The following is a 72,089-nucleotide window of genomic DNA, read 5'->3' as shown; positions in this document are numbered from 1 at the left end:
GCAATTGCACATACCATATCTAGATATCGTTGTAAAAAGACCTCTGTCTAGGAATAGGAGGAAGAAGGAATAGGAGATTTGATCTAGTACACAAATAAAAATCAGACATCTCTCCTGTCAGCCATGGAAAAGGCTATCAATAATTCATTTTAACAAAAAAGGAGATCAAAGAAAAATGCTGTATTATTTTGACATTTTGATAAGTTGGTTCAGGATTCTTCTTTAATGTAAAATGTAACAAACAGCACAGTTCATCTATAAATGCCAGACACGCTTGCAAATTGTTGAATATAGCAGGTCCTATTAATATTCACTTAGACTTTTCAAATTAATTCATTTTCACTGCTTTTACATCACTTCTACCCCCTCTACCCCGCAGCTCTAGGTCAAGTGGAGCTCTCAGAAATGCTACACAGAGTTTCCAAAGATAAAGTTTCAAATTTGTAACCACATTTCCATCTATTTCTTCATGTTACCCACCACATAGCTTAATGTCCAACCCAACTTGCTTGACTATTACGTACTTGCTGTGAATTGCTTCTGAAAATTGTACAGTAGGGAGCCAGAATGAGGGGCTTGTGTCCTAAATCAACTGTCTGTGCAAGTTCACTCACATATATTGTGGTTTGAATTCACTTACAATTTCCTTATGGGCATTTGGTGGAGTGGATGAAGTATATTATACTTCAGAAAGCACAGACTTGCAATCCACAGATTTCAGTGTTATGTTGCAAGAGGTATTTATTGCAGTGGAGAACTGCTGGTAAATTTAACATATATTGCTCAAGCTCAGTCTGTACTCCCTTTGCTGTGCAGAAGACCCAAGGGGACTAAAATCTTCTAAACTTAAGTAGGGTAGGGTAAATTTCTTGCAAGATAACATCCCCTTTAAAATACAGAAAATGGTTAACTCTCTGTGACTTATCTGTTCCAGGGTCAAGTAGAAAAGTAAATACTGATGTTGTTACATCACTTTGATTAAAGATTCTCTTTAAAGTACATTTTTAGGCAGTTATTTTTGAAACTATTGCCTAGAGTAAAGTCCTTGGTGGTGTCAACGTTTGTTAGAGGCTGACACAGTATTGTGCTGTCTTTGGAGGGAAAGCAGTGGTCACTCGTGTCCTGAGCATGGCTGGACAGCACAGGCACTTGGATACGGACTTGAAGATGCACGGCTTTTCTAGGTATTGTAGCTTTTAAATCACTATTTACATTGGCTGCTCTATCTAGAAAGGAGCTGTATCTTGTTACAGGGGGCAACAGTTACCGAATGTGATGACACTCCATTACCTGCTCCACATGATAGAGCTGTATCATCCTTTTTACTTCCCGTCCATTGTGAGCAGGAAGAGCTAAAACAATGAATTTTCCTTTTCCCCACCAGCTGTCTGCAGAGTGTCATGCTGACAGCTGAATCTACTGGAATCCCATGGCACTGCCATATTTGCAGAAACAGCACTCACAAGACTGAGCTGCTTTTATCCCTGAGGGAACCAGGCAGGCCAACCTCCCTGCAAGGGAGAAAGATCCCAGTGGAAAGCCTTTTCCTCACACAGTTCAACCCAAGGACTCCCATCCCCATGACCTCTCATCCCCAAAAAATCCAATCTCCAAAACTCCCACCCCTGCGTACAGTGTTTCTTGGTTCAGTGCTATTTGCAATGAAGCAGCTCCAAGGACAAGACCTTAAAGCCAGAGCCACCCACATGTCTGTGTCTGCCTAACTGTCCCTTGGGCATCTCTCAGACCATGCAGGTGTTGCACCATATGAGGAAAGCAAGTCCTGGCCATGCCTGCAGATGATATACCTGCAAGTGGGACCAGCTGGTCCCAGAGGTAGACTTGGGTCTTCCCTTAATCACATGTGGAATGTGCACAGGGAGTAGAAGAAAAATGTTCAAGCTAAAGACAGATCTCCAGTCTTCCTTAGTCTTGTTTTGCACATGCCAATACATTTGTTAAATCACTAAGATGCTTTTGAAAATTTTAGTCACTGATGGACTAATCCCTCAAAAATATCCCAAAAGAATCTCAAAAAAGATACTGTCACTCACTGAAAGGGCTGCAGTGTGAACTACAGTCCTCCTAAACCTGTTTTAAAAAGCCACTCCAGAGCAGGAGGTAAGGAATGGCCCCAGCCAGCCAGCGACAAACTGACATGCAGCAGGGTCCCATCTGGCAGCATGAATTTTATTTCTGATTACAAAAAACACAGCCTAGAGGTGCAGCAGCTGGACAAGGATCTGGCAGCTCAGACTGTGACCCCCCACTAACATGATAGCTCCAGTTCCTGGGATAGGGGTCTGAAGCAGGTACCCTGCCCTGTTCCCAGCAACACCACAAAATGGAGAACAGAGCAGTGAGCTGAATTTATGAGGGACTGAAGCACAAGACACAATTTTGCATGAGCCTGGCCATTCTCAGATCTTCACTTGTATCATGAAATCAGTGGGGGGGGGGGGGAAACCTTTCCCTGACATACAGTACGTGCACAAACAAGTTATTATTTGAAAGGCTGTACAAAGGTTAAGTCTTTAATCCCCTTAATCCAGACAACAAACAAACAAAACCCCAAGACTGGGATCCTGGAGCACAGCTGAGCATTACCAGGTCTCTTGCGGGGGCTCTCTATTCACATTGCTGCAGCCAGTTATGAGCCTTCAGCTAAAAAGTTGCTGCAAAGAAAATAGATGCAGGCATGGTTTTATTCCCAGTTCTGTAAAGCTTATCACAGGCAATTTGGCAGCCTGGGCTAATGTTTCAATGAGCAGGGTTTAATCCTCAGGTCAGTGGTAGCAGGGTTACTGGATTTCCTGGTCTGGCTGCTATTGCCTTCCTACTGACTCTCTAGTGCAGTGACTCCTCTTGCTTGTTACTTGTGCACAGGAAAAATGCAGATTCTGCTGAATAAAATCAAGAGTGGCCAAGGCAGAGGAGGAATCAGATAGTGACACAGAACAGCATCAGAAGATGAACTGCAGTGTGTTTGGGGCTGAGGAGAGCTCCTCTTTTGGTGCACCTTATGGAAAGAATTTGGGTCAGTGCAATGCATGCCAGCATTTTTACCATTCCCAAAACATGTCACTGTGGTGAGCAGACACCAGTGCAGGAATTCAAAGGGTTAAACAGATTTAGGACCTGATCTGGGTTTATAGAATACTGGGAAATTCTTCCACTTATTTCAGCAGGAATTGGGTCAGCTGCAACCATGCATCCTAAATGAACTGCAGGAAGAGTGTCACTAATCTCAGTAATAGTGTTCATGCAATTCAAAGTAGACATGTGGCTGTTTACCTTGCTGAATCAAGTCTGCAGCAAAGGTCTAAGCCAGTGAAGTAAGCAGCTCACTTAAAATGGCACTATCCTTTATCCAGCCCATCACAAGCTGGTGAGCTACCGAAGATGAGATGCAAGAGATTGTAATTAAAATCCACATTTCCTCTCAAAGTTTTCCTCATCTTTTCTGTATCACTCTTACCAAGTATGAGCCATTCAGTGCAGAGTCTGTCAATTTAAAGAGAAGAATTGGTGAACATGATCTCAAAGGTCACAACTTCAGCAATACTTAGATAAGCCAGCAGAAGAGTTAATAGCCCTGGTACAGCCCAACCCTCGAATTTCTAACAGTCATTTTGGAAATGAAAAGTCCCCTTTCTCCTCATTTTGGATACTCTGCGGGTTGCTGCAACAGTTCTCTAGGCCTTTCCTCACTTTGCTAGAAGTTGAATTGGACCCAATCTCTCACTCTGAGCAGAGGTCAGACCAGTCACACTTGCAGATTGCCAGAGCATGTGAAGGCTGGAGAGCTGCAAGATGTTCTCTGGTTGTTGAGCAGTTGCACTGGTGAGTATCAAGCACACCAGATCCACATCATCCCTGCAATCCTGCTCACTGTGTCCCCACTACAGCCAGAGCTGCAGATCACACATGGAAAAGAAAACACAAAAGGCAATTGCATGATGCAGATACAAATTATGTGATCCAAATCTCAACACACAGGGCTAGAAAAAGAACACAGACTCCTACCTGAGCTGATGACACCAACACTAACCAAATTCAAAGGGATGCGCAATGGCACAGGCAGCTCCTGCTCCACACAATCTGTCTCTAGTCTCAGCAAATCCTACTAAAGCATTTTATCCATTTGAGATTATATGTGCAGTGAAAGGAAAAACTAGATGGGAGGAGGTAAAGAAAAAGACACTCAGAGCAGATCCCAATTTGTAACTGTTAGAACAAGGCTCCCTCTGCCATGAGGATGGCAAGTGTCTGATCTCACTTTGTAAAACTGCAAAGGTCACTGCAAAATTACAGCTCAGTTGGAAAGAAAAAAATTCCGTGGTTCATTTAGGTCATTTGGGGGCAGTCAGCCTTCTCCCATCTCCTAGCATGGAAGTCCCATCTGCCCAGTGGTTCACCCCACTTTGGCAGAGCCCAACAGTTGTGTTTCAAGATTCATTATAAAATCAAAAGAAAAGAGGCAATGTCTGTACAGCCCAGAAACAGTGAAAAGGACTATGAAGGGGCAATAAAACCTTTTATTTACATGGAGACTGCTCATGCCATACACTATCAGGCTGCCAGGCCCCCTGCATCCCTGAGTGCTGACAGCCTTTCCATCCCTGACAGTTCACAAGGTCGTGGTCCCTTGCTGACATTTCATTCCACTTACCAGCCTGGTTTTCCTTAGCCCCACCAATTCCAGGTCTGATCTCACAGCCAGTTGCTCAGGAGTGCAACAATTAAAGATTAATGTTGTGAGTGCATGGAAAGCTGAAAAATCCAGATCTTTTAATGTCATGCCAGACCCATTCACATTTAAACCTTACCCTTGTGCTTCAAGACACCAGGCCAGGAGTGTCACTTTTCCCCAGCAGACTGCAAATGCTTTCTTCCTCTCAGCTGCCAACTAGTTTTGTGGGCTAATATATTTTTCTTTATTTAATTATTCACTGCAACACATGAAACATTAAGCAGCTTCTTTCCATGAAGAAATGAGTGCTGTTTCCCAATGACAACATGCTAAGTATCCTTAATAACAGGAATAAGGAAATTAGTTTACTAGAACAAAGGGGGAAAGGGCAGGGAAAATGAGAGAAGGTCAGAGCAACTAGAATTTACTAACATAAAAAAACACCGAGATTTCATTTCTAAGAAAATAGTCACAATTAGCTGATCTGAGAAAGGAAAACAAAAAGAAACATACTTTTAAAGTGCAAAAAATGTTTTCTGATACGACTTGTGGGCTACAGCTCTTCTCTTTCTCAATACTGGCAGCGATGGGTCAGTGAAAAAGAAACCACAAATGCAATGTTACAATATGTAACAGTTGTGTTTTCTTAATGGCCCTAAACCCCTGATAGCTGTGAGAAATGCCTGTTCCTCCAAAAGACAGAAAGTTAAAGGCTGAAGTCATTAACAAAAGCCTATCCAAGCCACAATTTTTCCTGTAAAAGCAGGACTGCAAACACAGCTTCCAGTGTGTGCTCTACCCATTTAATGCCTTTTGCAGCAGCAAGAGATGGTCTCATCAGGTTACAGAGCACCGTGACCTCCTGAGAGCACCCCAACCACTGCACTGCCAGCTCACCATCGATCCAGGATGGGACAGACCTAGTGACCTTGACATCTCTGCTGGCTCGGATTAAAGTCTTCGCTCTGCCCTTGAAAGCCTGTGTAGGATTGCGTGGGCGAAAGGATTTTTCCTGATTCTGGTGTTTATTTGTTGGGTCACAGAGGTAAAATTATCTCTGTTTGATTACTTAAAGCTGTTGGCTGTGGAGATAATCTGTGCATTAGCAGCTGTACGGTGGGTGGTTTGCAGTTCTGAATCTGTAGCTGGAAGCAAAGAAGTCATTTTGCACAGCACTTTAAAACCAAAAACTGAGCATACAGGACAAAAAGCCCTCCATGGCCCCATGCAGAAGTTGCTTTCTGCAAGGTGAAATCCTTTCATTTTCTGGCAATGAGGAGGGTGAGTGGCCAGCTGTGTCCTCCTGAACTCCCCCAGCTCCCATGGCAGCGCCCATGGAGAAAGAATACCTCGAGCAAATACACAGTGGAGCCTTAACTCCTGCAATTGCAACATCTGTCTCTTTATGCTTTCACAAAAGGAGACTGATTACCAGTAGCACAGCTTAAAACAGCAGGTCTCAGCAACTTTGTTTAGGAGCCACAAACTTGCTATCATGAACCTAAATCCCATTACCCTTGGGAGGAAGGGGGGCTCAAACATCCTACCTGGGCACAACTTCTCTGGGAAAGGTGGAACAATGCTCCTGTGCACTATGGACAAATATTTAGAGTGCAAACACTGCTGGAAACAAGGATCTAAGTCCTCCATCTGCTAATCCACCAAGTAGCTCCTCCTTGCCCATTTGTGTCTGTAGGAGAACCATAGCAAGCAGCCCCTTCCAAGGGCAGCATAACTTTTGGTTTGCACATTTTTCTCTGAAGATTTGTGATTTTTCTCCTCTTACCTTCACTTTGTCTGCATCTGCTGAACTTTAGACCTGCCAAGGAGGAGTGGGGGCAGTTCTGGGCAGATTTCAGGCTGGAAGATTTATAAAGAACAGACATCAAAAACAAAGAGCAGAAAACTGATAGAAGATAGCAAGGGACGTGAAACTTCCCAGGGAGGGAATGACAAGAAGCAGAGATGCATACTTATTTTATTAAAAATCTGCATATGAAAGCAGAGGGGAGCATCCTCACACACAACAGACCTGCTCCTTGTTATCTTTTCAGTTTGGTATGACCTGAGACAAAGCAGAAACATACAGCCCATATTAAAGTTTAAAGTACCACCTATAGGGGGTTTTTGGTTGTTTGGGAATTTTTTTGGGTAGGAGTGGAGAGCAGTTTTGCCAGCAATCTATATGCAAGTGTCTTACTATGGGACAAGGGCACGTTCAACCTCCACACAGACACAACTGCACCAAAGATCTGTAGGCACAATTGATAATATCTGGAACACATTAAAAAATTAGAATATATAGTTCCCTCAGCAGCTGTACTACTTCTCTCACAGTCTTTACTAATTAGCATACATTGAGGAGCTACAACAATCACAGGCCCAAGGTCATGCTTAGCTTCCTTTGTAAACAAGGCACAGAAAAATACCTTATGCATTGGCAATGATGCAGACTCTCATGTCACAGAACTGAAATTTCAAAGAGTCTCTTTGCCATAAGCCCCCCATTTTCTTAGTTCCTTTCTTTTTTTTTTTTGTTGTTGTTTTTTTTTTTTTTTTTAATTATAAATCACATAAATTAAAAAAGTATGGCATATTTGTGGTTTGGTCCACCACCCCTCTTTTTCCAAACTCACCCATTAAAATCCTGCCTGACTTTGGGAGCAAAACTGGAGTAAATTCATCCTTGTGTACTTTATAATGCAAATTATCACACTGAAAAATGCACATCAAGGAAGGCAGCCAACAGACAGCTCATTTTTGTGAAAGGGCTGGGAATGGAGGACAGGGAGGCAGACAGCGCAAGAAACTGCTCAGGTTTGCAGATCCCAAATGCAAGCATTAAAACCCATTTTGAGGCACTCCCAACATCTCCACTGCCATCCTTCCTGCACTTGAAAAGCTATCTCCACTGTGTCACCAATTTTTATACCTTTTAGCAAATAATTTAGGATCATTTTGTCTGCTCAATACCATAAATAGTTAAAAATGACATGGTCTGTATTGTCTTAAGATGAGAAAAGGGAGAGACAAGGCAAATGTTTTATTTATGCTTTAAAACTGGATGTGGAATTTATAAATGGATTAATTTTAATTAGTGTCCTCATTTATTTAAAAAAAAAAAGTGTGTCTTAAAATTAATGCATTGCTACCCTGAGTATTAACAAATATGTCAACTCTTTGCTTTTTTTAAAGCTCCTTTTTCACATAGAATTTTTTTATTATATATTAAAAAAGCAGACTGATGAGGTTAATTTTCAAAAAATCATGATGGAATGCAGCATGGCACAAACATTTTTCTTGATTTTTAACAAGGTAGGCCCAATAAACATTATTCTCTGGGGTGAATATTTGCAATGTGGCCTTTGTGGCCCATCTCACAGCATGGTAGAGGCATCCTCCAAAACTCATCCCGAAGAACCTCTTTGCTGTTTGGGAAGTTAAAACTATGTACCCACCTCTGAGGAGAAGCATTTGAGCAATGGCTTTAATATTTGTGTCTCCTTGTACTGTTTCTCTAGTGGCTGCAGAAAATGGATTCCTTGCAGATAAAGAACAGGTGTGAAGATTTTTAGACGACTGCATGAGATCCTTGGCATTTGTACTATATTTCATTAGGCCACCAAGAAAAATGGAGTCATAGCATAAAGATTTTGTTTCTCTGGGGTTCAATAATCTGAGTCCTGCCTACCTGAGTTTCTTCTGCAGATGCCAGGACCACAGACAGCAGAGGTGCCAACCACCAGCCTTTGTCCCCACCTTCTCCACGCTGACTCTGACAAGCACAGAGAGGTGTCTGCCTTAGGGGGTTCATCTATAGCACAAACCAGGTAAGGAAGTCTCAAGCCACTTGCTATCTCCAGGACACCAAGGCTCAACCACCTTATACACAATATTTGCTTGTAGTAATTTGACACTTTAAGACTGTCTCTGAAGGCATCCCCTGTCATAAACATAGAGTCCCATGAGTAAGCTCTCTCATCTGAGCTGCTTCTTCCTGCATAAGCTCCACAAGATTCAGCCTTCCCCCCCACCCACACCACCAGCACCCACCACTGAACTCCTCTCCAACTTCTACTCAGTCCCTGCAGCCTCTTCCCTCCACACAGTTAATCTGACTTCCTCTATAGCCAGCACCACAACTGAATTAATATATTTTTAAAATTAAAACAACTCTATTCCTGCCATTTTTTTTACTTCTTAATTTCTTGCTGCAAGTATCTTCCAGTGCTGAACTTGACATGTTTTTTGACTCTGTACATGCAGTCACATTTTTCATTCAAGTCACTGAAATTACTTCCTGTTCTGGAAAGAGCTGGAGAGGAGCTCCCATCAAACGTTCCTGCAGCTCCAATACCTCCATGGCCACTATGTGCTGCCTATTCTGGAAGTCCAAGGAGGCATGAAATGAAACCCCTGGCCATTCTGGAGGGCGAGTTGCTGTTGTAATAGCCCATACCCAACCCTCCTGAGCATTTTAGGGTATCACAGCTGTGAATGACTGGCTTGTGAATGATGAAGTCTGGCACCTTCCTGTGCTCCAGCCAAACAAAAGGGAGGAGGAAGAAGGAGAAGTGACACTTTCCCCTTCACTTGATGAAAGCAAAATCTGATGGAGGCAGTGCAGGGGGAGGGGGGAAGAAACAGTCTGGGCTCTAAGCCCCTTATTAATTAATGCATGTTTTGAAAAAAGAAATACAACAGTGCACTCATTTTGGCTGGTTTCTAGGAGCTTTTTTGACCTTAATAATTCATGTTTATGCAAGCTGCTTATAATGTTAAGCAGTTGGGTTTTTTAGATTTTGTCCATTGCATTTAACTGAGATTAATACATCTAGCTGTGAAATGAGGTTGGTCATAATACTCGCAGGGAAGCTTAAAAAAAATAAGAGTGCTTTTGGAAGGGCTAACAAAATTCACAGCTTTGTCTTGAAATAATTTTCCATTTATTAATAATGCACACAATGTAAGAAACATAAAATATTTTTTTCCTAGATTCATCCTCTCCCTTTACTTTTCATGTTTCGGCAGCATTTTCAACACCATTTAATTGCTTCTCAAGCACATAATCAGAGTCTCCTGCCTGCTTTGCTTTTCTTCATAACAACATGAGTGTAAAAGGGGGGATTACAAATACCACAGTGGTCAGGAAAACTAAGAGGCAGGTGGAACTCATATTTTGGATATCAGTTTGGGCTCCTGCAGTGCAGAGCAATAAGTAGCAAGATCGCTGCCAGCGCAGGGAGAGAGTTTACTATTCCAGGCTTGTCACCTGTGGATACACAACTCCCCTGAGACCCCACTTCAGACAGTGGGCTGGACTGAGCAGCAGCTTATACCTGACCCACCAGGTAGCCAGGAGAAAGCATGCCAGCATCCAGAATAAGCAGCTGCTTATTGTCCTGAATATCTTTATAAGTCCTTCCCAACACACCAGGTATGACCATTCCTACACACTCTTCACTGAAACAAACAGGTTTCTGAAAAAATCTGCATTCATTTTTTATGAACACAAGATAGGCCACTCTTCTCAATAGCCCTTCAAAACCTGGCAATATTCAAGGGAAACTGAGAACATGCTCTTTCCTGAGCACCTTCAACAAGGAGACAGGGATGCTGCTGTAAAGGGTCACCTCTGAAATGCTGGCAAGTTCGTGCATGTCCCTGCCAGGCCATGTTTAAACTGGAAGCTCTTCCGTAAAGACTCTTAGCTGGTTTTTAACCTGACTTTATTTAAACAAGTTCTTATTTAAGAGAAGCAGTGTTCATTTAAATTGAAATCACACTCCTGCTCAATGCAAACTGCCAAGGGCACCTCCCAGCAAACAGAAAGTTTCACAGTGCAGTTGAGGAAGAGCAAATTGTCCCTGTGGTGCCAACATCATGAAATAAATGGAAGTGGGAGCTGAAAGAAAAAGATGACTGTGAAAGACATGGGGTTTTGCTCCAGGTTTATTCTGGCTTCAGTAGAAAGGGGCCCCAAAGGATCTTCCCCCCCCCCCAGATAAGGGACTTTAATATTTCGACTCCTAACAAAACCTACACACACATTGACACTCAGAGCCCACACAATGGCCTTGAAATACCAACCATTTTCAGCAGTCACTGCAGCCAGGTGAACTCCAGGCAATTATAGGCCAAAATGAAACCAGGTGATTTTTAAGCAGATATTAGGTCTTCCACAGAAAACCTCAAGTTCAGTTTTAACAGCCTAACAGTTTGCTAAAAATAAAAAAAAAACCCATAATGTAATCAGTTTTAGCAACTTACAGTAGTTCTTAGAACAGCCACCTCCCTCCCATCCATAACAAAAAACAATGGATCCAGGGATCAGAGATCCCTATGAGTGTGAGCCCATGGCAGCATCATTACCAGTAGATAACGTAATGTTCACTGTCTTGACTATCTAATAGTACACAAAGTTCAAAATCTATTTCCTTGCATACTTACGTGACTCAGACTAATAGTTTTACTCACTATAGACTAGATACCTAAATCTGTTGGCACTTTTCCAAGCTCCATCAGATCTAAAGCCATCCCTTACCCAAGGTAGGATTATCCCCAATGAACACTGAAGAGAGACACTAAAGATATCATACCTTCCAAACAGCAGGTCTTCCTGACTCCCATGAGAGAGATTACTCCTGAGATATCATTCCATCTATAGGAGGCATTAAAAGGCCACAGATAAAATCATTAATCTCAAAGCAGGCTGTCTCCAGTTAAGGCTTCCTACTCACAGGCTCCATTTGTCCAGTGTCTGTATGTACTGAAAAGCGATTCCATTAGAGGATCACTCCAGACAAGAAATAATAATTCTAAACAGTTTCCCCATGTTTCTCAAGCTGTGTTAGCATTTTTGATGCTTGTCCACATCCACAAAAGAGTCGTGTAGGACACACTAGTCTTCAGACTGACAAACTTGAAAAAATAGTTCATATAGGAAACTTCTGACACCTGAACTTGACCCTACCTCCCAATCCTAGGTGCACATGAAAAGAGGGCAGCTGCCCCCTCTTTGCCTGTGTACAGCCAGTGATTTCACATCTATCAGACTGGAGCACTCAGGCTGCCTCTGATGCTGGGAGCACCACAGCCAGCCAGAAGACTCTGACAATGAAGGTTCTTTATGCAGCTGTAACTACAGGCCATTACCTTTCACATAGGACACATTTAAAAGTAAATAAATTTACAAAGTACCAAATGATTTAGTGGAATATTCTGCAGACAAACAATGCTTTCTACCCTCAAGAATCAAAATTAATTGGAGGTAGAAGACTCTTTTAATTGATACAAGTCTATATTGTAAAATGGCACTTGAGTGACAGGCAATTACACTTGAAGCAATTTCTATGATATAATGTCTAACAGAACAGATACAGCAGGAAGAGAAAAAAAAAACAAGCCTAAATACCACAAGAAATAAAATTTGTGTGCACTCTCTGTGTGATCAATGCAAACATAGCCACAAACATTTGCATTACAATAGTGCAGTAAATAACAGCCTCACAGCTGAGACATTTACAGGCACATTAGTAAATACACTTTCACATCTCACAGAGAGGACAGCAATTTATTCAGCCACCCAAATAAGACATCTTGCAATCACAAGTCATGCTTTAATTAGGAAGGATCCTCCTGAAAGTAAAGCACAGGTGACCCAGCAGGTCCTTTCCACCCTCCACATCCAGGAGCTGTGATTCACCACTCTTCAGAATACTCACTGCACAGAGGTTTAAATCCTTTGATGAGCATATGGATGTGGCCTAAAAGACAAGGCTGCAGGCCAAGTCGAGCCCATCACACCCCACACCCCAGAGCCCCACACCTCCCAGCAGCCATGGTGCACCAGCCTGAACAACTGTGCATTTTGGAACTGTGCCACCCATTGGTTTGCTGCATTTATTTATTTCCAGCTGAGCTACTGGACAGATTTCCCATACAGAAATGCTTGTAGCTTTATTCAGAAAATGAAGATGAGGATATTTTCTACTCTGTAAGAGGGGGAAGATGGATTCCTGCTGGAATAGGAATCATGTGTCACATGTCATCTCGCAGCCCAAGCCCCATCATGGCAGTGAAGACATTTCTCTGCTCTGATCCTCACCCCAAGAAGTCGAGGATTGAAATACAGTCCCTATGGAGGAAGGTTCCTCTGTGGTTCAGAAGAATAAAAGGTGGGGAGGTGATGAAGAGAAAGGGAATATAATCTATGCTGCTGAGAGCCTGGGAGAAAAACTGAAAGCTGGCCAGAATTGAGCATGTTTGTATTCCCAGATGAATATGGTGAGCATGCTCCCAGCAGAAACACCTGTAAGGAAGGCTTAAAAACCAGAAACTGGCACTGCAAATCTGGGATAACCACAAGATGAGTAGTCATCACTTGCAAAAGTCCTTCAAACCCAGGCACATTGGGAAAACAGGAAAGAGCATAAGAATACGACTGATATTTTAAAGATGAACAGCAGGTTAAAGTTTAATACCTGTCCCACTTGATATCCGAAATCCTTCATGAAGGGAGCTGAGCTCAGAAGAGACAGGGACCTTAGTCTTTAACATGAGGACAGCTGCCATTGAAGCTCCTGCCAGCCTTGACTAAAGCTGATGGGCTGACAGCCAGGCACTACAATGAGCAGACGTGGCTGTCAGGGGTCCCCTCTACCCTACTGTCCAGCACAGGGGACACAAAGGAGTTGTACCATGTTCATAGGAGCATTTGGGTGGCATTAAGTAAGCAGAGCTTTGGGGTTTGCGTTTTGCTGCAGACACTGGACAGAAGCTTTCTCAAAACCCACGGATTCTGAATCTCTTTTTGATCTTTGTGTTGAGAAATTAATACCACATCAGACCTTGGTCATCAGTTTTCACTGGTAATCTACCTTCCCACATCCCTTGAATGGATGGACAGCAGGTTGGAAACTGTGGGGGACCAAAATCCCTCCCATTCTTAGTAGAGATCAGGTCTATGACCACCTGAATACATAACATAAATAATATACCACTACATTAATGTAAGTAAGTCCATAGGATCCAGTGAGGTGCATCCCAGAGCCCTGAGGGAATTGGCTCATGTAGCTTGCAAGACACTCTCCATATTTTAAAAATTCATTACAGTCAGGTGAAATCCCAGGTGACTGGAAAAGAGGAAACATCATACTCACCTTTAAAAAGGGAAGAAAAGAAGACTCTGGGAATCACCTGTCACCCTACCTCTATGCCTGGGAAGATCATGGAACAGATTTTCCTAGAGTCTGTGCTAAGGCACTTGGAGGACAAGGAGATGATTTTGGACAACCAGCACAGCTTCACCAAGGGTAAGTCCTGCCTTACCAACCCAGTGACCTTCTGTGATGGAATGAGAACTTCAGCAGACAAGGAAGGACTGTAAGTGTCATTTATCTGGACTTTTGTAAAGTCTTTAACATGATCCCCCACAACACCCTTCTCTTTAAATTGGAGAGAGAGGGATTTGATGAGTGTACTGTTAGATGGATAAGAAACTGTTTAGAAGGTTGCATCCAGAGAGTAGTAGTCAGTATCTCAGTCCTGATGGAGATCAGTGACGAGTGCAATCTCTCAGGAGTCCATACAAGGACCAGTGTGATTAATTATCTTTATTTATGATGCAGACAAAGGGATCAAGGTTGCAGATGACACCAAGGTGAGGTGGTTTCACACACCTGAAGGGCAGGATGCCATCCAGAGGAACCTGGACACGCTGGAGGAGTGGGCCTATGGGAATCTGGTGAGGTTTAGCAAGGCCAGGTGCTGGTGCTGCACCTGGGTAGGATCAACCCTCGGTATCAGCACAGGCTGGGCATGAACAGACCCAGAGCAGCCCTGCCCAGAAGGACTCGGGGATGCTGTGGGTGAGAGGCTGGACATTCCCCAGCCATGGCACTCACAGCCCAGAGAGCCAAACGTGTCCTGGGCTGCATCCAGAGCCCCGTGGGCAGCAGGGCAGGGAGGGGATTCTGCCCCTCTGCTCTGCTCTGCTGAGACCCACCTGGAGCACTGCATCCAGAGCTGGGGTCCAGCACAGGAGGGACAGGGACCTGCTGGAGTGAGCCCAGAGGAGGGACACAGAGATGATGAGAGGGATGGAGGATCTCTGCTGTGAGGAAAAACCCTGCTCCAGCAGGAAACAAGCTGTCTTTTACCCTTCTGGGAAGATGAGAACATTGCTAAACTTGCAGACAACATGCAACAGGATGGTGGCACAGGTAAGAGGATACCTAGTGAAGTCCAAAGTATTTACAGAACATCAAGTAGCTGGGCTGCTCTCATGCAGATCTGGAATACAAGGATGAAAAAGCAGGCTATTTTCCCTGGAAGGCGATAGTGAACACAGTGGATTTAGCATCTGTTTCAGGAGGTCTTACCTCTGTCAAAATTCTGGACAAGGCCTATTTGTCTGAGACTTTTCAGAGAGTGGAGCAAGCATCAAAGCTCTCCTTCATTTTGTAGGTCAGGAAGGCTTTGGGCTTGGCAGGGTGTCAGCTCACATGTATTCTGTAAAGTGCACTTTAACTTTTCATTGTGGCAGCACCTACAGACTTTGATTGAAATAAATAATGAACCAATTTGTATCATGAATCTAGGAATCACTCTCTTCTGGTCTCCATCATGGAGAGGATTTTCTTCCCATTTACAAGTGTTAATGCATTTATGCCCTAGTTTCCCACAGTGGGTGTCACTATTGAAGTGTCAGGAAGGAAGGTTAGAGCTGCTTTTTCAGACTGTTCCTGTCAGCCTCAGCAGTCCATTTTGGATGAAAACATCCCGGCAGAACACAGCCTGAAAGAAAACTGGATTTTAAACAGCACAGCAAAAGTCTTTGTGTCGTATATGATTAAAATGTAACATTGAATAGGTCTTTTTCCCAGTCTGACTCAGGGAGGACAGCTCCAATGTGTAAAAATTACAGGGTTTTTTGCAAAATGACAGAAGTTTCACAAGTCTTTAATGCAGTTAAGAGACCATTTTCCATGGTTTTCTCATTTTTCAATGCTGTTCTTTCTGTCAAATCCTGTCAGGTACTGTCCCATCACAAATCCTGGCAGGTACTGTTCCACTTGTGAGAGCTGACAGGGGACAGCTGGAAATTCACCATGGTGAGACCCCAAAGTGGTGCCTACCTTCACTTCTCACACAGCAAAAATGGCCAGAACCAAAACCCAGCGGGATTCAGATACTCTGTTTGATTTGAACCCTTCTGTGTGAGTCATGATAATTTAAATAAACACAGTTAGTTGGGGGGGAGGAGGGAAGTCAATTATCAAAAGGAGCCTTACTGTAATTTCAAAGATTTACCAAATTACTTTAATACTATTCCATTTAGAGAGAAATTTAGATTAAGTGCATACAGTAAGTGCTGTAACCCACCCATCTACTAACTCCCTTTGCAAACTGTCTAACACTGAAGAGAAGATGAATAAAATGCTGGCCAAATTGAACAATAATGAAATTAAAACACAACAGCATGGCTTCCAACAGTGTTCTAGCAGCATCCTTGGGAGGCTGCACTGAAGAGGAGGTGCCCTTAGGTAGGTAGAACAGGAGAAGTATTAGATTGCAGCATTACAGGTGCTCCCACCTCCCTTGCAGAGCTTTACAATGTCACAGCAAGACAGCACTATCAGTGTGCTGATACTAGATTAGGAGCCCTTTTTAAACAGAAAAGGATAATTATTTTCTCCTAGAGAGTACCCATAAATTAATTTTATTCACCCAGACCACCTCTGTCATGGCTGGAAGCCACTGCTGAATGGCCACAGACTCTGCCCTAGATGACACCACAATGCATGCAAATATCCAGCTCAGAGCAGTGGTAACTGCAGAAGATATAATGTCTTGTGACATGGTGAAGGTCATATTAGACTATTTGACCTTCAGGCTAAATTTATCAATTCAGTGAAATATATTAATAACATAGTTTTTAATTAAGACAACATCATAGAAAGAGCAATACTACTTGGTCCATTGCATATCTGTATTAAAGAACAATATTCATTTAATCACTTTTGTACATGATCTAGTTAAAATTAGCCGGGAGAGCTGTTACTGTAGCACGTGGGTAATAGAAGCTGAGGTTCACCAAAGCTAAGTCACTGCACTTCATCACAACCACAGCAGCCTCAGCAGGGCCAGACATGCCAGCAGGGAGAGGCAAGGAGGGAACGCTCAAGGATCATACATGCTACAGCTCAGACCTTAGGCAACAAAATGCAGTTCATTACCCTGCTATTGTTTTGACAGAAACAGACCCCAGATTACTCATCTGCTGCTGCTACTTCCACTCCATCAGCAGCCGGGTATTTCTGAGTCGGTGCTGGACGTGCTGCCCAGCGTGGTGTAAGGCAGTGCCAGGCTTCCCCAGGCTCTGTGCAAGACCCAGCTGCCACAGGGACAAGGTGGGGAGGGGGGCAAATCCAGAAAAACACTCTTTTCTAGTCCTTCTCTGCATACGTTAATCTATGTGCTTATTCCTGTTTACATTATGAGGTGTATGTCATAAAGCAGCTTACAGGATGTGTACTGCAGCCAAGTTAATATTGCTGTTGGACCCTCAGCCTCTGTATTTCCTGACTTAACATTGCTCAGTTAAAACTACTTTTTTCTGGTTTGTTTTTGTTTTGTTTTGGTTTTTTGTTTTGTTTTTTTTTAATTATTTTTAATTCTGCATTTGTCTAATGGATTTAATGAGTGGTTTGAACCATTTCATGTAAGAATGCTACAGAGAACACCCACAAACACCTGCAGGAAACCCAGCAAGACAACAAGCTCTATACTGGAGACAATAATAACATCAAGAAATATTAGCTACTATAAAAATGCCTACAACTATAGTACGTAAGCTACTTTTAGCAACAACATTCAGAACAGTTTAGAAATGTGCCTGCATTATAAGACCTTTTCACTTAATACCCTGGTGAAACCCAGACCTTTTCATTTAGGGTAACTCAGCTGTCCTTTTTGGAGACAAAGTGTGCTGTGTACAAGAACTATGATTTTCAAAAGGGGGATTTTTTTTCCACAGATGTCATGACTTGGATTTTGAGGGCAGGAAACATTTCCCAACTCTTGCACAGATGAGCTAAGGCAGATGGACCTAATATTAAAGCCTTTCTTACCTCCCAACACTCTTGCACCCAGCCAAAATCCCACCCCAGAGAGGTTCCCTATTTCACAAAGCTACTGAAAAGCTAGTAAAACATCCTGGCAATATCATGAAGATATGCAATAGCTTTCAGATTTGACCCTTACAACATGGAGGTTTGATGCCACCAGCATTGCCAAATAACCCCTGGAGTATACCTGACACACAAGATAGCTGCAGCTCTCTGCATTCCTAGGAAATCCTTTGCAATATCACTTGGACTCTGACCTTCTCACTCCAACTCATTTCAGTCAGTTTGAATCCTGGGCATCCCTGGCTGACCCAGTTTTGCTGTGCTGAAAACAGAGCTGCTGGCAGCCGCATTTGCCAGCTCAGGAGCTGGTAAACCAGACTAAACATCTACTCACACATCAAGAGTTCTAGACTAGCATTCTGCTGTCAACATTTCAAAGGGAACATAGAAAAGATAGCACGTAAAAATAAAATAAAATAAAATAAAATAAAATAAAATAAAATAAAATAAAATAAAATAAAATAAAATAAAATAATTCCTTTCTGCTTCTGTAATATGTTCATGAGTTTTATAAAAGTTTTTTTAAAAAAATAACTTTCCTCCAGGCTAGGCACTGAATAATTTTAAAGAAAAAAACTACTTCAAAGACACATTTTTCATTCTATTTGTGTTCAGGCATTTTGTTTTTCAGAAAATTATTAACTCAATAATATTGCAGGCTGTTCTTCCCTGTGCCATGAGCTTTGGCTACCCAGATAATTCATCGAGTGCAAAGACCCATGCAAGAGAGGGAGAAGGCACTCTACAAAAGTTTGTGAGTCATCCCGAGGGATTAGCATGGTATTTGCAAGGAAATGCATCCTGCACACGAAGGTGAGAGCTGCAGAGGGTGTACGGGGCTTCACAGTTTGCCTCAAAATGAAGGCAGAGGAACCTACACCGAGACGTCTGAGCACTCCGGCAACACCTGATCACAGCTGCTCCTGCTGCCCCTGTGCCGGGGGTAAAACGAAGCTCAAGTCCTGATGTCTCCACTAAAAACACGACGCTGATGCAGGGACAGTGTTGGAACCCACAGCCACCCACTGGCCAGAGCGCACCAGCATCTTGTGTCAATCCCCCACAAAATCCCGCAGCCCCCAGGGACGAGGGAATGAAGGCAGTTCTGGACTCCTCTCCCAAGGCTTCACTGCGCTCTTTCCCAGCCAGAAGCAGAGAAGATTTGACAGCCCGTTGAGAGAAATTCACGAGCGTGGCCGCTCATTAAAAGGATACCGAGGGAAAGCACTGAGGTTAACGGGATGGGCTATATTAAACCCATTTACAGCTTTATGGCACCTTCAAAGGGTCATCAGAGCTTTTTACGGCCACGTAGAACGGTCAGATATTACTAACTGAGACAGGTTTAAGAGAGTACCCCAGGCCACTCGAAGGAGAGGCAGCACAGTTAACTTCAGAGTCTGAGGTCAGCTCTTGATGTTTTCCTCTTACGTATCTCATCCGCAACTGCTCCCCGGCTTGCAACACGGCATTTATCACAGCCTGCTTTGTGCGAGCGCGAGTATTTAGTGACACAGAGAACTACCTTCTGATGATTAGGGGGCAAAAGCCGGCCACAATTCTTCATGCTGTCTGATTTTATTAAACTGCTGCGTACGTGGAAGTGGGGGGTGGCTGCTGTTTTTTCTGCAACGGCAACCCCTCTTCCTCGCATCCCCGGGTCCTGCTGCACTGCAAGACAGTAACAGGCACTGTCACAGCATGACCTAATCCACGCCGGGAGACAGGACGAAGTGTCACAGCAGGCGATTGAGCTGCCCCTCGGCCCCCAGGCAGACACGCCGGGATTAGCAGAGCGAGGGCTGGTCAGAGACCCCGCAAGCACCCCCAGATCAGGGGATATGTCACACTGACTCCCAGAGGAATGAGCCCCCACCAACCCCGGCAGAACGGACCCTATCATCACCTGCCCCATTGACCTACAGAACACTGGCCCCTTGAGCAAGGACTGCTCCAATTCACCAGCCTCCTGGGGATGGAGCACCCAGCACGATGGGGTACGCATCTCCCTGAGCCCCTCCAGAGGAGATGCGACCCTCAGACCCCTTGGGAATGGAGCCCCAGGGATCACGGGGGAGGCACCTCACTGACACTTGGAGGAGGGGCTGCTACCCCTCACAAACAACTCTGAGTAAGATGAAGAGCCTCAGCCCCGGGGTGGGGAGGTGCACCCTGCCCTCCCGCAGGAGTCGGACCCCCCATGTAATGGGGGAGACACCCACAGCCCCCGGCAGATGCAGCCCCGGTGGCAGCGGCCAGGGAGCTGCCCCTCACCTTCCGCCGGGGCACGAAGCCCGCGATGCCGGTAGCGGGGCGAGATGACCACAGCGACCGCCGGGCGATGCAGCCCCCGCATCCCGCTGCGGCAGCGCTGGGGGGAGCGCAGCGCCCAGCCCAGCCCAGCCCAGCCCAGCCCCGCGGGAGCGAAGCCACCGGCGGGGCAGCCCCGCTCCCGCCGCCCCCGCCGCAGCCGAGCCGCGCTCCCCACTCACCTCGGCGGGACGGGGCCCCGAGCCCGACACCCGCCCGGCGTGCCCGGGGCAGGAGCACCCGGCCCGGCGCCGCTGCCTCCCCGCCTGGTGCGCCCGGCCCGGCCCGCGGAGCGGCGGGGGCGGCCCCGGCGGGGCGGGAGCGCGGGGATGCCGCGAGGGGCGGCCCGAAGGGGCGGGCGGGGCTCCCTCCGTGCCCCCGTCCCTCGGCGGGACACCTGGGGCCGGGCAAGAGCGGGGGCACGGACCGCGCGGCGGGAGCTGCCTGGGATCTGCGGCCCCCGCCGAGCAGGCGTTGCTCTCTGCCAGGGTTTTACAGTTTTCGGGCACATCGGGGTTTTCTCAAGTCCTTTAAACGTTTTCCTTGTATCGCTTTTATCTTCGGTTCTCGCTCAGCGGGCAGTGCTATTTCCAAGGATGATTTAAACGAGTAGTGAATTTTTATTCTTTTTTAATCTAAACTGATCCTTTCTAATATTTTAATAAAGTTCTTTTGCCTTTAATAGAAACCTCAAGATTATAAAAATGAAACTGCATTCTAAAGTGTTTAGTTGCTTTTTTCAGGTTTGCTTTCCTTAAGCACTGCAAAAGGGAATGGTCAGTGTCTCTGTTTTCTTTCAAGCTAGAATCCTTTCCTGACTCATGCCCCTGTACAAGGCTCGGGGAGAGTGTTTCCAGCACCGCTGTTCTAAAATTAAATCAAAAAAAATAAATAAATAAAGAGAGATAATTCAGATCAACCAAAATGTCTCTAAAGTATTGTCTTTATTAAAGACTCTGTCAGGTAATCACGTTATAATTTGGCCCAGATGCTCTGCCTATCACTTCTTTGAAGATGATTGCTCATGATGGCAATGTCTGGGCTGATAACTAAATCAAGCTCAGCGTTTAGAGCAGAGGGTTGTCTACAGGCACTTGTTGCAGTGACAGGCTCACCACGAGATACCAGACAGTGCCTTAGGTCTCTTCAGCACGGGAAGGACGCTGTGAGCTGAGCTGAATTGTTCTGTGAATGCATAATGCTTCCATGCAAAGAGAACGGTACTGCAGAGCACACCCCCTGTGCAGAGCAGCAAGGTTTGCCTGGTGTCAGCCAGGCCATACGAGGAAAAAACCCAACCCCTTTCACACTGATGAACTCCAGGATGAGGAGCAGAAAACCAGCTGTGTGATTCCTGCTGGTGACCTTGTTTCTGTCAGGGAATCCCAGAGCAAGCCATGACTGGTGGAAGGGCAGCTCCCAGCGAGTGGAGAGTTTTCCACCAGCACTGCTGGCAAACAGGCTGACACCTCGCCAGACCCTGTTATAACCCACAGTGCACAGGAGGATCTCTCCCATCCTGATTTTCCCCTGGATCTTCTCTTCGAAGTGTGAGCCTGTTAGGTGGTACCCTGCACACAGTTCAATGAAATGTCAGTGGCAATATATTTGGGAGTGCAACAAGTTCTGCCACTGCTCAAGAAAGACACCATGTGGCTAATGCTGCCCTGTGGCCCTGCCACTGAAAAGTCACAGAGTAGCAAGCCCTTTCTAAAATCACTGCAATTTGAAACTAATTCTGTCCCCACTGGTGACTTTCTCTCCCTGTTTCTAGGAACCTGCCTTTGAATGATGCTCAGTTCATTACTTATCCCTCCGAGAACAGACATGCCTGCAAATCACTCCTCTGAGCTCCAGGTAGCTCTCTGGAAATGGTGCTGGCTCACAACAGCAAGATGGATGATGGGGTGAAGAAGGATATCTCCGAGACTTATATCCTTTGACTCCCCAGTTCAAAACTGTGATTATATCCCAGTGGGACATGAAAAATTCCCAGGGGGCCCGTAGCACCCAGAGTGCTGACCCCTTATTTCAGAGCACAACTCTCCCTTGTGATCAGTTCTGCTGGGGAAATAATATCCAATAGCCATGCAAACATTATGGTTAACTCTAGCAGAAGCATATGGATCGGAATTACCAATATATACATACACTAACTTCTGATGACTCATTATCTCTTTTTTTTTTTTTTTTTTTTTATCCACAAGTCCAGCCTATCTGTACAGCTCACTAAGGCAAAAGAGCAGATTATACCTGAATCACTTCTTGTTCAAATCAAAGCAGTTCTGTTCATATCAGGGGTTACACCAACACTGAAGTGGCATGGAAAGGGACTGCTTTATCTTTCTTTGCTCCCATATAACACTATCATTTAAATCTCTCTAAAGTCAGTAGTGTCCGTTTTCCCCATTTTCTGCATCAATTGCAAGATAATGATATAAAGCACTGAATGATGGGTGCTCCTGCTGCAGAGCATTTGGCCTCTGGATGGATTACATGCTGGAGTCAAAGCTGATGCTCATAAACAATGTCTTTTACTAAGCTTCCATAGGCAGCTGTTGGCATTTGGTTTTGTGATGTAACCAACCACTGTTTGTATCTTCTGATTTCAAGCCAAAAGGTGTAAAAGATAGTGTGCTATATGTGTTGGGTTTATTCTGCATATCTCTACGGAAGGGTCATCTTTATCTACAATCAGAATCAGTCATTCTGGAGGCTGATGGCAATATTTCACATTCTCCTGTACACATCTGAGAAACACTGCTTTTTCCTACTGCTCTTCCTGAAGGTCATGCACCTCTTATGCAATATAAGCATCAAAACCCTAATTAAATGGAGTTGCAGGAGTATGAATCTCCCAGCACTGATATATAGGAACTGCAGTACTATGTTTTGCAGCCTGGTCAGATGTTGATAGCATCATAGCATTCTGTGTTTTGCTCAGACACCAGCTGAGTAGACATTAAATATATCCCAGTAGACATTAAATATATCCCTCAATGTCTTTCATACTTCACCTCCCAGAGAATGCCCAAAGTCTTGTTTTATGTTGCTTCAGATAAGGGAAGAATGCTGAAACCAGAACAATTATCTGGAGCCCAGAGAAAGTTCTGCAGCCCAAAGAAAAAGAGAGAACACAGAGAGAAGTATCAGATTAGGCCAATGGAATAATATCTAGCTTTTGAGATCCAAATGCTCCTGTGATCATGTAGCATTGTGTGGCCAGCAGGACTGAACTTCAGTAGCATATCTTCAGAAACATGGAGCACTTTCACAGTTGATACACAGCAAAATTTTTTCATCCTAACATTTTATCCCAATGCCATCTTCAGCAATCTGTAATTTTGTCACATTTTCCAAGAGCAAGCAGTATTTTCTGCCCTGACCCATGCCACCCTGGCAGTGTCCATCTTCTGCTGAGCTCTGGGGATGGCTGGACAACATCCAGCAATTCATGCAGACCTGCTGAGCTGTGACTTGCCCTCAGTCTCCCTGAAATTCCCAGATGTGGGAGGTTTACATTATTCTGAAGTTTTCCTATAGCTGACTTGATGGGTCTTTTTTAATGGCTTGGGGACAGACTGTCTGGCAGTAGGTACAGAATAAAGTGTAAATAAAAAAACACAACACCATCATATTCAGGTAGGGTGTACATAATTCTGCTACCACTGACAGCAAAAAGTGGGGCAATAAGTATCTGGGACTGATTAACCTGAATTATGACTTTCCCCCAGCTGCTTCCAAATTTCAGGCTGTGATTTAAAAACTGCAGCATGAGTCCTGACACATTGTGAGATCCACTGGCAAGACTTGTGCTTTGTTGTGTTTATGGAACAAAACTGGTACCCTTCATTTTTATTATGATATTATAATCTTCTCTCTCATCTTATATCTGCCCTTTACACAGACTCCCCCATGGACATAGCTGGTATAAAATAGACCAAGGACAAGCCACCACTGGCTGTGCTATTATAAATTCCATTCACAAGGAGGCTAAACTGAACTATTCTATGTGGAAAAATTAACCAGCATGATTACAGTAATAACTCAGAGTTATCATGGTCCTCAGGTGGGCCTACTGTTCCAAATTTATTTGGAAATAATTACTTCAAAAGCAGAGCAATTTTTTCCAGGGTGCTGTCTTACTTTGAAAGAATGTATCCATGCTGCTTCCACTGCAGCATCAGTGACAGTGATTTTCTTTGCATAAGCAAAGCCCAAGAGAGGGAACACATTACATATGTCTCCTCCATAATGTGCTGCAGTAAATATGAGACTAAAAGGGCTGAAAAAGAGAAATCTTGGAAGATGGATAGAGCCTTACACAGAAAATTAAGAGTCACACCAGGCTTGGAGCTACAGTCACAATTTGGCTCTGTGCAGCCTTGTGTCATTTGTAGTGACGCTATATTTTGTTCCAGCTTTAATTTGGACCACCAACCACAAATGGGAGCAGCCATAATGAAAAAACTACTATTCCGACCCAATATTTTTTTACTCCTGACCCAATATTTTTTTACTCCTTTCCAAAACCTTATATCATTACAGCAAGGAGAGAAAACAAGCTAAGAGCTGTGAATCCATCAGCAGGGATTTCTCTCCATTTATGCTTCTCCTGGATTTTCATAGGTTAACCACAAGGATAACTAGGATGCAAAGTTCCCCAGATGCAATGTGTTTCCCTCAGAGCACAGAATTGATTAACCCCTAAGAAGTATTTAGTTTGAATTACCATCAAACAAAAGCAAAACTGCCTCAAACACACAAGGTGGAGAGCTAAAGGCAGGAGGAAAAAGGACCATTATCAACAAGATTTAAAATTCAAAATGAGAAAATATGCACTAAGATAGATTTTCTATGTATTGTTTGTGGATATCACACATTAAATTTTCATTTTCTGCAGAAGTCTAAAATACGTACTCTATGTAAGTACTTTAAGAGACCAAAGTCAATATTACATGTCCAAGAGTCTCAGATTCAAACACAAAACTACACCTTTCCATAGAAATATTAATATTCCAAACCCCTAAGGGTAAAATCCTTAGATTGTTTTGGTATACGTAAGATACAGTTCTCTAAAGACCCTTTTCCATGGAATTCCAAGAACAACACTTGTTTCAATTTCAGTGATATATGACACCAGAGGACACTCACTGGGTGATCTTGACTGCATACAAGACCCCAAATAAATAGATAAATAAATCCTAAGGTTAAAATAAATCACTCACTAGAGATATTTGAGCTTCTCATGAAGGTAATATTTTTTGTAAATTTCTTTAGCAAATTAGTCATCCCCCTCATTATATTGTTCAGTGTTTATCAGGTCTGCTCTGACACTGTGTTTGTTTTTCTTTGATTTCTGTTATTAAGTAATCAATTCCTCCCTTTGCCTACAGCAGCACCTCTGTGTGTCTTAGAATTCATTAGATTTCATGGTTAAATATGTGGTCACATACATAGAGACATTCACCATTTCAAAATCACCTTCTTCAATTTGAACTTCATCTTTGCACAAAAATCTTTATCTGCTCATACCTATAGGAGAAACCGGAATGTTTTATTTACAATAGTCAAGTGTGTACTGTCTTGCCAGGATGATAAGAAAAGCACTGACTGAACCCTTTCTGCAGAGAACTGGCACCAAGGAGTTATCAAATAACTGTGCAATAGATACCAAGCCTTGCTTAAACATTGCCAAAGCAATCTGTCAGCCGGGAATGCCCACAGCCTTAATGCACAAATAGCAGAGGCAGCACCTAGTCAGGATCTCATTAATCAGGGGCTGTGCAAACAGAAGTGTTTTAAGAGATTAGGGAGTTCCGGAGAAGCACTGCCCCAAGGCTACCCAGCTGCCAGCACTCCCCTGTTCCTGGGTACTGGCACTGCTCCTGCTTTCCCTCTGCTTTATCCAGCATGGGCTACAGTCCACCAGAACCAGAGGGATCATCCTGATTTCATAACACATCCAGTCTGATGTCCTCTCCTTGCAGGAAGCACTTGCCACAGACAAATCCTTTAAACAGTCTACTCGTTGTTCAATAAAATGCTTGTCACACATGTTCATCATTATAATCCTCTGCAGTCAGATAGTACCATTCTTCTGATGAGCTCAGCCTACAAATTTAGCTTGAATCTGGTCTGACATCTGCCTCCAAGTATGCTTTGATTTGAAAAATCACGTTAAAACCCAGGCTAGAATGCTCTCTGCTTGTGCATGTGGGTCTTTGTGTGCCTGGACACATGGATAGAAATTCCTAATATTTCAGTGCTGCTTGAATGAGTGTTGAGCACTGCAGGCCATCTGTCAGTAACTATTTCTCTAAACTTGGAAAAAAATAAGAAAGGAAGAGATATTTTAAAGCTTTTGCTCATAACAGCAGTGATTTTTCTGTAAATTCAAGCAGCTCTGAAAGGGATGTGCCATTTCCAACGGCAGCTCTCACTCAACAGGTTTTCTTGAGTTCTTCATATTTATATGTCTTCATATTCTACCATGTCAAATAAGGACAAAAAATTACAACTTCATCCCCAGGTTCCATATGGCAGATGCCTGTCCAAGGCATTTGGAATCTCAGATGTAAAGTGCTGAAGAGAGGAAAAATCATCTTGTTAAATGAGGGCAAGGCAGAAATTAGGTGCACTGTCAGAATGTCTTAGTGGATCATGAAGGTCTCTGCAATGCTTGATACAGATGTCCAATATTCAGGTGAGACTTTTTAGTTTAACCTGTCAGTTTTTAACAGTGCAGTATATGCAGAATCCTTTATTATTACTATTTTTTGTTCTTACAGGTTTCTGCCTAAATTTCATTTGTTACAGTTAGAAATCCTTCATTACAAACCTTTTTTGGGAAGAAAAAAAATTAAAAACACACAGAAAAACAAGAATATCACTAACTGCCTGGGCTGCAGCTAGCATTTATTAGAGTTCCATTACACAGCCACAGCAACATTTCTGACTATCTTTTCATTGAGGTGTTTGCGCTGTAACATTTGTTTTTGTATTTCTTCTACATCATTGTTACAAACAAACAAACAAAATCCCTAAAAATAAACCTGGGGGGAAAAGAGGTCTAAGGCTAGCAAGCTACTAACTGACTAATGAAAAGAAAACTGCATGCTTGAATTCTGTAGTCCTCAGAGCATGTGATATGGAGACCTGTGAAGCAGCAAAAATCGTTCATAAGAGCTCCCAGTTCTTCCCTCAGTGGTCATTTCTAGCAGACAATATTTGGTTTCCTCTTTTTCTTTTTTTTTTTTTTTTTTTTTTTTTTTTTTTTTATGGTAGAATGTGTTGTTATTCAGCTTGAACTACCTGGGGTCTACAATTTTGAAAAAGTTAATAAAAAATGTTTTCTACACAGTTCTATTTTTGTATCATATCCAAAGCACTGCAAGCCAGAGCTGTTACTTCAAATAAATGTTTTTCTGTGCCATTGAGACACAGGTGCATTGTAACAAGTAGAAGAAATCCAAAGGGCCTGTGAATCAAATAAATCATCAGAAATCCTGATAGAGAGGAAGAGACAAAGAGACAGACCCAGAAAATTAAACTGCTACACTGCCCCTGAAGGAGTGCAATTTGCAGTGATGAAAAATGTCCTTGCAAATAACATCATCAAAAAACTTCCAAGAGATGAAATGTCAAATACTAATGCAATATTGCTAAATATCCCCCATACAAATCCCATTTCAGTGACATTAAAGAGTCAGACAGCAGAGAATTACCATCCAGAGAAGGGAGGAGTGAAGTTACGCCTGAAGAGAGACAAGTCCAGCTGTGGGCCAGAATCAGCAGTGTGTTAGGTTCTCCAGCCTGGTGAATTCCCACGTGGAAGTGAATCAGCACAAAAGATGTTTGTATGCTTATTTCTTTCTGAGAGTGGGAAATTAATGAACCTTCTCCTTATCATGAATCTGTCATATTTAATGGAAGGCTTAGTCTGATTTTGGATTAATTTGCTTGGAGTGAAGGACCCTAAGTGCCATAAACACTATGAGTATCAAAGGGGTCTAAGTGACATTTGTGTGATCCAAGTGGCAGTTATGCAGGCAGCCAAAGCTTTTGTATCAGCTTCTTTCTTTTTTTCTATTTTTTTTTAAGACTTCCTTACCAATATCAGTCTGAACAAGTACCTGGTGCCAAAGGGATCCAGGGACACTCAGGTGCAAACCCATCATTCCCTACCTGCACAATACAGCTCAGCAAGCAGCTGCTCCGGCTCCATTCCTTTAGGAAGCTGCAGTACCACACAGGATCTGCCCAAAGGAGAGGAAAAGGCAACACACTATGTGTTGGGACTCTCAAGTTATGTCGCATGCACCCAGTTGGCAAGTTGGGAATGGGGCAGAGGTGCAGGAGCCTCCTGCCTCTCACTTCGTCTCCCAGTTGGAGACCAGCAGAGAAAAAGATGCCATCAGGTCTTTATTTCAGGGGGCCAGGACTGCTTGGGAGCACCTGCAGGCTGTGAAAGCCTTGGCCTCTGGGGTCTTATGTGACAACCTGGGCTTTGTCAAGCTTCTCTCTCACAAACCAGATGGGTTCCTGCCTGCATGGAGGCCACTGGACAATGGATGCGTCTGGATGCAGATAAAACTTTTGAAAATTGTATTGATTGCAGTCTTTTTGAGGTTGTAATTGCAGGGCTGGTGGAAGGTCATTGAGCAAATGCCATTTATGATGGTGCCAGATTACATACTGGTAGACCTACTTCCGACAACTTCCATAAGTCACTTTGATATTTCTCCCCAGTCCAAGATGTAAAGTGCCATAGTCCTTCACATCCCCTCCTGGCCTGTGATCCTGTCTGCTCTGGGACACCTGAGTGACTGGGAGTGCTGAGCACAAATCTCTGCCCAGCCTCATCTCATCCTTTTCCTGTGCAGTCACTCTTGCCTGCACCCATCTGGATGGTGTTGGAGAAAGCACACACGGCCCCAGGACCATGGTTCACCAGTTTAGAACAACACAGGTAGAGCAATGAGGACAGCTGGCATTCATTCACGGAATCATGGAATTATTAAGGTTGGAAAGACCCCTAGTGTCATCAAGGACAGCCTTTGACAAACACCACCATGCCAACAAAACTCCAGCACCAAGTGCCACATCTAGTAATTAAATTTTGTACCTGTGAATATAAACTTCCAAAGTTACTGAGTTACAAACCACATCTGTCTAGGAGATCAAGAAGGGTTTTCCATTCTGTTTCTGCATGGTGCCCAGGCCTGGAGGGCACCAGTCCAAGGCAAGGAGTCTGTGTGGCCCACCACCCTGGCTGAAATGCCAACCTGACTGATTCAGAGCTCTTGTTCAGCTGTGATGAAAACATGAGACTTTTGCAGAGAAAAATCTCATTGAGATCAACACCAAAGCTATTGCTGTGGGCAGAACCCTGCTGTGGCAGGTACAAGGCTTCCCAGAGGATCTGAAATGGAGGAGCCCACATGTGCTTCACTTTTCTCTGCAGCTGAACTCCCTGTAATGCAAAAAGGAAGAATATGCCAGGTTGCTTTTTAGACAGAGAACTTCAAGGGGAATTTACTGCTCGACAGCCAAGCTCTGCCCATCCTCTGTTTCTCCTGGCATCTCTTTGAGCTGCTGCAGCTCTGTGTAGACTAAGTGGGAACTGTGAAGCCCTGACAAAGGAGAGGGAACCAGTGGGATATTTCTATTTCTGGAATTGTCCATTAGAGAAGCCATTATATGATACACAGCATGCCAGCACACTTTAAAAAAATAAATAGGAACAAGAATATTAGCAGAGGAAGCATATGTGGTCCCAAGACCATGACTCATCGGGTTAAATCAACCAGCTGAGGTCAGTGCTTCTATTTATCAGCTTCTAGTTGCAAGAATGGCAATGGGGACAGTGATTCTATTACTTGAATTTTACATGCTGTGAAAAATACAGCAGTGATTAAGGTCTGTAACAGGCAGCTAGATGTGCTGCTTTCAGAATCTAGAAGCTATTTCAAGGTCAAGAGTTTTTAGTTTTCTTCCTAAAGTGTATTTTCAACTGGTAAAGGGAACTTCCCACAGATTTCAGGGTCTGTATTTATGGGCAGTAGAAGTATTTTTTGTTCTCATCATCATCCAAAAACAGCTGAACCACAGCTGATTAGAAAAGCCCCACTAATTGCACTTCCAGAGTCACCCATCCTTCGTGAACTGTGGGACCATGAAAGCATTGACTGCAAGCTGATTGACAAACATGAGGTTATTTTGACAAACACAGAAAACATTTCTGTGATGTGCTGTTGCCTTTCTCCCTGGTGCCACAGAATTTGGCTACCAAGCATCTTCAGCAGTCTGTACCTTGGTCGTTTATATCATCAGAGTGGGGGGATGTAGATTTGATGCTGCAGGGACAGGGGCCCTTGCCCTCGGTTTGCTCATGGGCTGCTGCATCAGGGCACATTGAAACTCAGGCTTGAATAGGTGGGGGGAAACCACCTGTGTGAGGAAGCTCCAGGTCTGCTGCCAGGACACTGCATGGAGAACATTATGATAGGTGCAAACGGCCTTACTCTCTTGTATGTGAGCTGTTGCCATTTTCACTGTGAAATTATCCCATTCTGATCTTTTGTGTCAATAAATAAATAAATAAATAAATAAATAAATAAACCAGAGGTATTGCTGATGGGAGGACAGAACACCCGGGACTCTGTAGACACGTCCAGGTACCAGGTAATTGTGCAGGAGGAGAGATGCCCTGCTCTCTTCCCTTTCTGCATGAAAGCACAGGATGATGACAGGGCAAGCCCAGAGCTGGAGAGTAACTGCATTATCTGCAGTTATCTCCGATTCCCAGCAGAGAGGCAGAGGTAAGTTAAAGCCGAGTGACTCATGGCTCTGATTCACGTCCCGCTGCCCCTGCCCTTTATCCATCCCGCTGCCGCACGGGCTCGGCAGATCAGCCCAGGCAGGGGAGCTCATCCCGGGCTGTGCTGCTGTGGCAGGCAGAGACTGCGGTCTCTGTCGGTCAAAACTCAGAGCAGTAACCCAGGGAAGCCCCAGCCCAGCAGCTGCGCGGACACGGAGCAGCTGGAGGCAGGCAGCCCGCCCGCCCTGGGCAGCGTGGCTAGGGAAAAACACCGATGGGCGACCGCGGGCACCTGGACACACCCGCGGGAGGGACAGCACCGGCACGGGGGAAAGGCTGGGCACCCACGTTAGAGCTCCCCAGCTGCCAGCCCCAGCAAGGAGAAGGCTGAAGGCTCTGTTAGCTCATTAGCCGGCCCCTCCAGGCTTTGGGGATGCTGCTCCCGTGTCTCCCTTCCCTGGCAGCCTCTGCTCCAGAGACAAAGCCAGCCCCTACAGCCCCGGCTGTGTCTGCCTGCAGCCTCCCAGCAGCCAGACACAGCCACCGGAACGCCTCAAACCTCCGCGGTAATTACAGGCAAACTGTGGTGCCGGCAGAGCCTGGGCTGTAATTGCCGGCACCAAAGAGAAAACCTCGGTGCAGGCTCTGCGTGGATGGTAACCCAGCTCAGCTCGGTGCTCTCTGCAGTGTCAGCTGGTGTCCGTGCAGGGATTCACGCAGCGCTACCTGCTCACTCATTCTTCAGGGGTTTTGTTGTTGGCTTGTCGAATTTTTCTTGTTTTCTCTAGGGGCCAACTTCCAAATGAGATACTTTGGTAAGATTTTCTCCCACAAAGCTCTCACTAAGTACCTCTTCCAAGGTTCACAGTCATGAATTTCATTATTTCTGATAGAAACTGCATGCATCCCAGGTCCCTGGAGCATTGAGAGTAGGTGATTTAACTACTAATGTCAGTCTGATAATTTTGTACCTGGGTTTGGAGGCATACTCTTCGGCTGGTTCTCCACTAAGTGCTTGGTGTGTGGAATTTTTCATGGGTAAGACATCTATGACTAAGGCATCCAGAAAGATCATTCTTTTAAATACAGGTTAGCTACCCTTTTATTTGACTTGTGTGGGTGTTATTTCACTCAGTGCTTGTGTCTTGTGACCCACTTACAGGCTGAAACAGGCTCCAGTGAACTTTCATGCCTTTATAATCCTGTTGCTCTTAACTTACAAGAAACCCAAAACAACCCCAACCTGAACCAACCTCTGAGGCCACTATCCTTGATGTTTAAATCAAAAATGGCTATTCTGTATAAGTGGTGGTAAAAGTCTTCGACTAGTGTGTTTCATGGGCTGTGAGGGCAAAGTGGAGTCCCAGCAGGTCTTGGGTCTGGTCTTTTCTAGAAGGGTAAGTAGCAGCAGGGACTGTCATGAGCCCTTGTTAGCCCTTGTAAAAGCTCATGTCCCACATCCAAGAGGATCACGGACCCCAAGCATCACCAGATTTACACGTGGCATTTGGGATGAAGCCACTGCAAAGGCTCAGGTGTTCCTCACCTCCCTCCAAATCCTCCCTCAGGCAGGAGAGTGCACTGGGAGAGCTTCCAAGATCCCTTTGGAGGGAGTTTAAAAGGAAATGAAAAGTAAGTCTCTTTCTACCCCAAAACAATAACGCCCTTATGGGGAGCTGTGTTGGTGCCTAGCACTTTATTTTAGTAGTTTAGTTGTGCCAGGAGAATGTGAGTGCTCTTCTGCACAGACATGTTCTTAGGGAGTTTAAGCAGTTCAGTCTGTCTTTGAAGAAGTAGTGAATTGACTTAATTACAATGTCAATGCATCTTCAGAGGGAAAGTATCTCAATACAATGACTGGAAGTTACAGTCAGGATACTTGCCTTGGAAATGTAGAGCCCTTGTACAGTATCATCACTACAGTAATCTCTTCCAAATGAAGTTAGTGAAGCATGAAAAAGAAGTGTAAGACTTTCAGTCACCTGACATCTCCTTACATTAGGGCAGGATGTCTTACCAGAAAACCTGATTTAGCCAGAACACATGATACACAGTGGGAAACAGAGGGTTTGGTCGGGAGATGGGACTTGATTTACTGACAGTATCTCCCCACCTTCAAAATCACCTTCTTAACAGCCACAGCACAAGATCCTGCAACTTCGAGGAGAAGCTTATCCATCTCAGAGCATGCCAAGTGATAATGTAGATACGTAGTGACTCTTTACAACTTGGAATGCCTGACTTGTGTGGAATACTGTGCATTTCATTTTGGTTTGGGTTGGGTGTTTTAGGAACCATGCGATACAGCAGGTCATGAAGGAAAGCTAGCAAGAAAGCAAAGTCACTCATTTAAGAGAAAACACAGAGGGGAGACTAAGAATTGTCCCTTCAGTCCTAGAAATAAGAGGCACATAAATAAGGTGCATGTCATGTAAAAACTTGAGAAGTTCAACTCATGCATTAGAGAACTCAGCAACTTAAATATTAGGTGCTTACTGAAACATCCACATGGTCTGTCCTGTGATAAAAGCTGGAGACCTCACATCCACATAAACAGAGGAAACAGAGACAAGACTTGAACCAATATAACATTTTTACAATCACTTACAAAGGCAACAGGAATTATCATGATGTAACATTTTTGCAGTCACACAGAACAAACTGTCTTCCAAAGGCAACAAATGCTTTCAGAGCCTCTGGTTTCCCTGAGCACTGGGGTCGGTCTGTGCTTTCAGTGAGTCCTGTTCAAAGCTCTACCCCTTCCTTTCTGTTCCATCCTGTCTCTGGCACATCCCACTGCGTATCCAGAGATCCAGTTTCCAGTGGCTACCATAAATCACTCCTTTGATAACTTGGAGCACCTGTTTTAAAACTTCCCCTTCCTTTTCCCAAAGACTCAGAAAGGTTTGTTCGCATGCCCTGTGGCTTAAAGCAGACAGCAAGACTGAAAGTGGTGGGTAGTTTCAAAAGAAATTTAGAACGCCTACATGCTTTTTAATTATATAGCTATGTGAACACTTAATTTAATTAAAAAACAGTTACCACAATTTATGATATGAGTACAACTCTTTAGCAAACCAGAATTGCAGTTGAGTTTGCTTTTTGACTCTTCTTTTTTGTTGATGTTTTTGATTGTGTGTAAGTGATCCCGGCTGATGTTTCTCCTTATGAAGTAATAAGAGTTTGTTAAGGTAGATTCTCTGGCTGCTAATTTCTGAAGCGGCATTAGCCTTTTTCTCTTCCTGAGTCAGGTTGGACAGAGGTGGCAACTTGTTTATTGGATTTAAATGATGTAGAATACAAAAACAGGAGACTACAAGAACCTATGCTGAGCACTATGCTGTAAATGAGAAAGTCTCTTACTGTGCAGAGCAGTACAGCAGGAGAGATCCCTCCGGGGAATACAAGCTCATGCTACACCACTAAATTCCTTGATATTCATTCATAGAAATGAATGTGCATTAATTAGGAAAGGCAAAAATTTCACCAGTGCAGATATGCTATCCTGTCTTTGAAGAAAGCGACAGGTGTATATATTTGCTGAAAATATACCATAAATGCATGTTTTGCAAAATAGTTTCTCATCTCCTTTTGTTTAACAGAAACATCCACAACTGGGGTCTTCTTCATGAAGAAGTGAAATTAACTATAAATAGCATCCATGGACTTGAAGAAGATGTTGCAAAAGCTAAAAAAAATCTGAACTCATGCTATTCTGGCAGCAGTGGGCAGAGATGCAGAGTTTCTGCCTCTCCCCACATACCTCATGCCAAACTGCAGGCAGGTACTTTCCTTGGGATTTGCTGCCTGGATGAGACCCCTTGGTGCATTATCTGCTTGATGTTGTCACCATCTTGCAAAAGAAGTATTGATTCTGGCAGTTTGGCTGGCAATAACTCCAGTTTATCTGTCAAATTAGACATTGAAAATCTGCATCTAAATCCAGTCCTGTGAAAGAACTGAGCAAAGCTTCTCAAACATGTAAAAATTTGGGGCATTCAGGACAAAGCTGAATAATTTTATGAGGACTGAATTTCTGCTGCTCAAAGAAAATGAGTAGACCACCCTCTGTTTCCCTGCTATTTGATCAACCTTTTGAGCAGGAAGTTTGTTGGAGTATCCAGCTTAGCAGCCACAGTCCAAGCAATGAAGCTGATCACAGGATTACAGAAATATTAGCTGAGAAGGACCTTTGGAAGCCATCCAGCTCAACCTCCCACTTGGAGAAGGTTTTTTGCCAACACTGGATCCGGTCAGCTGTGGCTTTGTCTAGACCAGTGCACAAGACCTCCAAGGATGGAGCTACCACAGTGCTTCTGGTTAGTCTATTTCAGGGCTGTAGCACCCTCCCAGGGAAGAAATTTCCCTGAACTTAAATTTGAAACTCCAAAAGTGCAGTTTGATGTTGTCACCCACTGGTGCATTATCTGCTGCTACGGAGATTAGTTGATACCTGCTGGTTTTGTAATTCCCACACCAAGTAGTTGTGGACCCTTAGGCCTTCTCTTCCCTAAATTAAAATATCCCAGCCCTTTCTATCTCTCCTTGTAACCATGTCCCCCAGGTCCAGGATCATCTCAACTGCCCTTTGCTGGACCTTATTTCCTCAGCATTCTTTCTGAACCAGGGGACCTCAAACCACACCTCACATGGTATTGCTAATGTTGCTAAGCTCTTCCACAGCTTCTTTCCCAAAAATGATGAGATGGTGTTGAAAGCCTCCCTGAACAGTTACTCCCCTCCCAGTCCTCACAGGAGGCATTTCATCACAGAAGGCAATTTTGTTGGTCAGGCCAGGTTGGATTTTCATAAATCTTTAACCATTCCCTAGTGCCTTCCAGCCCTTTTACATGTTTGGTGTGGTCTCAAGAGGCTGCACTTCCTGCACCTCCACAGGATTCAAGACAAGGCTGACTGTACCCTGTTCTCCTTCTTAAAGACAGGCACAGCACTGGCCGAGTTCCCAAAGTTTTATCTGAGTCACTGTGGTTATGCCTGGCTGAATCTATCCATCACTGTCTGTTCCTTGGGGTGAATCCCATCCAACTGTAAGGATCTGTACATCCAACCTCCCTGAGCAGCTGCTTGCCTCCATCCCAACCTGTTGGGGCACACCCTGAGCTCTGAGGCAGGCAGGGAAGAGTACACACCAGCACTTCCTCACCTCTCATTCCACTCGGTTGTCTCCCTCACTTTCAGACCCACAGTGGTCACTATGGGCTGCCTCATCTAGGAACACCACATGTAAGGCTGCCTTATGAGGCTGATAAATCCCCAGGGATGAGAGAGGGAAGCCCAGGGACATGAGGCTCCTAGCCTTGGAGAAGGGAAGAGCCTGGGAGCAGAGCAACTCCCACGGCAGCCTTGACAGTTGGCTGCAGATCTGAAACAGGCAAGTGGCAAATCTGCAGAGTCCTGGGCAGCTCAGAGACATTGACATGAGAGAGCTGGGACTCATTTGACTGTATAAGCAAAGAGCTGAGGACCAAGCAGAACTGAACCTCATTCATTACTGCAACCCCACAGGGCTTCTGAACTCCTTTCTGTGCTGCAGATAAACAGAGCCTGAAAGACACTCTAAGAGCAGCATAGCCACCAAACTGCTTGTACCTCTAGTTATCTCTGAAGCAATTACCTGCAGAAGACATACTTCAATTAAGGCTGCTGCTTTTCTCTATTGCTATGTAGAGAAATTGAAAATGTGCCAGACATATCTGCTGTTTGTGGCTCACAAATCCTTAACCCTTGTGCTGTCAGCTATATGTGATCTTGGTAGCAGGTCCTGTCCATTCCATCCAGAGGAAAGAATGTAGAATTTAAAAGAAAGATACTTCAATACAATCAAAAGGCAACTTTGTCTCCTCTTATAATATAATGTTAGGAGCTGGTTCAAATGTCTATAAATGCTATGTGCAAATTTATTTGCATATCAGTACTGCTTGTATATTCTGATGTTTTTGGCTGAGCGTCTCAGATTTGGGTATATTAAAATATGTGCAAATCTTCAGCTGGATCTCAGAAGGAAGCTCTCAATAGTTAGAGCCCAACACCAGTCAACATCCTTGCAGCAAGGCATCTACTAACGCAACGAATTTAGCACCATTTCCTGTTTGCAACGTATCCAACAAACAGACCCCAGTTGTTATTATGTGTTTATAATTGCATTTTATTTCAGGCTTGTTTTATGTGTACACGTTCCAGCTTGAGGAAGGTCACACACACCCCCTGGTTTCGAGCAGAGAGCTCTCTATGCTGAGTGGGACCTTTGGGAGCAGCAGCTGCTCCCTCCCACAGGCACAGGCACAGCCCCAGACACATCTGCAGTGCGTTCACTGGTGGGCACGAGCCAGACTCTCCCTGCACAGCTCCCCCACCTCCTGTGCTGCGCTCCAGGGATAAATCCCCAGCCCCAGAGGGTCTCCCTGAACCACAGAGTGGGACTGTTGGGAGAGCAGGCTCCAGGGGAGGAGGCTCAGGTCTGCCATGGATACAAAGCTCATGGGCTGGCTGGATGGATCCCACACATCACCTGAGAGGCACCGAGTATTCCCAGCTGCTGGCCCACAGCCAATGCCAATTGCACTGGGAGTGCAGAGAAATGAAGCATGCATCCATATCCATGTAATGTCTTCATTAGGAACACTGAGAAAAGGTAAAGACCAGAGGAATCCCAAATCTTTCCAGAACAGGAAGCTCCCTTGGACCAGTTTTTGTTCAGGCACCTGTGTGAATCCTCTGCAAGGGACTCTGCTTACAGCCACTGCTGAGTGGGGTACTCAGAAAGATTCCTGCTTGGAAAAACAATCTGGCTTTGATATATTTCTTCTGCAAGTTCTTTGAAAACACAAGGTCTGAAGTTTTTTTGTAGTGTGTAGAAGTTGCTCTGTTTAGCACTGCAAAACCTATTCATGACTTAGTTAAATTGTATTTTTCAGAAGTGTCTGAGGTCCTGAGGAGCTTAAGATGTCAAATCGGGATTTTAAAAGCTCGTTGAGACATGATTTGGTTTCATTTGAACAACCAGGAAACAAAGAAGGATCTATAAAGATGCCCTGGCAGTAACAAAGAAAGCTTATAAACTGCTTGTCACTGTACTTTACAGCCACAAAAACTTCTCTAACATCTACCTTCATGACCAATCCCATGTCACAGGGAGAAAAAAAGACAAGATTTGAATAAAGGCATAAAAGAAAGGGGCAATAAAATACAAATTTTGAAGGATTAGTGCATTAGATGATGGCAAACCCTTTCTGAGCAGACATCAGATTCACTAGATGAGTATGAAGTGAATAATGAATTGGTAATCAAGAAAACACATGGAAGACCAAAACATTTTGGTACATTGTTCATTTGATCATACTATGACTATACCTTTTCTTTTTCCTCCCACTTGTCCCTTTTAATCACATAATATACACATAAACCTTGAAAATAATGGGTGCCTACACCTTTGGAAAAATAAATAGCTAAATTGAGCTCCTTCTTTGAGCTGCAACACAAACTCAACTCTTTTAACAAGCGGAGAGCCCAGAAGAGAAAATTACTCTTGTATAGAATACTCTCACTGTAAAAAACTCTCGAGTCAGAGATAGCAAGTCTTTGAAGCATGGGCTCACAAGATCTACTTATATTAGAGAACTAGTAAAATCATCACCTTCAGCTGCAAGTTCTCCCTGCTGCATGGACAAAAACTTGCTTTAGAAATTGGCAAAGAGAAGTTTCAAGACAAGTTAGCACCAGGTGTTGTTCACCTTAACAAACCAGGTGTTATAAGCTGTAGCAGGCCACCAGTTGCTTCAGTCCAGCCATCAAAGCTGGTACTTTTAACAAACCCATTTGCTGGAAAAGAGGAGACTACTTGAGGCTTCGATGGGGAATCAAATCAGAAGGGAATGTGCTTTAATTAACCACCACCTAAAACAGAGGACTAAGTGCCACTTCCAGTTGTTTCCTGAACACTTCCAGGAACAGTGACTCCCGACCTCCCTGGGCAGCCCATTCAAGAGCTTAACCACCCTTCCATGAAAAATTCTTCCCAATGTCCAACCCAAACCTCCCGTGGCACAACTCGAGGCCATTTTCCCTTGTCCTGCCACTTGCTCCCTTGGAGAAGGGCTGACCCCCACCTGGCTACACTCTCCTTTCAGGGAGTTAGAGCAACAAGGTCCCCCCTGAGCATCCTTTTCTCCAGGATGAACATCTCCAGTTCCTTCAGCTGCTCCTCAGAGAATTTATGTTTCAGACCCTTCCCCAGCTGTGTTCCCCTTCTCCGGACCTTCTTCAGCACCTCAAATGTCCCCACTGAATTAGGGGCCCAGAAGTGGACACAGAACACCAGGTGAAGCCTCACCAGTGCTGAGTACAAGGGGATGTTCACTGCCCTGGTTCTCCTGGCCACACTATTTCTGAAGTCACCAAGCAACAGGAAACAGAAAAGACCAGAGCCCAAAGTCAGGGGAGAAAAAAGTTGAAACACCAGATCATCTGGAAGTACAGAAAGGTGGAGTTAAGGGGAAAAGCCAAAAGCTACTATTTATCAGGAGTTCTTTCCCTTTTTTTGTCTGCTGTTCTGGGACCCAGGTTTTCCTGTGTTTTAACAGCAGCTTTCTCCTGGGTCAGAAGGCATTTGTTACCATCAGCCTTCCACAGGCTGCATGCTGCTGCTCTGTGGGCAGGAGAAAGCAAGACCCACTGTGAGGAAAGTCCAGATCTTATTCAGAAATTAACAAGGACAGCAGCTTTAGCCAGACTTCTTCCCCACCCACTGCCCCAAGGCACCCCATATGCACACCAGAGATCCCACTTTATATTTAACACTTACAAAGCACTTGACAGCATCTCATTTCCTAAGTAATTAAATTATTAAGTGCATTAAGCATTTCCACAGAATAAACTTATTTTTCAAAATTTCTTTTCAAAAATAAATTACTTTTTAAAAAATTCATACTTATCTGAAGCTGGAAACACCCATCCACAGAGAAAGACAGACAATAGGGATAACTGGGACATAACAGCCTTTGGCTGCCTGAAGCCCAGCTGAGGCAGAGTTAAGGCTTTGATGAAAACCTTAAAAAAAAGTTGTTTCTCAAATTGGTGAATAATGCAGCCTGAGGACACACTGGAAAATTACTGAGCAAATGAAATAAAAATATCCTTTAGGTATTGCATGCATGTGATACGCAGTAACCACATGCAGCTGATAGCATGAAAGAGTGCTTTATTTTGTTACAGTACAGATTCAGTCCAGTTCACAGAACACATCAGTTAATATGTATCTTCACTTTGTAGGAGAAATGGGCATGAACACACGAGCACACAGTCAGCAGCTTTTTACTGCCACTTATGCAAATTTTGCCTCAAAAGCATCATTTTTGGTACACACGTTTCACTACCAGTCCATGTAACAGCACTTTAACACCAGCTCTAGAAACACAGGAGAGGAGGATGTCAATCTCAAGGACTGTGAAAATGTGTGTGTGTGTGTGTGTGTATATGTGTGTATATATATATATACATACATACACACACATACTGCTTGGTGATTTAACTTTCTAAATCCTGGTATTGACTTTAAAGTTTGTTCTAAAAGAAATGTGTCCCTGAATAATACATGCTGGTCATTGAGGCACATTTTCAAGTTCAGGCTTTGGAAAAGAGTCTTCACATGAAGCAGCTACAGAGAGCACAGGGTTTGGAGCAGAAAGAACAGTCTGGAAACCAGGTAGTTCTCTGTAAGCTGCAGAAGCAACCCACAGGTAGAAGGGTACCTGAATTTCATCAATGCACTCTCCTATGTTTAACCATTTGTTTAAAACCTGAAATAGCAACTAAGGCAACTCTATCAGCCAAATCAGTTCCTGCCAACCTACCAAACTTACCTTCCTGGAGGCTTTGGGCACTTTGAAGCACAATTTTAGAACTCAAGACTCCAAAAGCTCATCTATTTCTCCCCTGCACATCCAGGTTTACACCAGGTAGTCAAGCAAAATACACTGTTGCTGTTCCCAAACCCTTCCTCACTTACACCCAATTTCTTTGATATGTCCAGCACAGATTCTCCCCATCACGGTCAGAGGTCCTATCTAAGCAAAATAAAGCTGATAAATACCGTGTGCAGTTGTCTTCTGTGTGGTAAAAAAAGCCAAAGAATCCTAAGTCATCTTTTGAGGGGGGATTAAAAAAGAATGACTTCTTCTAAACCATGCAGGCTGTTAGGGTGATAAAACTCCAATATCCCCCGAAACCAAACATGAAACCACCAGGAAAATAGAAAATACTCACAAAATGAAGAAGAGAGGCCAGAAAAAGGACTGTGAAAGATACTTCCAGTCTGAAGCATGCTTCAAGTAGCTTAGATTTGCAAAGCCATTAAGTTTTGTGCACATAACTTTGTCCTGCATACTCCATCATTTTTCTGACCTTTCAGCCAATTACTTTTTCCTCCTCTCAAAGAGCATCAGAAAATGAGAAAACAGATTACATGAGATAATGAAAGCTGTGAACTGCATCTACTACCAAGTATACAGAAAGTATTCCATAAGCTGTCAAATGTAAGAGGAACACAGCAATTTTCATTTTTCTTCCACTTAAAAGCAATCACAGCTTGAAATGTTTAAAAGACAATGTCCCAAGTTCATGCCCAAGCCCCTCAAAGTTTTCAACACAGCATCTTACAAGTGAAAGAACACTGTCTTTTTATTTGTAATCCAGAGTTTGAAATATTTTACAATATACTTTTAATTTCATTTGTCTAAAGAAATAGCATTAAGAACTGAAAGAACAGTGTGCCATTAAATGTTAAGGACTGTATTTTTAAAAACCTTTCTTAAAAAAGGTTATAGAGGTACAATGAATTTAAGTTGTATTTTAAAGTCAAATACTTAAGCATCTCAATGATTGAAAATGAAGTGCAAAATTGGAAGTCCAGTCACAGATGAGGCTGTAGAGCTGTGCTTAGGACTGAAGAGGTCTACCTAGGGCAGGCACCGCTGCACACTCCCCAATCAACTCAGCCTGTCCCAGCCATGAATCCTGCAGATCCGAGTGACACCACTGATTAAGTCAGTTTGAACTACTTAATATAAATTCTCCCTTTCTAATAAGAAGGATATTAACTAAAGCTTTCAGTTAGGCAATAAAACCTTTCTAATTAGCAACAAAAAAGTAAAAGTGACATGCTTACTCTGTTTCAGGCACTTTCAAGATCATAGTTTATTTACTGTAGGTAAAAAGCTAGTATACAGATTAAGGGATCCCTTAAATTTCAACTCTACAGTTATACGCCATCTAGTATTCTTGCTCTGAATATTAACCAAAAGGTTTCTAAACACCTGTAAGCCCCACTATAAATCTGCATCGTTATGATGAAAAAATATAGAAATCAATGCTCAATCTTTTTAATGCATAATATTTACACTGTGAAACCAATGGGAAATAACAAGCAGTGGCAAAGAGACAATAAATTTTAAAAAGCCAGAGTTTTATATAGGTTTTGGGTTTCTTCACAATAGTGTGCTAATCAGCATAATTGTATATGTAAAAACTAAAATATAGCAGAGCATCCCATTACAGAAATATTAATTGTCTGAACTGCTGCCATTACTTGCTAACCATTTACATGCAACACCTGCTAAGACTGACTTTTTGTTCTTAAAGTGTAAAATAGTTCAAGGTTTATGAGACAAACATTAATTTGTGTACAAAACTGAAAGTTGTACTTAAGAATTGTACTGGTCATGAGTCTCTTCCATACAGAAGTGGAGGGAAAGAAAAACGTACCAATGATAGAAAGCAGTCTCTTTCCATTCACTAATTTTCAAAGGCAATGCATAGACTGAGAATACCTGGATGGCAAACTCCAGAGACTCTGGAAACAAACAGCTTTCACAGAGGACCTCTGCAGGAGGCCTTTCTTTGCATCAGATGGCAATGGCTGACAGCAAATAAGGGGCACCAGGTGTACAAGTAAGTAGATCTTGAAAAATACTAAGATGGGGCAGTTGTTAATATACAATTCAAACTATATATACAATATAATGGAATGTATCCCCTCACAAAACTGTTTATGAAACAATTGGACCTTTCTATACTAGCCTTATGACTCAGCTATCATTCTAATGAAACTATAAGTACACAAGAGACTTGCATGAGAATTAAAACTTATGGGGCATTTTTCAGGAACTATTGACAAAGCTGCTTAATGGCATTTCTGCTTTTTAAGTAATTTTGTTAGATAGAGTTGAAAACATCTGTGTAAAAAATGTCCTGACAGACACTTCAACACGAGCTTTGGTGACAAACCACTTCAATAACAATGAGGTGAAAATTAAACGAAGTATTTAAGGTAACTCAAACTGAATGTGAAATGGAATGCCAATATGGCAGTTTACCCTTTTTCTGTTGATTTAAACAGGAAAGTCTCTTGTACCAGCAGAATCCTGTATACAGACAGAGAAGTAGGGAATACACCACTTATAATCCCCATTAAACAAAAGCAGATTCATCATGTGAGAAGGTACAAATTACAGAAAACATGAATAGTCAATAAAAGAGAAACAACTGGTTTACATGAAAGAAGAGAGAACACTTCAGTCTGAATGCAGCTATTTTGTGAAAGCTGCAACAACAGCCCACAGAACCTCATTTGTGTTGGTTTTCATACATTCAACCTCAGGGTCTAAATCCAGGAGCTGCCGCACTCTCTTTGTGGCTAAATCATACTGCTCATCTAGGAGGGGGGCAAAAGCGTTCTCCAGGACATCCGAGGCGTGGGCTAAATAAACAAGTGCCAGCAAGCGCTTGTCCATGCGGTGGGGGTCGTTCACCCACTTGTCAAGAACCGCCTCCTGAACCTTCTTGATGAGGCGCTGTTTGATGTTGTTGTTGGTGAGAGGGTGTGTAGTCATGTCAAAAAGAAGGAAGTTCTGTTTCTCTGTTGTCAGTACACCTTTTTCCACTAGATTTTTAGCTAACCGCTCACGGACATTTCGTAGCTGGTAGTGCAACTTCAGTGGGTTCCATGTTTCACCTAAAACAGCAAGAAAACCATACAACAGTCAGATTAAGTTTAAGCTGTACTGCTGCAGTGATGTTTTTTCCCCCTCTGTGCTGCAGAATGAGCTGTCAAAATCATACAGCAGACTACAAGAGATGTGCTCCTGTCAGCATTTCTTTGATCCCTGGCATGGAGGCAGAGACCAGGAGAACCTCCTTGGTTAGCTCTGGAGTACACTGAAAGTTTGGAATAAATGATAGCTAAGCCATGTCTTGATTACAGATGTGAAAAATAAACAAAAACCTTGTATTGTAAAACAAAAAATGAACCAGTTATGCGGAATGAATTTACTTCTAGTAACAATAAACAAAGTAAAATCAAGCAACCTCTTCAGTCTTTTTGTATTTTTCTAAGTCCAGATTTCTACCATGTCAGAGACTGGAAGAAGTGTTCTTGCCTTTCTTCTGCCACAGAGACAAGCTAATGCTTGTCTAATGCAGTGGGTTTCTTTATTTCTGCAGGTTTCCACACCTCTCCCCGTTCCTGCTTCCACTGTGAGAATGTGTAAGGCACAGTTGTGCACAAATGAAGCACGTGTTGGGCAGTCTTTAATGCTTCTACATAAATCACTTCTAATGCCTTTTGTTAAGGCGGAAGAACTGGGTGTGCATAGAAGAACAGAGTGTGTGACTGTGTGTGCATAGAGGAAATTGACAAAGCACAAAATCAACATCAACAGCTCCAATTAAAACTGTTTAGCAGTGAGAATTCTACCTTGGCTTAAGAGCTTATTTAACAGGCTAAAAAAAATTAATTACAGCTTACTTAAGAATTTATCATAATCCCCTCCTGATGTAAAAGACTATGCATTTTACAGGGCAAGAAAAGGAACAACATTAAGTACTTCTTATATAGATGGAGGTTTTCCATAACTGATACGAGAATTTCTGTACCAAACTTTTGAAAAATGCATTGGTTAGCATAAAATAATAGCAACAACAACAGCAAGCCACAGGTTTCTCCCACTGTGATGGAGGGTGACACACACTGTATCCAGGGAACAGCTAAGATAAGTAAACAAATGAGGCGACTCCAACTGCTGAATGAAAGGCAGAAAACCCAACCAGGCCTGAACTACATGTCCAACTACACATCATTGAATGCAATTTCCAGTTTGATCATGAATGGAACTATCACACAAACACAAAAGAGAGGTTTTCATTACTGCCTTTCACAGGGCACAGGCTATTTTGTAGATTTTTGTACAGTTGCCATGTGGCTGAAAGTCAGTGCTGTGGTGACATCTTGTGACCAAGCTCATCAATTACACAGACACTCGCAGACACAGAGATATGTTTGCTACATCTACAGGAAACCTGACATTATGATCCAAACTTCTATATTCCTTACCTTTGCTTTCCTTTCCTTAGAGGCTACCTTATAAACACCAGCCTGGCAAACACCACCTTACATGTCCATAGACTTATTTACATGATGGCTTTGAACTCACATGCACTGTAACTCCTAGCAGCATTCTGCATTACTGATAATCATGGCTAGAAGTAGATTCTTTCCAGGATCGACCCAGTCCCCAAAACAAAATTCTAACAGAGTTTATGAGTTTATTAAATGAAACAAAACAAAGTAAAACCAACCCACCAATAAAAATAAAACCCTCCTTCCAGACCCACTGAAATAGTTTTCTTCATAAGGACAGATCTCTAAACCATGGGAAATACAAAGAACACTAATGCCATCTAAGAATTAATAATTGATAAACATATGCTAGTAAAAATGATCCAAGCCTTAGCCACAGCACTGCTGATAACTATCTCCCCAGAGCCAAAGTCCAGCAGGGTCAGGAAAACCTTAGCTTAGCTCAAAAAAAACCTACAACACTCATTCATTAGCTGACCTTTTTTGAGTTGGTCCTAACATGATGTGCATCGCACTGGGAGAGGAGGTGAAATGTCAGCACAAATTATGTATTTGGGACAAGAAAATTGAATTGGTTTTGCCAGCTGTAAGAGGGAAGGGGAGCTGAGTGAGAACTGAACTACATGGCTCTGCAGCAGCCAAGCCCCTCCTGACATGGGCTGCTTTGTAGTCCAGTCTCCCCCTGTGCCTGACAGCCAAGGAGCAGGAGAGGAGGGATGGCAAGGACCTGAGAATGAACTGGCATGCAAGGAAGGCTGTTTAAGGTGGTGCAGAATGAATGGGCAGAACAAAGAGAACAGGAAAGCAGAGAAAGGCAGAGATTTTGCTCATTTGTGCAGCTCGGCAGTTTTAAGTAGCAGATTCTACATAGGCAACCACCAAATCTCATTACCCCCAACCTCCCAGTCACAAAATAGGGTTGACAAAATGGGGTTGACAAAATAGGGTTTTCTCCTGCGCTGTTTGCACAGTACATCTCTGATCTACTCCAAGCAAGCTGTATTTACGTGCTTTGTGAAAGCAGAGGAATGCTGGTGATCAATTCTGTCTGGAGTTCAGCCTGGAGAGAAGGCTCTAAGGAAACCTTACTGCAGCCTTTCACTACTTAAAGGGGGACTGCAAGAAAGATGGGGTCAGACATTTTAGCAGGGCCTGGGCCTGGTAATGGTTTCAAAGAACACAGATTTTGTTTTGAACAACAACAGTATCTAACATTTTAAAATATTTATTACATTTCTTCAGTTAATGAAAAAATTAAAACTCCTAACGCTTTATTTTTAATTCATAATTAATGGTTCAATCACCCTCAAGTTTTATGTGTGAGTTATGAGATCTTCACCTCCTTTCTTTATTGAAAGATCTGAATACCCAGTGCACACATTCAGGCTCCAAACTTCTACCAACCCTCATTTCCTAACACAGAGAAAGGCAGTTACATCTCCAGGGTGCAGTCCTGATTTACTTCAGAGTCAGTGGAAGGCACCTCTTCCACAGAGCTGAGATGTCCTCTGACACTTCCATATAGGTCCTTTCTGTATCAAGTTAAGTTAAAAGCAACAGTTATTTATAATTAATTAAAGGCTATGATCAACAAGAAACTACCCTAGAGGACAGTCTAATTAACATTTTTGCATATTTTCTCTCAAAAACCTTGCAATATAATCTCTAGTGATGCCAGATAATTAGCTTTATTTGGATAAAAAAAGCAAATACTTTATTTGCAAAGCTTACCACTAAGCAGTTCAATCCAATTTTGTATTGTTTCAGGAGGCTGGGTCTCTTTAATGTGTTTCAGAGCTTCATCAAGCAAAACATCCCCTGTAGGAGCATCTGACTTGCAAATCACCTAAGAATGAATAGAACACAGTCAGTATTTTGACATAATTCATATATGACAAACACACCCACCAATAAAAAACCTACCTGTTATGCAAACCAAAATATTTTTTTAAAAATAACGAAAACTCTCTTAAGAATATGCAATTCTGAAAAACCCAAACTTTTGTTGTTAAAAAAATAGAACTACTTCTGCTTTGATTCAAAATATGTTAAGTCTGAGGTTATCTGTAACTTAAATTAACCTTCATGGGCTAAAATTATAGTATTAATCACAAACCTAAACTAAACAAACTGGGTTATTTTAAGAAAAAAAACTCACTTATCCAGCCAGGTCCTTTGGTACACTAAATTAAATTAGTCTCCGAATACAGTCCATTTTACTGCTTCAAGTTAAATTTATTCAATATACTGAGTCAAAAAAAAAATCAGATTGCATGAAAACAAGAACAACAACAAAGAAAAAACTAGGAAAAAGTAAAAAAATTAGTTTTCTTCAATACACTAATGGATAAAAATAGGTTCATGACAACATCTGCAAGTTTTGCAGCTCTGAAGAACACACTGCCAGGTAATAGAGTTTCATTTAAAAAGAGTTAAACCACACCTATTAAGGAAAATATACATGTACAAATAAACCCCTTAACATGCAACAATAAATGCAATACTATTTAAGTCTCATATTTAGTAAATTCTAAAATTATCTGAGTTTTTTGATCAGGAAAGCACAACAAAAAAAATTTAAACAGAGTGACATAATAAAAATTACTCAAAAATTTGAGTAACTGCTTGTTTAACAGTATAGGTAGTTACAGGAACCATGCATAAACACTTTTTATTTTTTTCTGAAGAGAAAAATCAAGAGCACCAAATGAAAACTTACAGATTAAACTAGCTCAAGTCACTATGTTTAAGTAAAATCTCTATTTATAGAAGAATTACTACTGTTGTTAATAATAATAATAATAATAATTGCTGGTTTTATTATATCTGGTAATTTAAACAGTTTACAAGTTAGCACTTTACAAGCATGAGGTAAAAGGTACCAGGCAATTGGCAGAAAAATGAATACATCAACACAATTTCATGTATATATATATATATATATATACACACATATATACATATATATATATATACACATACACAGACAGAAAGGAAAAGCAGGAAGCAAAAGTTCTTATTTTTCCTAACACTTCAGAGTAGTCATAAAGCTGTTCTGTAAATGTCATACTGAAATATACCCTAAGTTTACCTCTGTTTCATAGTTCTAATAAACCTTACTACAAACAATAGAGTGCAATGCATTTTCATAGGGCCTGATGATGACACTGATATAAGCTACAATGATAAGACAACTTCAATCCAGCAAGATGATCTCCAGCTGGTGTGCAAAAGTGTACAGAATCTATGAGATTAAAATTGCTCAAGAGATCTCTGTGAGTACCAAATAGGTCATAGCTGGAATGATATTTCCAATTGAGATGGTCTATATAAAGCACAGAAACTAAGATTTTCAATAAAAATCAGCAAGAATGAACTGGCACTGTTTCTCCACTTCTCTGCTACACTGAATATCCACAGCACTGTCTCCTCAATCAAAATTATCTTTTTCCCTCAAATGAGCGTGTGCTGGTTCACACTTCCACAATATTTCTCTCCCATCCCCTTCCCAGCACATGGAGAGAGGACCAGCAGAAGCCCAGCCACCTCTGAATCTTCAGAGATCTGCTCTTTCTTGAAGGGCTTAGTGGCAAGTGCCTCTTGGCTAACTCTCTTCAGAGTGGGAAACTGGCTGGGTTCGGGATCTCATGAGTTGACTCACCACAGAAGATTAAGCATTCAGGAGGGGGAACTTTTTGCTCTCTAACAGAGGGACTAAGGTAGAAAAAACATCCAGAACATTGTGATCCTTCAGAGATGCTGTTCTTTGGCCTGACTGCAAAATAATATTCTTTATTACAGTTTTTCAGTGTTTAATCAGGTACTAGATTTGCCTGGTACTTATCAACTAAGGAAATTTCAATTATACAGACTATTTAATTTGCATTTTTCACAATGCAGCTCTACAATTAAGAAAAGCTAAATATTAAGCACAGATTTTTAAGTAAAATACATTTTCTAGTTTTTATAAAAAGATTCACTCTTGCATGAACTACTCAGAATTGTTAAAATACTGAAGTAAATCTGCCAAGGATTTGTTTGGGTTCCTTTTGCTTTTAATAACCCTATTGATTTGGCTTTCTCTCTGAGCCTGCAATGCAATGTAGAGTACTACCTTCTATTCTCAATAACCACTTGCAAACCCACACATTCATTTGTTTCTAACGTTGATCCCAGTAGACAGAACTCCAAAATGGTGCAACAATTAGGTACTCTTAAGCCAAATTTACAAGGATGTTGCAATGTGCAGCACATCCACTTACAAAGATTCAATAAGGTACATCAAGTCCTAGTCCACTCTTCTCAGTTGCATTTGACTATGGCAATCACAGATTTAATGCATCTTGATCCATTCTGAAGTACAAAATACTAGCAGCAGACATCAACCTGATTTAAGGCTTTAAGTGGAAATCATTGTAGCTGTCATTCTTTCAAGTTAATTATATGATCAAACCCTGTTAGCTGTTTGTAAATCTGTACTACTGTCCAAAAAACTTGTTCTACCTTCTTCTTGTCCTCACCTTACGGCAAGATCAAGAGAGTGGTTCCAATAAAAACTAAACCATGTATTATTAGACAGCTCTTTCTACTTATTAGGCACAGTATTTATTTCACAGCCAAAGCTAAGGGCATGGGGAGCAAAACCTGCAGAAGCGGGACAAGGAAGACACTTGACAGAGTAGAGACACTTAAATCTGGCCAGCACAGAAACAAGACTGAAATAAAGGGTTAATGGAAAACTCCAAATAAAGTGCAAAACAACACAAGTCATTCACAGGAATGATTTCTAAATTGAGGGAGGTGGTACAGTTTGGGATTTTATTTGCAGGAAAGTACTTAAACAGAAAACAACCTTCATTTAAATTAATGCCTATTTTTATAGATCCCTCCTGCCTGAAAACTGCAAAGTATCTCAAATATCTTACAACAGCAGAAAAAGAAAACCTCTAAATTGCATAGATTTCAGATCACCTTAAACAAACACATCTACCCACTCCCAAAACCACATGATAAAATTTAACAAAAAACACCCAACCACAATCAAACAAAAACCAATCAGAACTGAGACCAATAATTTTACTTGTCTTCTTTAGTGAATATACATACAGGCTATTTCTCCATTTTCCTAAAAAACCCTGCAACCTTAGAGTTAATATTCAAGTAGACAGAACTGACAAGGTTTTCACAGAATGAAAATAACTCCTGACTGAATGCCTAAGAAGATTACTGAATGCCTAAGAAGCCAAAAGCTCTGAAGGAAAAAAAAAATGTGCGAAGTAATCAATGCTGAATATGCTTAAACGAGGCTAAAAGAAGCAGGGACTGTTTGTAAGAACAGAGGTTCGATTTTTCTGAAGTGAAGGGAGCTGGGAAAAGGTTGGGGAATTCACAAGCTTTCCTTAAAATGCAGCAAAAGATAATATTGACAGGGAAATGTGCCGTAAGAGAATTTATCTGTGGTGGACAGACATTTGACCAGGTTTTCAATAGGCTTATTTTACAAGTATCCTCTAAGAGCTGATAAAGTAAAAATTATTCCAAGAGTGTGACTTTGCACATTGTGCACTAAGGGAAAATTCAGTGATAAAAGTAAAAAATAAAGGCCTCAAACCTTCAGCCTAATTTTACAAAGGACGATAAGAGATGTGGCCATCTTGAAGGTCAGAGAGAACAACCAATTTAACACACTAGCCTCATGCTTGAAACGAAATAGTTTTGTGTTCTCAGGGGTCACAAGAACAAGAATGGGTTTCCTTCCCATGCAATGCCAGCACAAACCGCAGCACTGTGTACACCAGAAGTAAGCTGGTGGCCTGCAGGACACATCTGGCATCTGGCAGTTACCCACTCCTTTCAGCCTCAGCCCACATCCCACCAGCATTGCAAAAGCCAGTTCCTTTGGCAGATTACAGCTGGTGCCACTGCCAGTAACTGCTGCCACTGCATCCCAGCCAGAGCCACTGCCAACGGTTGGTTGGCAACAGTACCAGCAACACAACCAGAGAACAAACATGGGCACAGAGCAGGTACCACAGATGTTCCAAGGCACTTCATTCCAGCACTGAAACACTTCTTAACTTTGCACATCTGCCTTAGGCCATTACTCAGAATCATCATCCTCATGTAAAGGAAAAAAGCCCCATTTCTTTTCTTGGAACCAGCTTCAATTTACGGCTCCTGTATTGTGTGGAGCATGACAAGTAAATGTGATCATTTTCCTGCATTTACCTTTCTTGTTAGCAGACTTTTGCGCCTCATTCCACAGGCCTCCAGCTGGAGACGCCCCCGCAATGCCAATTCAATTAACATACAGCCTCGCAGTCCAGAGGAGATGCAATCATTCCAGAACGACGTGTAACCCTGCAAAGAATGAAATACAGTAAGATACCTCCATCTCCACCTGGATGTGAATAGAAAAAGGGCCTTGCTGTGTTCTCTAAGAAGTTCTCCTGCTTTCACACTTTTGAGGTGGTATCACTACTCACTATCATGAAAACATGAAAGAGAAACAGTCTCATCCTCTGTTAGTTTTGACACTCAGTCTCTGCCTTGTGAGGAACTGGGAATCCTCAGGAAAATAATACAGAATGAAAGAGGGTGATACCAGGAACTGTGAGGTGTAAAGTGTAATTTCATACACAGTCAAAATAAACTTACGACATTTTTAAGACATCAAGCATTTGGCATTACTGACATCACATGGCCTTATGAGTGACCAAAAAACATTAACATGACTTTGCATGTATAAACAACATGGCATTAAGAAAGCAATAATAAACCAAAAATGGATATTAAGTTAACTATGGAGTATACTGAAAAACACAAACGTGGCAATCAGTACAAATCACGGAACAGATTCATTTGGCTGCAATACAGTAAACTAAAAGACAAAAGCTTTCAAAGAAATATTTATAACAGCTACTATTTTGTCATTTAAATCCTTTGAAAACATGTGCTTTTACAGCTTGAAGCATAGTTCTTATACAAACTGCAAAACTGCATACCACATTTATTCTGTAAAGCACACCACACCTACTGTGATTCATCTGTTTCTTCATTGACAGCTGTCTGCTAAAACGGCAGAACAGACCACTTGACCCAATACATTCACTCATCAGTATCCAGAAACACAACGATTGACTTCTGTACTCCATTGTTCAACAGTTACAACCAAAAAAATTCTTACAAAAATAACTCTCTTTTATATGGAGTAGCCAACAATGTTCTTGCATATTTTTTTAATATTTCAGTATCTAAAGATAAGACAAAGCAAAATCATTCAGAAATATTCTGAGAAATGCTTGATATGATTCATAAAGATCTTTCCAAAGTCCTCTAGTGATGCACTTCTGAAAACACCAGCTTTGGGATACTTTAGAGAAAGATGCTGTACACAAGACAAGGTGAGGGAAGAGCAGAAGATAGCTCTGCTTTTCATAAATTTGTCTTAACCAATAAGCTGCCAATGTATAAAGATATAAGATGCACACATCTGAAGTCCATTAATTTATAAACCAGTGTCTAACTAATGCCATAAATGACAGATTTCCAGGAACTTAAGAATACTTGTTTCAATTTTGCACATAGCTATTTTCAAGATATTATATTTTGTATTCTATAGCTGACCAACACTTAGAAAAAGCCTACAAAATCTATAAGGTAATTACAGAATCTCTAAGGTAATTATGGAAATAGGTCCCATATATTCATTTAAAACACCATAAATATGAGTTTGGAAAGGCATTTGAGAAGATACCTAATCAGCCTTGTGCTCTAGAGCAGTTATTTCGCTAGTATCAGCTATTCCTATAATGCCATTCCACAATTAAGATTTTGGTTGGCACCAGACATTTTTGCCAAATAAAATACACAATAAAGTGCAGTGTTTGCTTGAGCGGGAAGAGATATGACTCCCACGTTCTACTTCCAATCAGTCTCTTTACATAATAATTTCTGAAGTCCAACAAATGCATACGCAAACTGAAAATCTACTGCACAAACTCACAGGCACGATAAATTTACATTTCTTTGTATTCATGGAAAGTTTCATATTATTATGCAAACGAAGTGCTTGCTAATGCTTTTTCCTTTTTTTAGCAATGAAAAACTGCATTTATTTTTCAAATTAGTATTTTTCAATGAAGTGACATTAACTACACCACTTACAGCACCAATTACCAGATGTAAACTCCTCTGTTCCAGTAGTTAACATGGGTGGCCATAGGCTGAGGGCTGCAGAGAAATACAGGATCATAAAGTAATTCAGGTTAAAAGTGACTCTCTAATCCTACCTCCTGCTGCAAGCAGGTTCAGTTATGAAGCCAGGTCAAGTTGCTCAGGGTTCTCATTCAAGCATGTCTCAAAAACTTCCAACAATGGAGACTGCACAACCACCCAACAGTTTTTAACCAACTAATGCTGAAAAACAGCTCAAAAAGATTACATCCTTCATAAACGGAGCTGCTTGTTTTGGTGGGTTAGATGATGGTGAAGTCATGAGAATGTATCCTATTGCCACCATCTTCTAAATTTCCTTCTGCTCCCCCCATGATCAGAGTTCACAGGTGATCCTCTAGAGAAGGAATATTATATTTCCACACACAGAAATTGCACAGCTACTAATAGAGCTAGGAAAGAGATTCTTTTCAATCCATTAAACTGATCTTTCCAGATTGTTCTGGCAGATGAACTGGTCAGTTTTACTACTGCAAAGATACCAGACAATTGAAGGAACCTTCACAGAATATCAGTTCACCACAAAACAGTTAAACTAAATCTTCTTTTAAATTAACTCAATCTTCCTGAAGTAAATAGAACTGAATGTTTTTGAAGATGTTTGCCTTTGATGTTCCAAACACCCTCTTGACCCTACTTTAAACGTCATACAGCATTACTAGAAAAGGTGCACAAAAGAGAAACAAAGAGGTGGAGATTACTAATTTATGGAGAGGTATAAATGCAATATAGAATAATGCAGTATTTTTAAAGGAAACAAGGGCTAAAAGATAATAAACAAAGCTAGCTCACAGGCTAGGAATCCGTAGCCAATTTCTTTTGTGTTTTTCCATTCAATTGTTTTAACAGGAAGGCAGAAGTTTTGGTTTTTTGAATCCTTTAAAAAACAAGATCAATAATGAAGTTTGACAGACATCAACGGATCTGTAAACCACACATAGACCATGGTGAAGTCAATGCTCACTGAGGGAATTGTCATCCTGACCCCACCCTCTCCCTGAATGTGACCTAGACGCTGCTCATTACAGCATGTGGAACAAGACAGGGATGCAGTTTGTAAAAGTGTTCATTTATTCCAAATTCACAGCAGTCTCAAAACACTTGACTGAAAATCAAACTCCACTATTCAGAAATGCAACTTCATTCTACTATTTAATGCTCTTAAACAGCACTTCGTTTCTCACAAATACCAAGTATATTTACTTTATCCATCTTCCTGTAAGTCTTACAGCTTTACAAACTTTCTAACACAAAGAAATACTTATTTCATTAAAGTTGCAAAGCAGCAGGGGGTAAGACTTACAAAGCAGGAGATTATTTTTATCTGACAGCAATCACACTAGAATAGCACTTTAAGCTATGAATAGCTTGCAAGACAAAATTTTAAATCTACAATGACTCATAGATCAAAAGACTGTTTGCAACTGTCATGTTTATTTACACAAACAGAGCACAAAAGCATTTTTCATCAGACCTGACCTAGAAACCTTCAGCTAAAAACTAGTTTTGCTAGACAAGCATAAAGGGAAATAAGAATAAAGTTTGTATCAAATACTTGTTACCATATTAACTTTGAAAGCTCAGACTTTCCACCCCAGTATGGCAAAGCACAGAGCTGAGACTAAGATCCTCTTTCCCCTTCAAGAATAAGTTATTTGAAATCCATGTTCATTAGACCATTTCTTTCCCACCAGCTACTATGGCATTTATTCACTTTCTCCTATTCCCTTGCCTTTTACCCACTTCCAGCTCACACAGGTATTCCTGTTCAGTTATTCATTAATCACTTGAAACTCCCATCTATTAAACAGTCCATTGTTCAACAAAGGCCAATTACCAAAAGTACCTTACTTTCCACTTCCTGCTTCTACTTAGTCTCTTTAGAGATTTTAAAATTCAAACTTGAGTGATTTTAAAATTCAAAAGCTTGTTCAATTTTTTTTTTCTTTAAAAAAGATTGCTAACACACTCTTTTGGATTCAACAGGACACTGCAGCCATGACCATTGTAATTTCGTAAGTACATAAAAAATCAGAATGAGAAGACAAACATGATCAGATGTGCCTGAAGATACTTGGTCCCAAGGATGTTAATGATTTCCATATAATTAAGGCTGCTTTAAGGCTTGCAAAAAACTCTAAAATCAAAACATCCAGCCTTCACAGATCAATGACTCTCACACCTTCCAGGCTACTGTCACACTAACTCTATTTGAAACAAACAAAAAATAACAAAAAAAAAAAAAAAAAAAAAAAAAAAAAAAAAAAAAAAAACAGAAAGACCACACTGAATGAACATGACTATTCTTCTCAAGTGCAGTTTAAAGTTATCCAGCAGTAACAGTACAAAAAATGCAATTAAGATGTAGATGTCATATTACATTTATGGAGACAGAAGTAATCCCTAATGGATTACAAAGTTAAGGAAAAAAAGGAAAAAGAAACAAATTTTCTTAATAAAACATAGAACAAAAGACTCAGAAAAGACTGGGTAATCTTTTACTCAAAATCAGTTTGTTTTTTCTGTCAGATCTATTCCCACTACAGAAATGCATCATCTCTCTGCACTTCTTCAGTTAACTCAGCATAGGTAAACATCAGTTCTACTATACTTGGCACAGACAAGAAAGGAGAAGGGCAGAGAAAAAAAATCCATGAAAATACTGCATATTCAAGAGAAAGGAAAGAAAAATGCTTGCAGAGTTACAACTCTGAGGCTTCAAAATACACAGTAAACAAAATACATGGTAATATAAATAAATATGTGTTTAATTCACGTGGTTAAGGGCAGCTGTTCACAGAACACAGACTGTAGCTGCCAAGGCATTCTAAACTAAGGAATCCCATGGCACTGCAGATTACTTTGCAGATCACAGAGCCATTGAAAATCAGCTTCTTTTAAAAATGCATCATAAAGTCATGTAATAGTATGTGAAGATAACTTGTGGGTTACTGATGCCTACTCACCCAAAAAATTAAGTATTTATTTATTTTAGCATGACAGGCCCCTCAGGTCCATCCCCAGATCCACACAACCTTATATGTCATAGATCAGTGTTAAGATAAAGTTCTGACCCTGACTCAGATTCAATTTACATTTATGAAGAACCCCAACACAAGTTTCTCTGGGATAATACATATAACACTGTTCAGTCCATGCTTCTCTTACTAAAAACCTTTTCTTTTTATATTCAAACTTAACAGTACTCCTTAAACCCTCACCTAGCACCCTCTACCAAAACACAAAATTAAAACAGCTATAGTAAACAACTGAAATAAACCAAACAATTGAAGGGAACATTTAAAGGAGAAACATCACTACAGCTACCCAAACCCCTGAATTCCTGTTCTCAGAAAAGTCCAAATTTTTATTTTATGAAAGACACAAAAAATATTTTGAAACTTGGTAAATAATGCAATTTCTGGAACTTCATGTACAGACAAAACAAATAAAATGTTGGTTAAACTCTTTCCAGCCATGGCAGCTCAAAGGAAACTGGCCAGCTAACAGAAAGAAGTGAACAGTTACAACTCCTGAGGAGTTTGGGAGTCCCAGCTCTGAGGCAGTCCTGTCAGAAGACATCCTTAGCATGTGGGTTTCTCATCTAGGAAACACAAGCCAGGTTAAAGAAAGCTTTCACATTAGCAAACAGTAAATTCTGAATTTACAGGTACCCTGGTTTCTATTAGAATAGCATTTTAAGAAAAAAATTGCAACAAACTCTACCTAGAGTAGATAAAGAAAGATAAAATTTAGAAAGATAAAATAAACAAGATAAAATATAGTATTAAAGATAAAATTTAAAAACTGGACTTCCCAAACTTGCTGCAGTTTGCTGTTACTTTCACTACTTCTGCACAGACACACTCACAGGCTCTGTTGGGGGTAGCAACATAAAAACTCTAAGACACAAAACTATTGGTCTGTTTATATACAAACAATTGTTGAGCTTTGCCAAACAGGTGTTTCTTCCTTGCTATCTATTCTTTCCAATGTGTGGCAGACTATTTTTATGTTCTCACAAATCACAGATGACAAACATATTAGAATATACTCCATGCTTGCTGGCATCAGGGGAAGTTACTGAGGATGATTATCTGCAGGTCCAGTTAGGAGCCCTTGCCAAATACACATGCCAGAATAATAAAGATACAGTTTGGAGACACATAAAACACGCAACGTTCAGTTCTACTGTTCAGATGAGCATAAGAGGAACCAGTTGTCAAGAGATGTAAGCGTGAGATGGACTAACTAAAGTGAACGTGGAACTTGGAAAAAGAAACTTTTCAAAGTCAGTTCAGATCACATGTAGGACTGGACAATGTAAATTGAGTCATCTGCTGGTATAAATTTTATATGAGCTCCTTTTCATTTTGAATAGCACAACTAGCAGAGTCTACTTATAGCTAGCATTTACACAGCAGTGTCATGGAGGAAAAATGCATCTGCATGCTTACTGTGTGTAGTTAATTCTGAGAGACTCATGTTCTATATATACACAAATTCAGATTTCTTTTATTAGAGGTACTAAGAGTGGCAGAGAGAAACACCAGGGGAAAAAAAAAAAGGGAAAAAAACAAGATAAAATTATATCCCAGTGTTCTTTCCCAGTACAAGCAACTCTTGTGAATCACTACTTTTTACCTTCGAGAAATTCAATTGTGTTTTACTGATCTTTCAAATCAATGCCACCACATCTCATTTTAGCCTTGCACAAAACCCTGCATGTAATTGGAGAAGGTACGTCCTTCCCCATATCTTCATTTTTAGCCATTTGAGGACTAAACCCAAGGAAGCAGTCCAAAGCCTGAACTGCTGCTGAAGACAAAGTATTTCTTCACTCCATGGAAGCACATTGCTGCTCTCTCTTCTGAGCCCACAACAGCATTTGTATAGTCAGCCAGGTCAGCAAGTGGTCTTTCTGAGAGCTAACAGCCAGTTCCCTCACCTGATTCACCATGCAGGTAAACCAGTTTCAGAGAGAGCATGGAAAAGGGAAGGGATGTGGTTGGGACAGACAGCAAAATGAAACAGCATCCCATTTTGTGACAGTCCACACTTCAATAGATAAGCTCATCCAAACTCTGAATAGTTTTTATAACCTGCATACTTGCAGCTAGAACTTAGTCTTTGGGGCAAAGAACAGGGAAAAAAATGTACATTATTGGGATACCTGTTCTGAAACTATTCATGACCAAAATATGCTCAGAAAAGACAAAAAGCATACATAAAGCTTAAGATATCATGCACTATGTGTCATTACCTTCAGCTCCCCATTTTGGATTTCAGCAAGGACTACCCTGATGATCATAAATTGGAAGTTATATTATTTAAAATCTGACAAGGCAGATGACAATAGCATCCCTTTCTGATTCTCTGAAGCAACACCAAGTTCTTTCAGAGGCATGTACTAGTCTATCATTAGCCAACACAAAGCACAGAAAGAACATAATATAAAATCATCATCTGTCACCCATTTGAAACCTACTGCAAAAGACAAGAAGAGACAATTTATCCTGAAATAGAGGCTGTGGCAAGTTGAATTTCTTAACGGACTTAATCACAATTGTGACAGAACTGTCACTTTTTTTAGTCAACGAGTTCCTCCCTGAAATAGTAGTTTTGTGATGATAGAAAGACAGCTGGGGAGAACAGAAGGGAAAGAATTAACAGCATACAGTGTCTAGGTGCACTGCAGCAGGTGAAGAGCTCTTAGGAACTTTGGTCTGCCACAGTTTTCATGTCAGAGGTGTCTGCTTCCTTCCTTCTGCATCCCCTCTCCAACGTAAGAATCAGTCACAAGCCACTTTACAACTTTAATCTGCTTCACAGCTATGATTGCTCATGAAACAAACACTGCCTAAAAGTACTTTGATTTTAATGAAGAGTACAAGTGAAGTAAAAGGCTTTGGGCTATCATATTCCCAAAAAGGACAACTACCATTTTAATACACTGCTTCCCTTATGTAGTCTCTCTACAATTACTAACATTACTTTGAAGTTTTGAAAGCACTTACATCACCTGAAGAACTTCTACAACACATCTCCTTAAAGCTGCTCCCAAATCCAAATAGGCAAAGTACAAAACAAGCAGAACATACAGAGAAAGGATAACAACATTACTTGTTTTTTATAAATAATGTAGTAGCATATAATATCAATTCATTCTGTTGAGCAAAGCCTAATTTTAAGTATTCAAATGCATCTATCACCAGCATTCTTCTACAACAGAAACACTGTGTCCTGTTGGACAGCATTCAGAGAGGACCAGCAACAGTACGGAGCATTGTCTTCTAACACCTGTACATAATTCTGTTCCTGTCCTTTCTAGCTGAAGGTGAAGCTGCTGATTGCAAAAAGATATGTGCAATGGTGTCAGACCATTTAAGTAAACCTCTTATTTGTGATAACACAACTACAAGCAGAAATCTCAGGCAGATCAAGGTCAGTAACTGAGTTACTAGGCAATAAAACAGCAATAAATTTACAGATTCTTTAGACATGAAAAGCTGTTGAAAGTTACTAATTCATTCAGGAAAATCATCATTCTATAAGGAACAACTAATATACTTTTAGTGTACCACATACATCTCTTGAATGGGTTTGGAGTCAGCAACACTGATGCTATAGATGCTTAATTTCATACTAAGCATGTTTTATAAAGTATTTGTCCAACAAATGTGACACCTGACTTTTTCAGTCAAAAACTTCAATTACATAATTTTTATATTATCCCTTAGAAATAAGGAACCCTTTAAAAACAACAAAAAAAAGGAAGTCTTTCCTTCCAGCACACTGTTACAAGAAGCTTGTTTCACAGCATAATAGCACGCAAACTGGTCTTCTAACACAAGAACACAAAATTCAAAAAAGCCCACAAACTTTTCCAAGTTTTCAATGACAAAGAGAAATGTTGGTCAATACTAGAATTCCTCCTCTGCAGCCAGCCACCATTTTCTCCACCTCAGCAAGGTCTTTATACAGACTCTTGTGAATCTCTGAGTCAGCTTCTGCAGCCTTAGACAGACTAAACATATGAAGTATCTTGAAGCCCAGTGAGAACCAATTGAAAGTATTTGTGCCAGCCTAACTAAACATACTTATAAGAATGTGGGGAAAATGCAAACAACAGAAAACAATTGCAGAAAATGAGGAAAAGTAAAAACTATTGCAACATTCACTGAAGACAGGCTGGAATGTCCAAAATTACTTGAACCCTCAAGGTAAAAGTAGACTGCTCTCACCATAGGAATCTTACACAAACTGATCCATTTTCATCTTCAGGGAGCGAAAAGATCTGTTATTTTCTTTCCAATGCAGGTTATTGCAATTTATATCAACCTGAATGTAATCACTGCGCAGAAGCTGAAGCAGGCAGTAAGTCTCAAGACAAGTCAACATAGTCAAATTATGTGCATGCTTTAATGACCCATTAATTCTTACTTTCTAATATACATTCAATATGCATATTTCAGTTTATTAACTCTTAAGAGCTATCAACTTATTACCTCTAAGAAAATCTCATACTCCATGACACTGTAGTACTGCATAATGCCAGTAAAACAGAAAAACAAGCCCAGCTTCTCTGGCAGCACTCTTTGGCAAGTCTCAGATCAGGTTATTTTGGCAAGGACCTGTGTGCCTTAGCCCAAACTGAAAATAAAATGTTCAGGGTTAGGGTGTCTTGCTTGACTAACTCTTCAGTAATAGTTTCAATCTTTTCTCTCATCAATGGACCTATCAAACAAGAGAGACAAAAAACCTCCACAATTCTGGAATACAAGAATGATAGTTAAGCTGAGAACACATTCAATGTTTTTCTTCATGCTTAGATTCCAAGCAATCCTGAAACACAAAACTGAATTTTGGCTCAGATGGCAACATGATTCAACAAAAACTGTAATTATTAGCAATTTACTGAAAGACAAACCCTCAATTTTCCTTACCAAATGGTGTTCACACCTGTCATTCACATACTGATTTTCACTGCTTCTACAGACCAACCTGTTTCAAAACATTCGGTTAAAGACAAGACCCAGCTTCACTTGACATGAGTGCATTCAAAGAAGGCTATTTCCTATGTATTATATACACAGACAATAGATTTAATAACCAAAAGAGGGATTTTCATTTTTCAGATATCTCTAAAATGGGTAACAAAGGAATTTCAGGTCCAGTAAAAGAAATAGCTGGAAAGAAACATTTTTGAAGACATTCTGAAAACAAAATAATTTTAGAAGGTATTCATCCCTTTCACCAGTCATCTCTCAGAAATCACAGAATCATAACCTATCATATCCTGTATCCATAACCTCAGGTGGAAGGGAATTGCAAGGATCATCAAGTCCAACTCCTGGCCCTGTACAGGACAGCCCAAATAATCCTGCCGTGTGCCTGTGGCATCTCCAGAATCTCACTCCCACCCACATCCAGCATTGCCCCATCCCAATTGCAGAACCTGGCACATGCCCTTGCTAAAGTTCATGCAGCTGGTGATATCCAACCCTCTGATTTGTCAAGGTCTCTCTGCTGGGCCTCTATGACTTCCAGGGGTGAACAGCTCCTCTCAAGTTGGCGCCATCAGGAAACATAGTAATAATACTAAAAAGATAAAAACAAGATGCCCAAAACTTTTAAGTGCTAAAAAAATACTCAAGTAAAACTGCCATAGGAATACTACAGATTTTCTCATGTGTCAAAGGAAAAATATTCAATCATGTAAAGTTTAAATAAACTGGATTCCACTTCACATTAGATTAGGTCTTTTTCAGCCTATTCCTATAGATAGCTCTTTCCTGCAAGTGTGACCTTTCAAGTAAGCCACCACCTTCTCAACCCAGAAACTTGCAGGAAATATCTGATGATACATCCTAACCTAAGAAACTTTTGAAAATTAAGAACAAAAAGTCAAGCCAGAATGCAGGAGTGTTTATTACTGGATTACTACAAGGCAAGGACTTTGATGTTTGACTCCAGTCCCTCCTGATTTCCTCTTTTCATGCAAATGAAATCATTAGCCATTTACTGGATCATAAATTGCCCTCTAGCTATAAATGGAACATAAGTTAGTGGGGGAAATCTCTGAAACGTTCTGAGAGTCAAACAGAATCACTTTAGAAAAGCGTGCTTACATACTCTACAAAGCACAGTATTCTTGACAAGGAACTTGTCAGGTATTTGACTAACCTGCCACTGCATTTAGGAATAAATAACACACAGCAACTGCTGTCAGGCGCTGAAAGCACTAAAGCCAAATGTTACTGCCCATGTTAGCAAGCATGTACACACACCTATGTTACACAGGCACGTCTTTCATTAAAATGAAGGTAATAAAATACCCTAAATTTGCTAAAGAGGAGGCAACTAGGGCACCCACACTGCTGAACCCTTATGAGATCTCTGAATAAATCAACATTTAACAGCAGTCTAAATGACTGCTCATTTAGAAATGAAGACAAACTTAGAAGCCTAACTTTCTTCATCATTAACTGTATAAGAAAGCAGATAATGACTTCAAATATTTGCATGACTCTTGCAAAGCCACCTTCCATCAGTGCACAATCTCTATTCTTCATACTGGTGCAAAATTAAGGTGTAATTAGTTTGTTCAATAACCTCTGACTTCAACAAAATGATTTCTACTCTACCTCCTATTGTCACTGAACATAAAATCTGACATTCATATGAAAGAAATGTTTAATTAGAATTTAGTATCCCCTAGAGCTGGGCTGAGCCTGGATGGCAGCTAAGTCCCACATAACTGTTCTCTCAGTCACTTTGGCATGGATGGAAGAGAAAAGGAAAACCTCAAGTGAAAAAATGAAAGTAAGTGATGCCAAACACTTGCTTACCACCTCTCATAAGCAGACTGATTCCCAAGTGGTCCCCTGGCTGGTGGGGAACACCTACCCCACTCTCTCCACCCTCTTTTTATTGGTGACCATGGCACTGCACAGCCCAGGGTACCTCTCTGGTCAGCTGGGGTCTGCTGTCCCGGCTGTCCCCCCTCCCAGCTTCTTGCACCCCCCACTGAAGGGGTGAGCAGAGTGAGAAACAGAGCTGCCTTGGTGCTGCGCAAACACTGCTCAGCAACAGAAAACACAGGGTGCACGTTATCACCACTGTTTTGTGTTATCAACACTGTTTTGATCAAAAATAAAAAACATGGCACCATAATGGCTGCTATGACGAAAACTAACTCTACCCCAGACAGATCCAGTACACTCCTCTTTTAAACAGTAGGAAAAATCTGAATCTAGTATGTCTATCTAATACAGACAAAGTAGGCCCCTTATAGGCTGACTAAATAAGAGGTGGAGGTTTCACTAACTTCGACTAACTAGGCACATGGATTAAAATTATAATTCCATCCTCCCGGTTTATAATTACAGTGTATCTGCACCCAAAAAACATCTACCCATCCCCTCCCTACCTTTTCTTTTACAGCAGTCACAATTAAAACAGTGTGTAAAACACTGTATTATTTCAAACTGGGGAGGTGCAAAATGCTTGATTTTGAATAGTCTGCATCTGGTCATTGATGTGGATGGAATTCTAGAGTCCTGCTTTGGGTCTTGAAAAAACTGTGTACATAAGGTAGAGAAATTGCTCAGTTCTTAATCTAAACATCATCCATCTTCCTTTCAGATCTTTTCAGAACAGCTTCTGGTTCCTCACTTGTTTCACTTGTCCAGATGCAAACAATTTTCAAGAAACAGAGTACCTCACAATAATGCCATGACAACATCTTTGTTATGAGGTTAAATAAAAAACCACTGCACTGCTCTCATGCTGAAAGGAACAAGTTCCTTCATTTAGTATTTAATGTATATTAATTGTAAACTGAAAGTCTCAGCCACAGTTTCCAGAAGCTGCTAAAGCAGGAGTTCCATTTAAATGTCCAGCTCAGGCAATGTAGTTGCAGTTAGCACTTCCTGAGTGATCAGGAGAGACAGAACATCCACCTGACATTTACCTCATTTAGACAATGAGTGTCATACACCTGCCTTGCTCACTGTGCACTGCAGATGACAGAATACTGAAATTACAACATAATACATACAGAATGCTTCTCTCATGGTAAAGACTGCCCAGCGTGGAAGTGCCACAGTGAAATCAAGTGTCTGTTGAAACAAAAAAAAAAATAGAGGTGCAATGTGCTGTGTTGTACAAGAATGACAAGCTAAATACAAAATTCCTGGTAAAAACTACGTACAAAAGATTCTAAATAACACAACTACATGATGCTAACTAGTAAGACCACAAAGGCAGATGACTAGAAAGTATATAGCAAAAAAGCAGCTTACAAGTGCTTAAAAGAGTATCAGCCACAGAAAGATATGCAAAAAGCCTGACAACCAATTTCCCAGTGTGATGAATAAATCCTCTAACATCCACAAATAAAAAGAGAGCTTTGAATGTATCTCTCCCATTATAAAAACCTAGCCTGTAAGGGTGTATTTCTCAATGGTCCATCACAAACATAGGAAGAAAAAGGGAAGAAAAAAAGGGTGAAATGCAGCAGTTTAGTATAGGTTGTACTGGGGGAGGTGGGAAAGACTTGGCATGCACAGTTCTGATTCACACTCAGACCAACAGCACAGTGATTTTGTGCTACTACTCATTTGTGCTCCTGGTCATCCAGGTTTACATACTTGGAGGAAGAGAGCAGTTGAGAACTATCTTATGTGCAATCTCATAATTCTTATGTCTGAAAAGCACATGTGAAATGATTATGCAGTAACATTTTAACAATATTTCTGAGAGAAAGCAAGGTACTGAAATTTATCTAAGACTGTTTGCAAGACAGAAAAACAAAAACAGTTAAAAGTAGCCCATGGCTAGTTAACTAATCATTTTCTTCTTTTAGTAAACTTGTGAAAAAATGAACTGAGAATGTTGTGCAGAGGAAACCAAGCCACACATTTACTCCAGAGTAATGCAACACAGAGATGAGCATGTACTGTAGCAATTATTTGATCTATAAGAAAGTAATTTTTCAATATACTGTCTGCAATACTTAGTCTGGTCGACTTACCCTTGCAAAAAAAGCCCACTACATGCACCTTGCCTAATTAAAATAAATGTCATCTACATAGCAATAAATGTTATCCTCATTAGGATTGACAGTTGAAAAATTACACTACTTCTTTGACATAAAAAATTATTTTCAGTTTAATGATTATTTCCCTTCTAGCAGTAAAGAGCAAAACTTCCTTATATATATATATATATATATATATATATATATATATACACATACACACATACACACTTCTTTCAAAATGTTTAATAGAAGCAGCATGCTAAAGGGAGAGGAAGAAGAGTTATGGTGTGTTTTTAAGAATGCTTTTGTTAAAGCTTGGTTTAAGAGCACTTAAAAAACTGGGAATCACTGCTAAAAAGGCTCTGACAATGTTTTTGTCATTGCCCTGCACCAGACAAGTTTGCCATAGTCCAAGTTATCCATAGAAAAATAATCTAGATTACAGATTAAGTATGCTATGAAAGCAGGGATAACCACACCAACTGCATGCAAATGACTCAAAATCTGCATATCCTCAAAAGAGCCCAAAAGCAGGATTTACCTGCAGCATGGTAAAAAGGCACTTTACGCATTTTGTAGCAAAGAGAATTGGGGTACTCCTCCTCCCACACCTCCTATCTTCTCCTAGTCTGTAATTTATCTATAGACATGAAATTTAAGAAAATTAAAAAGACCCAAAAAGTAAGCAACTATGAAAGAAAGAATTTTTCACCACAGACATTACACACTTCGTTGCTATTAGGCCCTGAACATTTGAGAAAAAGCATGTCTTTGTCCAGGTTTCAACACATTAATACATCACTCTTCAACTGCAACACGAATGAATTCTCAGTAGATGCCTCTTCAAGTTACACTTGCTTGTCTCAGAAATTTTCCAGCAAAACTTGGGAGCTTCTACTTGGGCACTTCTAAGTTGACATTCAGCCTCTTGCTGAAACAGTTTTCATGAGATGAAAAAAAGACTAAAAGGATACAAAGAAGACATTTAAAACCCTGTTAATTTCTTACAAAGGCAAATCCCCTCAAGACATCTGCATCACAGTATCCGTTTTGCTAAGTCAAATCTTAAGAGCAGGAAAAACAACACCCACATATTGAGTATTTTCAAAATTCCTATGTAACCTTTTACACAAGTACCTTCAGGATTAAAATATAAAATTCAGAAACCAATTGAGACCGTTGTATTTGTAAGAATAACAAGAAACTACATTTTAATACTAATCAGATCAATATAAAATAGCTCGTCTGAAGCAGGTACACTAGTTCCCTAATAGCTAATTACAATACAATGAAAAATATCAAACTGGAGACCTTCATGTGACCTATTTGGACACAAAGCTATGCTTTGGACACAAAACCAAATTTTCAGCAACAAATGAAATTTTTGAAGGCCAAACATGAGTAGCAAAGATCTAAGACAATTTCTGTACTTAATGAAGTGATTTAACATTATTTCACTCTCACAAATGACATTTTAGTCTTCAGCTAAGAAAGGGTAAAAACACTAAGAAATATTTAATGTTGCAGTAGACTGTAGCAGCCAGGTATTTTTCAGCGCATTTTACATGAGCATTCTTTCAGCAAGAGAGGAATTAGCTACAGATCAAATAAACATTTTATCTTGGTGGGTGCCAGGTCTCTCTAGCTGCTTCAATTTGTTTAGTTGTGGCAATCGTATAGAGGATAAAAGCAGCTGAGTGCACAGCTATTATCTGAACAGATTCCCAACAAATACCAAAACAAAATTTTTAAAAGGAGGGGGAAAAAACCCAAACAACAATCAAACCCACAATCAGAAGAAAACCCACAAGGATGAAACACAGTGGAGCAAGTCACATAGCAGGACCACCTCATAACCTCTCCATTTTTATGGGACTGAATTACAAGATGCCAGGAGGACCTATAATGAAACAACTACCCTGTGGTCTTCTCTTAGCTGTCATTTTTAAGTTATATTCTAACTTCCAGTATTTATCATACCCTTCTTTTGCTTTAGTAGTTCTACACTACAATTCCCTTTTGCTGTGGCTTTGAACTATCCTATGGATGCCTGGAAAGGCTGACCTGGAACAGAGACTAGACAAAGAAAAATGAATAAAATAGGTATTTATTGAAAGGATACACCTTGGGCAGTGCAAGTGCCTGGCCAGGGCTACACCCAAATCAAATCCAAGATGGCTCCTGGTCACGAGTTTTTACACTTTTGTAAGTTTTGGTTCACCTACATATTGGGGTCAGTTGTCCAACCACAGGCCCCCTTGCCTGCCTCCTTTTCCTCGCTGTTGTTTCTGCTTTTGGGTACCAGTTGTCCTTGATTCTCTAGCTAGGAAAGGATTGTTTTGTCTAATTGTTTTGTCTAGCTAGGAAAGGATTGTTAGAAGAGAACTTACTAACATCTAATATGAAGTTTCAGAGTTACACACTAAGCAGCTGAGATTCTTAAAAATATAAAGCTGAATCCCAAGGCTTCACTATGACAATACTGGTGTTTTACCTAATACAGCACTGGTTCACTTCAGTGCATATTTTTCATTCCTATAGCAACTGGCTCTGCTCTAAATGGATGAAGCTGACTCTCTTTTCCAGACATGGTTCTGAAGGATTTCCAAACACATGCAGGTATTGTGATGGCTCCCTGAAAAATTTTAGTAATGTATTTTCTTCCAGTTTATTACCTGCTCCTCCAAGGACACCGTATCTGTCAGGTTATGCAAGCATGTACATATTTCAGCACATGTCCCTTATAACCTATCTTGACTTTGGAATAGAGAAATAGTTACACGTACACAGAAAATATGGATTGAAGAACTGTTGGTGGAAAAGAGCAATCAGAACACATACATTAGGTACAACTTAGGCCAAACTGGTGGGGGACACAACAAACAAAAATGCCATGTCCAAGAAGCATGTACAAACACAGTTAATTGTGTTCAGACATCAGGAACAGGATTGAGGGGTGGTGTGCTTGTTTTACAGCTGCCAGAAATGCCCATGACTGAATTCATACTGCAGGAGCAACCAGACAACAACTCCAAAGTCTTGCTGAGGTTTTTCATGACCATCACACCACTCTGAAAACAGGATTCATGTGAGTTTCTAACAATTCCTTGGAAACACTGAACTTATCAATGCATCACTAAATGGATCTTCCTGAAAAACTGTTTCCTAATAGAAAAGACTCTTCCATGTACACTTAGAAATTATAAAGGTAGCTCCATACATTTGAGGCATTTTATATACAATATACATGAAGTTCAGACACACACACTAGTGCTTAAAATTACCTAAAAATCTGAAAGCTATGTTATCAATGCATGTATCATTCAGTGTTCTGAGAAAACTATTTTTAGGGAAACATGTTCTTTGGCCAATCCAGCCTACTTTTTGTAATTTTTTTTCTTATTTTAAAGTAAACAGTAAATTGTTTTATCCTGTTGGAATAAACAGGAAAGATAGTCTCAGCTTTAAGTACACAGGCTTTCAATCAAGCTTCTATCTCATAAACGTGCCTTTGCCTGTCCCTTAGACTTCATATAGTTTCACAATTACAGTTTACAGACCCTATATTGCTCTTCTTTTCTTGCTCTCTTGAGAAAGTCTTATTCAAATGCTACAGTAAATCAGTTCCACTGGAAGTAAAGACTTTGTAAAAAACATTTCCAAATGTGTAAAGTAAGTTAGCTCTGCTTACTTATCATTAGAACAGCAGAGAACAAAAAAAATTATTCATATTGGAAAATGTGCCTATAGTTTTATTTCCAATTTTGGAAGGCAAATACATGACAAATAGTTTAAATCGTGCACACAGGAGCCACAAGCAGGCCCAAAATCAAAGTCCAAATTCCAGTTATTCATGTCTAACGAAGCTCACAAAGAGGGTATGCTACAGCCCCTGCATTTAAGCCCCCTGCTCTAGAGATGACACTCTTAAGTCTTTTTGTCTGATGTCTCCACTGCAAAATCCCAAGGGAGTTACATGATATCCTTGTCACTGTGACCATTCATTTCTTTTTTTCTATACAAAGGAATGTTAGATCACCTGCAATGTATGTCAGTGCTGTGCGTAGCAAAGTCAGATAATTTATAACTTTGATACACACCATTGCAAAGGTACACTTTTAGAGCCAGTGTTAACTACTGCCCCTTGGGCAGACACAATGCTCCCCACCTTGAAATCTTTACAGCATAATGCCTACCAATGCAGCAGATTTAGCACAAAATTCTGGTTAAAAAAATAGGCAGAATGATCACCCAGTTTATACCACGTTCCTCAAGGAACCTAAGCCAATCCTGCCAGCAATCACCCTTGCCACTCCTAACTCATTTTTCCCAACCATTCAGGCATGTAGAAAGAGAAATGCTCATATGCATTCAATTCAACAAGTCTTCAATTTCACACGTAGAAGCAGAGATCACTATATACTGAGGTTATCAGGATGCCACGGCAAGCTCCATCTCAACAAACGGGACTACAAGAATATGCTCTGAAACACAGGCTGAGAGAGAAATAAAATGCTATTATAGCAGGTATATACACAGATCATAGAGTCACAGAATAAGCTGGGTTGGAAGGGACCCACAAGGATCATTGAGTCCAACTCCTGGCCCTGCACAGCATCATCTCCAAGAGTCACTCCATGTACCCAAGAGTACTGTTCAAACCCTGCTTGAACTCAGTCAGGCATGGAGCTGTGATGTGGTAAAAAGCAAACGTTAATCAAGAAAAACAGTCTTTATTCATTATGAAGCAATAGGTTTTAGATGCAATGCCCTGTCAAAGAACATACAACTTACCAGCTTCCCTCCCATATTATTTTGTTCTCCTGAGCAGGCACAGTTTCAATAGACTTTCATTCAAATCAATGAACTGGATTAAATAATTTACTTGTCACTCAAATTCAAAAAACAAAAGCAAGTTTACTCGACAAAGTAAAGCTGGTTGCTTAATCAAATTCATACTATATCTCATATCTAAAATAAGGGTGTATTGTGCTTTAATCATACATCACACCAAAATAAACTGCTTCCCTGATAGAACTCTCATTCTCCAGTGTGTGTGCTTTCTATATTGACTGCCTTTTTCAAATGAAAAAACAATTCAGTACACTGGTGGAAGTACACCTTCCTCAATTACTTACTCACAGTATCATAGCAAACTATTAAGCAATGAAATCAGTAAAAATACAGAATTATATAATAATGCCATTTCTTTATTTTGACATGCTTCTCATTATTCACAGACCATTTCTGTCATACAACCCTCCCCTCACTTTTAAGATATTTTTCACATGCTTTACTCTGAAAAGTCTTATTAGAAAACGGCTGCTCAGCATCCTAGAACACTTGAGGACCTCGTAAGTACCAGAGTTCTGTCTGATAAAACCCATGGAAGTAGATGGATCTCCCACATTAGAGCCATGGATAAGTCGAAGGAGGATAAACGTGCCGGGTTCCCCAGGCCTTCAAGTCCAACTCTGGCCTGAAGACCTGGCGCCCATATCCAGGTCCCTGTTTTGTTCCAGGCCCTTTATTCTCCCACTCATACGTATTCATATGACAGCCCCTCTGCGAACCCCGAAACCAAAGGGCAGCACTACAAATTCTGCTGGGTTCCCCCTCCTCAAAATCCGTGCACCTTTTCCCCACCTCCTCCAAAACACCAAGCCTGTTCCAGACACACCACGTTCCCCATCCCCTCTGTCCCCAAGCCCACAGCCACTCACTCTGCAGCGCCCTTGGCCCCATTCCACCACCCGTCTCCTCTTCCCCACAGCACCTCCCAAACACCGGTCTCCCCTCGGGCACCCCCTGCCCAGCGCTCCCAGCCGCACCTCACGGTCCTTGAGGCCCAGCAGCAGCACCTCCTCCATGAGGGTGAGCCGCGTTTCCTTGGAATCGCCCTTCTCGTCGTCTCCGGACTCGTCCCGGCGCCCTTCGTCCTCGGGGCCGCCGCCGGCGCCCCGCTCCTTATCGGCGGCGGCGGCGCTGCGGGAGGCCTCGGTCCGGCGCTGCACCAGCCCGGAGCTGCGCTGGGTCAGGGAAGTCATGGTGGCGGGGAGACAGCGAGGCTCGGGCGGCGGCTCGGGGAGGGGACAGACCGGGCTGGAGCCGCTCCGCCCTACGCGGCCCGGCCGGGGGCAGTCATGGGGAGCGGGCCGGTCCCGGGGCGGCCGCGCTGGCGGCGGCGGCGGCTCAATATGGCGGCGCGGGCTGATGTCAGCGGAGGATGTGGCAGCGGCGGGCGGGGCGGCGCCGGAAAGGGCCCGCGGCTGAGGGAGCGCGGCCGTGACCCGGGGCGGACGCTGCGCTGCCCTCGGGTGTAGGGGCGCGCTTCCACAGGCGGCTCGTTTACACGGCCG

General features: G+C 41.6%; 1 protein-coding gene across 1 annotated transcript; it reads right to left on the bottom strand.

The window, feature by feature from the left end:
- Positions 1-41,596: 41,596 nt before the first annotated feature.
- GOLPH3 (golgi phosphoprotein 3) lies at positions 41,597-71,777 on the bottom strand. Its single transcript, XM_062513552.1, has 4 exons — positions 71,562-71,777; positions 51,678-51,809; positions 47,181-47,295; positions 41,597-44,045 (listed from the first exon to the last, which is right to left on the bottom strand). The coding sequence occupies exons 1-4, from the start codon at positions 71,775-71,777 to the stop codon at positions 43,621-43,623; spliced, it is 888 nt and encodes a 295-aa protein (XP_062369536.1). The 3' UTR covers positions 41,597-43,620.
- Positions 71,778-72,089: the final 312 nt, after the last annotated feature.

The sequence above is a fragment of the Cinclus cinclus genome, chromosome Z (genome assembly GCF_963662255.1).
Source record: "Cinclus cinclus chromosome Z, bCinCin1.1, whole genome shotgun sequence".
Lineage (NCBI taxonomy): Eukaryota > Metazoa > Chordata > Aves > Passeriformes > Cinclidae > Cinclus > Cinclus cinclus.
This window is presented reverse-complemented; position numbering and strand designations above follow the sequence as displayed.

What these genes read in the sequence shown, in the direction of transcription:
- GOLPH3 (XM_062513552.1), bottom strand. Translation starts at nt 71,777, where the DNA reads ATGACTTCCCTGACCCAGCGCAGCTCCGGGCTGGTGCAGCGCCGGACC. An exon ending in TGGGCCTCAAGGACCGTGAG is followed by an intron (nt 51,810 to 71,561) that starts GTGCGGCTGGGA and finishes CATTCTTTGCAG; the next exon opens with GGTTACACGTCGTTCTGGAA. An exon ending in AAAGTCTGCTAACAAGAAAG is followed by an intron (nt 47,296 to 51,677) that starts GTAAATGCAGGA and finishes ATTCATTCTTAG; the next exon opens with GTGATTTGCAAGTCAGATGC.